At 48.3% G+C, this 72,089-nt stretch overlaps 1 protein-coding gene across 1 annotated transcript; it reads right to left on the reverse strand.

The window, feature by feature from the left end:
• Positions 1-1,425: 1,425 nt before the first annotated feature.
• Positions 1,426-28,591, reverse strand: LOC144720538 (uncharacterized). The gene is made up of 4 exons (XM_078597322.1): positions 28,103-28,591; positions 16,232-16,432; positions 11,719-11,865; positions 1,426-5,642 (listed from the first exon to the last, which is right to left on the reverse strand). Exons 2-4 carry the CDS (start codon positions 16,386-16,388, stop codon positions 5,530-5,532), a joined length of 417 nt encoding a protein of 138 aa, XP_078453448.1. The 5' UTR covers positions 16,389-16,432; positions 28,103-28,591; the 3' UTR covers positions 1,426-5,529.
• Between the last annotated feature and the right edge of the window lie 43,498 nt (positions 28,592-72,089).

A 72,089-nucleotide genomic window follows, 5' to 3' on the forward strand; every position in this document is an offset into this window, starting at 1 on the left:
TAACTTTATAGAAAGAACCAAAGAATATGAAACCATTCGACTGTAGAGAAATTGTGACATCACGCTTTAAACGCACATCATTGTCCACTTGTCATATCGGGGTGACCCGCGTACTGAGTGCGAATTGATAGCGCCCTCTCCTGGCCGCAGTATAGACGGACATCTGCCACTTCAGCATTCTCTTGAACTATTTTATTTTACCAGGTATGGCCCCACAGAACGACGTAGAAGCGACCTGGCCACACATATTCGCTCAACGAAGTGGCCGCGTCTCACCATCTGCTGTTGCCGATGCTATCATATTTATGTGCAGACACGAATATGGGAATGAGTCATTATTTATTATTACAATCACCAACAACGACGCTTAATGATTGTGTTATAGATGAAGTTGATTTAAAATTCTGAAACGTGTATGGGAACACAGCACACTGATTGATTTGTTCACTGGGCAGACGACTTATAATTGATACCCTTTCTTCTGTATTGTAAGACTCACCACCAAACCTTACTTTAAATGACATCGGGAAAAATTGCGTCTTTAAAGCCGGAGTTTACGATACAGTAATATATATTTGAAATTGTGTAATTCATGTATCTGTCAATAGGTGGCTCTAGTAACCTATCACAACCAGTAACTCCGTTTTAAAAAAGACAGTCGCCTTTTTAAAAAGCGGACTTTTTTGTTGTTACACATCTTTCGTGAATTGCTCATTCTTCTACTTTTGGTTCTCAATTTGAAAGCGGAATAAAATTGTATCTTACCATCAAGTCACGCGTTTGTATGGGGTGCAGTGGCGGTGGTGGTGCACGCGCACTGCACCATGGGACCCATCGAGCGACCGGCGTTTTATTCCAGGCCATGGCTCAATATTCGTGCCAATCGATATCTGGTTCGGTCCTTTACCAACAACCCATGCTGACGAACGTGACTGCCACAATGGGAGGGCCTTCATCCATTATATTTTTTAAAGACGACTGTATTTATTTTTACTGACTAGAGGTTCAAGGGGATACTGATAATAAAATTAAATGTCAAGTGTTTTTACCAACTGGTATTTTCTGGCAATATTACAATTCACAGTCAATTCTCTCCCATCCAAATTTCTTCCCATAAACATTCTCAAAGCTCTTAGCACATTTCTTGAAATGAGAAAGGCCGTAAGTCCTATTACAACTCTGACAGTGCTGTGTGTTGCCAACTGCTTGACATGTTGGGGCTTTGGGCCTCCTGTGTTTAAGAAAAAGTATAGGAAGTTGGGTGGTAGTTGGTGTCAAGATGGACTCAGAAGGGTACAATGAATCATCAGCGTGAGGATTTTTCTCTTGCAAGCTATGGGACATGTACGTGCTCCAAATGAGCAAGTATTCCCATTGGGATATGATGTTCTTTGAGGGGCATTGAGAGACAGAAAATGGAGTACATTTATTAACGGTTACATACAATTTTAATGGTTAAGAAAAGCACGTGAGTTTGGGCAGGTCACATCGCTAGGAGGGAGCAATTGCAGGGGTGTGCACCTTAACCTCATTTAGCATAAAACGCGTCTTATAATGGCAACAGTTAATTTATTGAAAAAAGCCTCCCAGTTCCAAAGGTGAGACAGCACATGACATTGAATGGAACCCGTGATGCGGGAAGACATACAAAGGCGGACATCAAACACCTATCAATTTCAAACCGTCTATTATATAAAAGTGAGATTTATGTAGTCGAGAATTGTCCACTAGTGAACGCACACGCTGAGAAACTAGTATTGCATGTTTTTAAAAGTACCTTACGGACCTGGCATATCAGTATTTAACAATATATTTATGCTACAATATTTACTTACATCATCATTACAGCCTAAAGCACAATAATGGAACAGGAGAAACCCCATTACAATTTCCAAAGTGGAAGGTCTTTTCAGTTATTTGACAACATAAAAAAGATGCCCATGTTAACCTCAAATTATCAGGACAAGTGCTGTTCTCAATTATTGAGGCTAGCGTGGCACAAGATTGAGTGGTGGTAGTGGCAGTGACACACCTGGCCACCTTTGTCTCTCCGGTGCAGTTAAGCCTCAAAACTGCAGGATATGCACATTTTTGGCTGGCTCAGCCTACCGAAGGGATCTGCGAAGTTGAAAATGTCTTTTGGCAAATCATGTCGTGCATCATGACAAGGCTCAAACCCAGGTTAACTGGGACGGTGGTCGAAGCGTGCAAGCTTCTGCACTCTCCCCGCTTGCATTCACTGTAATGCCCACGTGCGCAAAGCAGTTTGCGTTTCTAAATTATTGTCGTCAAAGTTAGGCCACACTTGTCGACGTTAATGGGTTTCCTCCCCTCTCAAAAGAATAGCAGCATACGTCACATACATTTTGCTAGATACACTATACTATAAAGCTAGATTAATCATCTTTCCATCGACCTCGTTAACAGCACACTAAACAGGATGCACTTATGCCTAACGATAATTATATCAACAGCAATTAAATACAACATAAGGGCGTCCTCTATAGAAATCGGCACAACTCCGTCACGTCACATTTCATCCAACCGTCCGTCCGTCCACCCAACCAACCAACCCATTGACAGCCAAAAAAAATTAGATTTGGTTCATGAATAATACCAGCAAGCTGAGAAGTTAGGTTTTAGTTTGTTAATGTCTGTACATAGATACATACATATGCAGTCTTCGTAAATGTTAAGAGAAATTGCACCTGTTAAGAGAATTATTTTTAAAATTAATATCAGCTGGCAAATATTAATTTGTATCAAAAAAAGTTTAATGCAATGTTAAAAATAATTAATTAGTGCTTGGAGTCACCAAGTATCAGGCTACATATGTGGTGTACATGCACAGTTACATGCATTTCCTTCAATTGAGGTTGCCAAATAAAATGTAATATTCTGCAAAGAAACAAAAGACATGTTTCATGCTATCTGCTTTTTGTTAAGCTCTGGTGGTTTAGTTAACAGCCACTCGAAACCACAGTAACCACGATTGTGTGCGTGTGCTTAAACTAATTTTATCTTAAGCGCTTGACCTACCAACCATATGTATGTTACGCGTGCCATGTCTATGTCTGCAAGCATTGCAGCTATTGAATAATTTTAGCATTTATTTCAGCGTCTGAACACACGACGCCAAAAATATCCACGCGATAACATCAACGTTAGTGCGCACGAGGTGGATTTTTCTACAGCTGCTCAAAAGGCATTTCGTCCCTGAATGACTGACTGCATAATTTGAAATTGCTGGAAACCTATGCACATTATTTTTTTCTTAATTGAATTGTGACAGTGGGAAGTTGCTGCGCTTTCTGATTAGGGTGGCCGGATGCTCGAGCTGATAGTCTCGGAGGGGGGGGGGGGGACACTGGTTGGAAGGCAGAGGACGACTTTTGCCATTCGCGGGTTTGTGGTGGAGATGGATGATAACGACCAAGTCAGTAAAACCAAGTCAGATTACACGTTGGGATATAAACGAAGGGGTTAGTTGGTTGTCCATTATTAAGTCCTAAATCAGTGCTCGCACAAATACGTAGTTGCTGGCATTTGCACACGCAAGCCTTTAATAGACAGTTGAGGCCAGTGCTGTCAGCAACAACATATGAAGGCCAGAACGGCATACGAGAGGATGGTGTGGCCAGCACCACGCTCGGGGCCGCCTTTGCCTCCCCAGTGGCGATGTTTTTACATGTCACACCAGGTACTCATTTGAGACTGAGTCTACCAAGGGGAGGCCCAGGATCGGTTCAGATATTCGCTGTCACTATTGGTCACGAGCTGGAATCGAACTCGGGTCGCGTGGTTCGTAGTGCACTGCGCCACCGTTCCCTACACGCACGCACACACACACACACACGTCCTGAAATGAACTGGATCGTCCCACTATCCCAGTCACCAACTTCTCCAAAGGCTGCGGTTTATCAACACCACCATCCGCGTCGGACGCTTGTGACACATCCTCTCAAATGGGGCTTACAGGTCATTGTGGGGTGATGGGGCCGCTAAGTACAACAATTATCTAGGAGGCATCACCGCCGGAGCTGGTGGATGAGATCAACTTTAGCAAGAGCGATTGCTACCGAGTGCTCAACGTCGACTATTCCTCACTTGCCCTGCCAGTTGCAGTATAAATACATTTCTAGGTTCCTTTACAACCCAACGACCTTTAGCTGCTGTTGCATCGCGACTTGTGAAACGCGGGCTGTTTAACCGCACCAGCACCCCGTACGCACTGTACGCTCCGTACACAGCGAGGATTGCTCTTTAGCTCCCACTCAAGGGACTCGGGGTTGCAGGCCAGTGGCTATGATGTAGGGATGGTCGGAACTGCAATTCTTAACGGTGTCAAATAGTCAAGACAAATTTCCAATCGTGTTTATTTCAAAATGCAATGATTTTCTTCACAACGCCTTATAATCTGCCTACCTCCACAGCAGGAAAAAATAAACCGCATCGTGTTTTAACCGTAAGGATCGGCACCTAACCGCAACTGAAGAAATCAGAAGCCAAAAAAAGAGTGCACCAATCGCAATTCTCCATAGCAACGTGGTCGCCATCGCTGACGTTCTACAAAAACGAGGCACTAGGGGGGTAAAGGGCGACGTGAGCAGATCGCCCGAGTGAGCGCCAATTGCCGGAGATAAAAATACCTGCCGCCCCTCTCTGTTGTCGCTCGATCGCCTCACCTAAGCATGGGATGCTGCAGTGGGCGGGGGGCGGTGGTGTAGCGGCGAGAGTGGAGAACGGTGGGGGGGGGGGGGAGTCGAGTTGGCAGGTGGCGAGAGTGAAACTCAAGCCCGAGGTGGCAGGTGCATGCCGTGGGCAGAACCTCGCTCAGGAGTACACGACGGGAGGAGGGAGGGGGGGGGCCTTGTGCCGGGTATTTATGGACGCTAGGAAGGGCCGGGTGCGTGCGTATGTCTAAGTGTGCGCATTCATGCGTGCGCTTTGACGCTCACGACCGCAAACGCCTACGTGCGCCCCACCCCCCGCCAGCTTGTGTTACGGTGTCGCTCTCCGATGTTGTTCCGATGTGGTTCCGGGTTGTACCGCGTGCTGTCCGTTAACTGTGTCACGACGTTTCGCTCCACATGCTGGGGAGCTTCAGCTCCAGGACGTCGCGCCGAACGTCACGCGGCACGACACGCGGCACACACGTCGGAGAGCCCTCCCCCCCCCCCCCCCCCCCCAACGTGAACGACGGCCGCCGATTTTGTCGACGTGGCACCTGCCCGTGCGTACGCGAAAGGACGGTGCTTTTTTACCGCACTGTGATTTTCGGCACACACACACACACACAAGGACTTTGGGTGCAATGTTGGCAACACACACCCATAACGTCTGTCTGGGCAGCATGCGTCTGTATGCGTGTACGTGTGCACTTAGCCTGGCACAAGCGCCGTGGTGACGTCACCGCCACTTAGTGGCGAAGGTCGTGTATTGTTGTTGTGTGCGTGTGTGCGCGTGTGTTGTTGTTGTGCGTGCGCGTGTCGGTGTATATACAGGCGGCGCCAGCAGCAGTGGCGACACCTAGGTGAGCATGTCCCACACGCAGCAGCAGCACATGGCGGCCATGCAGGCCGTCAGGCACGTCTCGGTGGTGCTGCTGTTGTTGTTGCGTCTCTGCTCCTGCACCACGTACACTGAGGGCGACACGACATCCAACAGCAGCAACAACGGCAAGCGCGCACGTGTTAGACGAGTTGACAACTTTGGAACCGAACTTCGGCACGGCCTTCGACGAACTCAACCGTCAGATCTCGCCCCCGATCGTCCGATCTCGAAAGCTAAGTGGGGTGGGGCTTGGCAGGGGGTTGGATGGGCGACCACCATGGAACAACAAGTTGTGCGACATGGGGTTGCTGCTTGGCTGCGTGGTGGGAACCAGACAGCAGTGGAGCGAAATCGATTGTTGTACTGTACATTTATGCTCCCGCGTCAACGCTCCCCACCATTATCAACCCACGTGGCATTGGGGAGGCTCCTATCCAGCAGTGGATTGACAAAGTGTTCATCAAACTTATACTATAGACCTTCTCAAGAGAAGAACGTTAGACACATTCACAACAAATTTAAAGTGTTGTTGTTTTTTGGGAACAGTTATTGATCATTAACTCGCTCCACTCGAAAATCGGGTTTTAATCATGCACGGTTGAATCGTGGACTTGAACCCTGGGCCCTCAATGTTGCTGGAAAAGCGGAGCCACCCGGCCACATCCCTGCAACCCCGTTTGAAGAAATAATAAAAGGGAGGTCTACCTGTTAATTATTCATCACACACACAACAGGAGAACGTTCCATAATTTATGTATTCGCAGGTGACCTTTATAATAAATAACTGGCAGTAGACTTTGCCCACATTATTATATCATCATCATCACACTCAATGGAAGGCAAATTACCGGGTTCACCGATGACGAGGATCATTTGTTTGCAAGTACTAGCGTGAAATTTGAGACATTAGAGATTGAGGCCAATGCTACCCTATGCGTAAAACCAATGAAACTCCCGGCCATAATTTTCAATGGCCCACAATTGGAAAACGTTGGTATTTGCGTAATAGCTTAACATAGATCCGACTATATTTGCACTAAATATCAGCATGCGATTAAAATTTACATCGGTCACTCAGGTTGCGATAGGTTAAACAACATTAGATGTGCCATTTCACAAACGCACGCCCTCAACGCACGATGACCTCCAAGCCGTGCAAGCTAAAACGTCCCATACATCTGTGGGGGATAGGGACTGTGGTGTCCATGGGGCTAGAGAAGTTGGGGCAGTTCCACGAACAGGGCAAGCTTGCAATTCCTAACGCCATCGTGCAGCCGTGCGTCAATGCACACTGCAGGATGAGGGCCCTTCTCACCACGTGTGCATCGTCGGGGGTGACTAGCTTCTACTGGTTCAGTGCGCTGGGCAGTGTGCCTTGGAGCATAGATATGGGAGCAGAGTACAATACAACTGTCCTCCGATTCTGACCAGGTAGCCCCCACGCCTATGATAAACTGTCATACATGGTGATCACCCATACAAGCATTACCCCCGTGCTCAGTCTTGCTTAGCTTCTGAGACCTCATATGATGGGTTGTGGTCAATTTCATTATCATTCTAATAAGAGACTACATATGGAGTGTTATTTTGAAGATAATTATAGTTTTAGAAAACATGGATTGTCATGGAATAAAACTAACGAATTGACACTTCGATGAAATTCAATGCACCATCACCATCCCAGGGTGGATGAAAAAGTCAGTTTGTCTGCCACGATATTAACAACATTCTCCCCAATTAATAAAAGTGGAGAAAAAAATGTCTATCTGAATGACAGTCCTTATTGGTTAACATGCTACGCCCAAATAAAGAGCCAACTCAAAATAAATAGCCACTTTGTGATCATTACCTGCTAATCGTTACCCACAGCCTAAAGGCGTCTGACATGTACATCCATAAACGTAGAACTGTCCAGGTGTAAAAGCATCGCATGCCTGCTAAAGCCGCGAATGAAGACGGCCGTTTAGTCGACTGTAAACAGGAAGTGCAGTCAGCAAGTGCCACACGCTTCAAGAACCAGTTGAGAGCAAAAGTCCACTCAAGGGAAACTTATCTCACACTGTGGTCCTCAATAAACATGTATTGATTCTCAGGAGGAAGGCTTCTTCAATTAAGTCTGAGGATCATATCCGGAAAATACAAATAGCAGGTGTTAAAATGAAGTGAATTTTAGCCAGATTGCACTTCAATCTTGGTTGCTACACTCGCGATACAGTCAGGTGACAATTTGTAAATTATGTCAAACGCAAATTACATGCAAATGTTGCAGTTGGGTTAAAGGAGTGGACAAAATTGTAGAGATGAAACAAAACGAGAGGAGTGATGCATCGCAAGATGGGGAAAAACATTTGAGAGAAAATAACTGAATCTAGTCATTCGCCTGGACAGTTCTAAATGTTCACAAAAAATATAGAAACCAGAGTGCTGGGAGGGGAGAAGGGGGGGGGGCGTAGGGAGAAAGTCGCTTCTCAAGTCCTGTGGCTCGTGGAAACGCACTCCAAAGTTGCTGATAACTGCTCCCCCAAGCGGACAACTGGGATGGCAACTTCAAATCAGAATCGCTGACGAAGTCACGTGGACTACCCGAGGTTGCAGTGTTTTGTAGTCCAGTCATTGTTGATCACTCACTTTTCAACAAACACTTGTTTTCACTGGCCAGACACAACTCCATCAATCAACGGTACTATTGCCATACACTGAATAATTAGGAATAACCCACAGTGCAACTGCAGTAACCAATCTAAAACTGTGGAGTACGTAGGAAGGCCACCATCCCCTTGATCATTCACGAGCAGAGTTTCAGATTTTTTCACCATGAGGCTACTCCAAAGCTGTCCACTGGCTCACCCACCAGACATGACCAGACAAACACTGCTGATCAACTCCCCACCGTGGGAAAGAAGATTAATCATGCAAAGTTGGCGTAGTTGCTCAACGTAAATGAGTTTCCGGCGATGATTAAAATCTGTAGTTGCAGTTCAAAAACAACCTTTGTCCAGGACTTTTGCAACACAGAATACGCAAAAGGAAATATTGAGGTCAGTTGTGCAAGTTTTACAAAGCGTCGCATTGGTAACGCACAAACCCCAGCGTGCGCTTCAGGGCTGTTGTGCCCGACGACACACCAGCGGCGAGATAGCGGTGCAAAGCAGAAATTGAGAAACGTGGAGAAAGGCTTTCGTCAGATATTTCTTCAGAACGTAAGGAGGCGTTTGCAGTCGCAGGCGTGCTTCCTTGTTGCGCAGTCGCGAAAGAAGAGTGGCGTGATGTAGAATCTTCCGAATGCGTAGGTTACCCATCCTCCTCTGCCGACCCCGTAGCCTTGAACTCCCTTCTCCCAGCCATCTGTGCTGTTGACTCCCTGCTGCTGTTCAAGTCCGAAGTTAAAGACCTTCCATCTACGCCTGACTGCCTCCACAAAATGCATATGCGCACTCATCCTGTACAACGTCTTGAGATCGCTGTATAAAACGAATTAACATTTTATTGTTTTAGAAATAAGAAAGGATTTTGGACGCAAACGCCAGGCAGCACCAACCCTGACGTTGGGGGTCCTAATTTCGGCGAGCAACTTCCAGCCAAATGCAACCACTGTACACCAGCAGCCTCTTAGGGGGGAATGGTGTCGCAGGCCCGACTCGCACACACACCAAATATAACCAGAGCCATGCCAACGGGCCTCCCACCCTGTATCGTATGCTAAACAAGGCACCAGTTCAGACACAACGCGTGCTCTGTTCCACTCACCGCCGGGTAAATCATGGGGCTCCGTGGAGGGAAGGAGAGAGAGAGAGAGGGGGCCTTCAGGGAAAAGTGCGTTAAGCATTTACATCATTAGACCTCCTTTGCCAGTACCAAAATATAATAGGGTTTTCCCCTTTTTTTTTCTGGCAACAAAACTGAAACCTTTTTACAAGGATTCATGTCTGAATTAACCGCAATACTTGCAGTCAAAATGCAAACAAAAAACATACTATGATAATATATGCATTGTCCTTGAAACTGAATGGTATTTTGATTGCAAGTATTGTGGTCAATGCAGACATGAATTCTTGTAAAAAGGTTTCAGTTTTGTTGCCAGAAAAAAGGGGAAAAACCCTATTATTATAAGTGCGTTAAGCTTGCAAAAACAATTATCGGTGGACAGTCGTGCCTGCTCTGGGTTTTCCAACCAAACTTTTAACAAGAAAAATCATGCATTACACATTGCTTTCCCAAGATAAGTTTGTCCATGGAAGTATTATAGTAATATAGTAATAGGTTTTTATCCTTTCAACTGGTACAAAAACTGACACCTTTATACAAGGCATCATGTTTGCAATAACCACAACAGAAGCAGTCAAAATGCAAACAAAAAGAAACAACTCTGATGATGATAATGATATGCACTGTCCTTGAAGTTGATTGGTCCACACCCGAGACAGCTTTTCTTAGAGCCTAGTCTCCATTAGTGTTGGACCAGATGACGCCAAAAGGCGTACAACTCAAAAACAGTGCACTATCAGAGTTTTGCCATTACGAGTAAGGTACATTTCATTAAAGCGTGTTTTTTTAAAGTATTTTAAAATATTATTTATTTTAAAGCTTGATCAATAACTACAACTCCCATGCCTCACTCGGCACCCCACATGTCCCTCACCCTTCCCCTAGCTGGGTGTAAATGTTAACTTAAATGCTTATCTGCAAACAGCATCTGCAATGTGCTGATCTTCGGGTCAGACTGCAAATGAAGCAGATTACAGAACTGTCTGCACCATTCTCCACTGCCCCACTGCCCCTCCCTTCAAATGGTGCTGTGCATACTTCACCCCATTGTGACGCTGGATAAACAGACCAATGACGACTACTATAACCACCACCGTTTTTATTTGACCTTTTCACTATGATCTCCTTAAGCATAATAATGTCCTTCACCCTATAAACGTGGGCAGAAGATGGTGGAACAGCAATGACTTATTGCATCTGTGTGGAGATTTAAAGGTTACCCCTCCTCCTCGTATTCCTTGGTTGTCTCCAGGTTCTCTAGTTCAACTTAACACGGAGGCTTCTCCAGTTGCGTCTCACATGCCAAACACAACACATTCGTAGAATTGGCCGTGCATCCCTGTGAAACAGTCCACCTCTCTTAAGATCCGGCAAAGGATTTCCCAGGATTAATTAAGTCCATTATTATGATTATTCTTATACAATCGCCATTTATTGTCAAAGCCTATCTGTTTCACACATTTGAATTTGTTTGCCATGTTTCTGCAGCTATTGAAAGCCAGGTTCTCCCTCTTGAAGAGTTTTTTTTATCTGGTCACAAGCAACGGCCATCGGTCTGAAATTCACCACATCGCTCTGTCACACGATAAAGCCCCCGCGAGGCTTTCTCGAGTGTACAGAATCAGAATACTTATTTATACGGGAGGAATCCGATGAGCTATAAAACTATTTTTCACAGATGTCCAGTAGAGGCGGGTCAGAACGTTACAACAACAAACAACACAAAAACACGATAGCACTGCAAAATAAACGCAATGAAAACTAAAACATCTCCCTCCTACCAGGCAAAGCCCACTGAGGTATTAACTTTTTCAAAAGCCACTCAACATGAAAGTTTTATTTATTTATTTTCCAAGTCAAGCCTCCCGGATTCTATTCAGTTGCCCGTTAAGCTGAAGCACTGCGTGTTTTGTTTAAAGACAATCCCTCTATATTTACTGGCCGCTCAGCGCTGGTGAAAAACGCATTTATATATATCGACAAAGTATAGAGGCATAGATGTAGAGCAGAAGAGGGAATCTTGAGCAACCAGTAAATATTAACAGGTTAGAATTACAGCAGTCGACTTAGGGTGTGATCCAAGGCAGCCGAAACTTCACTTATCGCTAAAGTGTACATGTCGAGTGGCCCCCTAGCATACAAGCGACGGTGTTATTCTTGTAACACACCGAGGTCCAACAGACTCGGCACCCACCGGCACTCGCTCCACAGGCCAAAATACTCCCCCCCCCCCCCACGTGCCCGTCGCCCCCCCCTGTCACCCGTATCTAAGCTACCGGTGTAGTGGGCGAGGTTGGCAGGCGAGTGGGTGGAGCCCATGAGCGGTGGCCGTGGCTGGAGACAGGATTGGGAACCAGGGCGCACCCTGGTTGAGCTCTCGCAGGAATCCGGTAGCCGTACCTGTATCGGGCTTGGGCTGCGCGCCATAGTGTCCCGGCGGCTGTGGCTGTGGAGCGTATCCCGGGTAGCCTGGCGCCCCGGGCTGCCAGTTGTACTGCGGCTGTCCCGGCGGCCCGTAGCCCGGCTGGGAACCAGGAGGGTAGGGCGCTGGGGAGAGACGGCGAGCGCGAGGTGAATGTGACGAAGGGATAAAGCGTGCCCAGCGGATACATTCACCTCCGTGTGTAAACTGCTACATTATTAAGCTAAACAATCTTCATTTTGAGCTATACAGCTCTTTTTACAGAGCCACAAATCGTAGTTCGACGACGTGGCTTATCGTCAAGTGGAAATTTATTGCAGCCGTGATACTCTAAACGCATGCTGATTCTAAACGTGGAGGGGAAATTTGAAGGACCTGAAGAAAAATCCACGCGACCACCGACAGAACACGCAAACTCCAAATATACAGGTGTCAGTCAGGATCAAACCCACAAGCTCCTGCATACCAGGCGAGGGAGTTAACATCTCACCACCGCAACATGCCCATCGACCCTCCAAGGTCGATACAATGAATGCCACTTGAAGCAGATCTGTTTCTCCGTGTGAACACGAAACATGCCCATCATCCCTGCACGGTTAATACAATGAGTACCACTTTCAGCAGATATTATAGTTATCAGCGTGAACACTAAGCATGCTGATTATTCTTTCATGATTAACAAAATTTGGTACTACTTTGTTAGATGTCCATAGTTGATTATTTGTATTGATTGACAACGCCTGCAAAAATAATGTTTAATTTACAACAATGTCTCAGTGTACTTATAGGAGATGGGTTTGGTACAATACAACGTGGATTAATATAGCATTTAAATAAGACTGCACCTCTAAACGCTTTACAAAAAGTGGGCATCCACATAACAAAACAAATCTATACCTCGTGATGGCTAAAATGACTTGACTTTTAAGGACATTACATTAGCCATAGGTTTCTGCACATGACGTCTGGTAATGGCATGCTATTCATGAATTTAAGTTAACAAAACCACAAACCAGATGGGATAAACTCAGAAAGAATACAAACGAGACAGTTAAACAGGACAATAATTAACTTGAATTTGATCACGAACCAAACTGTGACATAGGGAAGAATCGATGCACACGTCAATAAAATATAGCCCTCCATCAATCCACTGCTGGATGATGGCCTCCTGACATGACGTTGTTTGACCAATCTTCACCACGCTGGTCAGTGCAGGATGGAGTCATTGAAAGAATTCATATTCTTGGTTCTTTCGGTAAAGTCACGTAGAAGGTAAAGAACCAAGAATATGAATCCCTGCAGTCACGAAAGCTTTAAATTAAAAATTGAAAGAGTTGTCAGGGGCAGCCAGCAACGATTAAAATATCACTCGCCACTGATATTATAGCCATGGCCAGGAACCGAACGTAGGTTGTCTGGTCGCCACGCCAACCCCCCCTCCCCCCATTGCATACACGAGTAAAATATAATTTGCATTTATGGAGCCCTCTAAATGAAACATTTCAAGAGTATGTACAAAAGAGAGAGGGGTAAATACACTGTGCGCTCGTTATTGCGCACCCTTGCAATGCTGCGTACATGGCAGCAATGGAACACAAGCCTCTGATTGTATAGTGATACTCCAATGTGTCTGTTGTACAGATATTAATGAACTCCACTCTTCCCTTGGGAAGGCGGCACTAAGCACCGAGTCATACAACAAAAACCATCCACTGTAAAATGCACACGCCCCCGAGGATTAATTACATTCACTGTACTTAGATTTGTATTTATCATTCATTATTTGCCCAGGAAACCTGACTGAAGTTGATCGTGGAAATATATCAATTGATGATATTTATCCGACCAATTTGAACCCCGAATGAGATTTCAAGCTGCGATCTACCGACTTGTGAGCCGTGCGCTCCAAGCACTGCGCCACCCGGCTGAACATCACAAAGTACGATCCTCAGGAAAGTACCGAATCCACATTCAGACTACCTGGTTCGATGTTATTGTTTGTGGAGATTTTAGCGTACGCGCGCGCGCACACAGGCGCATACTCTCTACAAGTAGAAGAATGGATTAAGGTCACCTTGAACTGCAAGCCAAGCTCGAGCCGTGGACATTCTCCCATACCTTTGGCTTAGCTGACACCCAACCCCTTCTAACTGTTGTGCAGGGGCCCCCTGTAGGCATGGCACGACTCACCAACCGGCCAGTGGCTCAGTGGTAGAGAGCGAGCGAGCGGCTCGCAATGTTGCGAGTTTACAAGCTCGTTGGGCGGCCGACTCGGCTCATCAGCCCTCCACACTTTGGTTGGGAAACCAACGGTGGTGGTTGGTCCTGTGGAGAGACTCGTCCCAAATGATGGGGCCACTTTGTTGAGTGGCCATCATTTTGTGATAGTCAGGTCACTTCTGAAAAATTAATACCTCAGTGGGCTTCGCCTCGAAGGATGAGGATGGTTTAATTTTAATTGCATTTGTTTGAGTGATTTGTTTACCTTTATTGTACTTTGCACTGCTATCATGTTTTTGTATTGTTTGTTGTTGTAACGTTCTTAACCACCCCGACTGGGCATCTGAGAAGAATAGGTTTAGAGCTCATTGGATTCCTCCAGTATAAATAAAAATTCAGATTCTGATTAATTCCACCACTGGCTCAAAGGCATACAGATGAGATGAGAGCGCTGTCATAATACTCACTTGAGCAGTAAATAACGTAACTTTAATCTGGCGATTGATTACATTTCATTACGCAAGCATGTACCGTTCATATCGTTTAAATACCTCTGTGCAATTGCCTGTACATTTCGTTCCACACGTTCAATAAACAAATGATTGACATGAGAAAGAATGTGGATGTATTTCTTCATGACGCATCCACAGCACTGGGTAAAATACAGAGTCATTGTTTTGTTGCGCTCTAAAACAGCTCCGTGACACTGGGTAGCACAGTGCTCAAGTGGAGCGGCTGTGCACATGGGAGGGACGGAAGGGAAACGTAAAAAAACAGAAACATAACGTTGCCACACGGAGAACAAGTTGTAGTACATGTATGTAATAGGGGAAAAGACAAAGTTCATGAACACGCTTCCGGCACGTGGATCGAAACGTCAGACATCGTGTGTCGAACGAGGCAGAGCGCACACAACCCGATTACACTCGAGGGAGCTGCCCAGCACAGCCATGAAACCCGCGCACAAGTAGTCAACATGCTTCTTTTTTTCTAAGCCATACATTATTGTATGGGGGGGTCAGCGTTTTCTCCTTTGGGGGGTTTGACGCTGTAATTTACACACCTGCGCAGACACACGCGCGGAGCAAGGAGTCTGGAGAAAAAAACGTCCATTGTTAAAGTCGTGACATTTACCCCAGGCTGCTGTTACAAAGCGCATGACAAACAACAACAACAAAACGGACTTAGCGGCGGACTTAAGTGGACCGAAGAGCATTGTTTGCCCAGCAGTGACAGCACAAACAATGAGTGGTCCAGTTCAGCAAGGCAGTGTGGATGAGATTAATAGGAGCATGGCAAACTTTAAAATAATAACATATTTAATAATGTAAATGTACCATATGGGGGGTAGGGGGTTGTTGTATTGTGTTTTGTGCATGACACTAAAGAGGCCAAGTTGCGTTTTACTTATAACGAGTGTCACTATTCCAAGTATCCCCGTACACAGATAGAAAGTGTCACTGTGTCCCTGCTGGGCATTTTAGTCAGCATTTGATTGACAGACCATCCTCTGTTGGGGTCTTGGAACGATATTAGACTGACGCACCAATGTCTGATGGGGGGGGTCTTTGGACAATGTTACAATGACGCACCGATCCTTGATGGGATCCTGAGAGAATATTCGACAGATTGAGCGGTCTCTGATGGTGTTTTTAGACAACTGGCAGAATGGTATCAGAAAGGTCCTTCCTCCACAGGGCAATTTACATTACAATTTGGACATACATGGCATTCAATTGTGACCATATCTCAAGACACTGTAAAAACACAGTGGGGATATATATGTCATTGAGATGATGCAGAAGAAACACCACAAGGTCGAGAGACTTGAGACAATAATACACTGACAACCCGGTCTTAATATTAGTACAATAAGGTGGACCTGCCTTTAAATAAAAAAAACTCGGATGATTCGTTGATTAACCGATAAAAAATTGCAATCACCTACTTTTTTCTGGTTTATTTATTGTGCCCTTTAAAAATGGCAGCCCCTCCTCCCGACACACGCACCCTCCCGAAGGTGGGAAGTCCCTACAAGCCCCACCCCCCAGGTTGACAATGTCGACAAAACCACCATGCCCTGCCCATCACCTCCCACACCCAGCAAAACGTGGGAACGACCAACTATTTTGGTGCAATAAAATTAGCCAAACAATCAAACAGATAATCGGCAGACTAATTGATTACTTAAATAATCTCAGTTCTCAAAAAAATAATTATCGGACGAACGGGTGTTTCCTTCACCAGGTGAGAGTGCCGCGTGGTTACCTGGGTATGGGTTTTGGCCTCCGTAAGGTGGGGGCTGTCCTCCGGGACCTGGGTAGGGGCCTGCCGGCTGAGGGCACGGCTGCTGAGGGTACGGCTGCTGAGGGTACGGCGGGTAGGGTTCAGCACCCGGGTACGGAGGCGGTGCCGACGGATTCATTTATTTCGCACAAGAGGGTCAGCCGAGCTGCAGAAGAAGGATCCCTGTCAGGAAGAGAGGGGTGGGAAGAAAGGGACACGTTGACTACACAAGAAAATGATTTCTTCCCCACAATTCATGATCACGATCGCCGGCGCACGGCTCGAAACGTCAGACACCATGTCTAACGATACACAGTTTAGCCAAAAATACAACTGACAGATATGCAGCACAACCACAGATACCTTCCAAGTAGGATTCAATCTCTGTATTGCCATTGTGAATTCATAGTGCAAGCAAAACGTTCACACACGTGATAGGGTTTCCATGAACGAATACCATGAAATACGAAGTAGGAATTGGAAATAAAACATTTACATGTGCACCAAGCGACGCATGTGTCGTGAGCACAAAAACATGCTGTAAAATAGATTTTTTGAATTTTATTACAAAATGTGCTATCAACAGCATGTCAGCAGAGACTGTGTCCCTTCAGAACTCATGCACAGCAATGCAGCATTAAACATCAGATAATGGCCCATGATCGGATATCACTAAACTAATTGTGAGATGCCTTCACATGACCTCCAATCTACACCAGGGCAACTGTACCATGCGCTCCTTCTAAAAATACGTTCGTATGTTGAACTGCGCGTATGTTGAACTTCTTTCGCACCGTACGTAGCCACGATGCATGCAATTTTTAGTAAATGTATTTATTTACAGTGCTGTCATGTATGAACAGATTAATTGAAACCAAAATATCAGAACCATCCCGAGGGTACGACTGATCGGGGCGATCGCCCCAGGCCCTGCGCTTTGACGTCACAGTGTCAGGCGTAATATTCCCAGTTTAGGGGGCCGACACAGCGGGATTATCCCCAGATCCCCCTTATAGACTGCCCGACTAAATAAAATATATTTTTTTGTGCAGTCAGAGGGGTGACCAATGAGACCATCTGCACACGACACCTTAAGAAATCTGGTCTATTCCGAGTTGGGGTAGCCAAAACCCAGTTTTGGCCATGATGTCAGCAGTTGCACTTTCGAGCTCCCGTCTCTGAAGACACAAAGCAACTCACGTGAGATTAATCATCGCATGCCTACTGCCGGCGGCCGTGCCATCACGTGCACGCGCCGCAGAGGAGAGGAACATGCAGACCATGAGACTCGTTCGTGCTAATGGCTTGGGGCACACAGCCCAACCTGAAAAAACCTCACCAAGCTGCCCAAAACCGCCCGCATAACATTACAAGTTTTCAAGACGAGACTCCACACCCAATTGGTATGCGCTGGGTTTAACCAGTAAACACAATGCTACGCTCTGTTGACTGCATGAAGAACATCACCATCATCATTATCAGCCTCAATCTCTCCACTGCCAGATGAAGGCGTCACCAAGTCGTCACCGTCTATCGCAGTCTCACGATGCATTCGTCCATCTCACTCCTGCACAAGAGCCGATCTCGTCACTCCCTCTCCGCAGTGGACGTCCCTCCTTCTCGAGTTTTCCCTCCTTTGGCCGCCACTCTGCCTTTCGTCTCTACCACCGGCCATTGTTCTTTATAACCGACGTGTTCTGCTGACGTCTCCGAACTGGTGAACTTTTTTCTTCTAATTCGTACTTTTCTCCATCTGCCAACTTCATTCGCATGTGCAAGCACCACACATCTTTGCGCACTCATCAGACCTTCTTATACCATTACCATGATGAAGAAATGCTCACGCTACGTGCCACCAATTCCACAGCGATTCGATTTAGAATGAACGACGTAAAAGTGATCGTCGGTACGACTGCGGGACGGCGTGTCTCCTCGTCCGACTCCCCCCTTGGTGTGTGCTTTAGCTACCTTCTTCATGCGGTCTCAGCACAGCTCTTGTCCTCACCACCACCCGCACGCCCACGTCAGGTGGAGAGGCCTTTAGCCAGCAGTTGATTAACAAAAAATCAATGATACCATAACTCAAGAACCGACCCATTATAAATATAAAATGCACAAAACGCTAGCTCAGATTGGTGCACGCATGATGTCAATGTGGATAATGATTAACAATCCAGCGGTTTTTCCCATTATAATAATTCAATACATTTTTGTTTGTCCAATCTTGTTCACCGAGTTGTGCTCTTTGTAACGTGCATATTTTTAGCATAACTCGTAAGTATCATGAGTATACAAACATATGTTTTATAACGGAATCACAGCCTTGCTACTTTTTAAAAAATGTAAATACAGCCCTTGGTCGAACCACTGAGTGAAGGTGTGCGCCCCGCCTTGTCAGTAATGGGAGTTATTTGACCATACTTCACCACGCTTGTGAGTGCAGGCTGCTGAAGGACAAGGTAGCATCAACAAAGCTCTAACGAACACACCATGTGTCACGTACAGCCAAAGCTTGCCGTTTGTACCGCGACCGATGTGACCATAATTGTAACTCGGACCTGTCCTGTACAATACTATATAGCAAATCAGCTTATTGGGCCCTTCCTGCTGAAATAAATTAAATCTATCTTACTAATCGTTGCATCAGTAACAATTTATAGACAGACGGCTTCGACGGTGCAGGTTCAATACGACTGGTACATGTGTAAATTGTGAAATCCATGTCTCTACGTGTTCTGTTTAGGTGTTCTCTTTGACATCCTACACTCGGGGTGTGCACGACGACGTGGGCGTGCGGGCCTTTAAGTTTCTAATTCCAGCCTCTAGGCCCCCTCTTGCCTCATCGCTCTGGCAACCGGCCTACACCCACCACACTTGCTCTGCAGCCTGCACTCACAGGCACAGAGAGAGGCTGGGTTTGGGCCAAATCAGACAGCCACTCTCTCTCTCTCTCTGTAGCTTCAAGCAGTTTGTTTTTAAAGAGCCGTCACCCTATGCTTCACTCTTTCTTTTTAAGGGTCTTTCATATATTATCTGAACATTTCACCATGATGGCGAGATGTTATCTCCCACATCTGGAAGAGGTCGTTTGTTTGTTCCCGACCCTGTCGATGCCTGTATATTTGGAATTCGCATGTTCTCTCCCCGTGGAAGTCACGTGGAATTTTTTCCAGGTCCTCCGGGTTTTCCCTCCACATTTCAAAACGTGCATTTAGATCATTTGGCCGTCACGATACATTCCCACGTGTGATGATTATGAAAACCACGTCTTGTGTGGCCAGGTCACCTTTGAAAAAGAGCTATTAGCTCTGTGGGCTTTACCCCGTAAATAATAATAAAATGTTTAAAGAATTTAGAGTTTTGTGTTGTGCTTTTCCCCTTAGGTTAGTGCAACTGCAAACCATATTACATACGTTCTCACTGTACACGTACACAAAACACACACACGTGTACAGAACACTTTTTCATGATGCTGCAATTATACATTTACAGTCCTTTGACAATCCACTGCTGGATGACGACCTTCCCACAAGCCGTGGCAAGTCATGGGGTTTTTAAATGAGCATACTTCTCCACGCTGGTCACAGCGATTTGGTTGAAAGGAAGAAGAGGCCCATGGCTGGTTCGGGTGTCATTTGACACCAACATCAGTCACGACTGGGAATCAAACGTAGGTGGCTAGGTTCTCCGCACCTCTGATGAGCACGGTTGGCTACGTACGATGGAAAATAAGTTCAGCACACATCCATACAGGCTCACAGTGCCATGTGCGACCCACTGCGCCACCACTCCCCTCCCAAGTATGAATTACTGTACTGTAATTTCGGTGCTTCAGTAATTGCAAGTAATGTATTTTTATCAGTGTCAATCACTTATGATGTAATTTACATGTATATCGTATACATATATTTTCTTCACACCTGTCCACGTGCTATCTGTCTGACCATGCAATTTGCCACGTTCGAGTAATTCAACCTGCAAATGGCTGTTCAGGTCAGATAACATCTGTGAAATATTTAAGTACTTCTGTGCCATGAATAACATTACCGCCATCACATCTGGCCTGATGGCCTTGTGGGGATAATGATGGAGTGACTCACAATCAGAAAGCTCCGTGCGCATTCGAGTTGACATTTCGGTCAATGATTAGTCGATTCAGCCCATCATCCCTCCGGGGTCAATGAGTAAATTTAGGGTCGATAAGTATAAAAGTTACGGTGAGTCACCAATGATCACCTCATAGATATACTGGCCCCTGTCGTGATAACGTGGAATTTCCACCACTATGTGAAGGCTGCAGATGGAGATAGACGCAGTGCTATTGGTTGCTTTAGCGGGGAGACACCTTGTCACTTAAGTACAATTTGTTTAATTAGCAAAGCCTCACTGAGTTGCAATACTCGTTTTCGGGAGTGTTATTTTTTGGGCCAGTTCCTTTGTAAGGGAGCATTTTTTTGCAATTGAGAGAAAGGAAACTGCAGTACCCATTATGGCTAAAGCTCTGTCACCTGTGGTTGTGCCAACAAGTAATATATTTGGTCTGGGCTCATGGCACTCTTGGCCATGGTTTAGCTGTACCTGCGCAAGAGTGCACCTCACAATGATCAATGCCAGGTGCCATGACTACCTGTGCACCATTTTCCGAGCGGTGAGAATGGGCGTGGCTGCTAACGTCCAGAATGGCCGACAGCATGCAAGTTTTTTTTCTGTTGTTTTTTCCCTGTCCCCAATTGACTTGTCAGTTGTGTTGTCGTAAGATTAAATTCCCAATTTTGAACTCTCACAACTGTTAGTGCACTATCACGGCTCTGAAAGAGGGCCTCATTAAACCGAAGATGACAACGACACAAAGGGGAATGTGTGCTGCCAATTGTAGGGTGGATGTTGATCCAGTAAACATCATGCATTGTCTCCATTTGTAAGAGTATGTAATTACAGTTATATAGGTATCGGTGTAATGTTCAACAGCCACTGTGGAAAACACTTGCAAGAAAAATAATAATCAGTCCCGTCAATATATTAACATTACACATGTCCCTTTTGCCAAACAACTATAAATGACCATGACATCTCATCTAGTTAAAGGGAAATTACCCATGTTTAACCAGGTGCCGAGATGTCTTCTCTCCCCGTGAAGGTCGCGTGGATATTTCTCTGGTTCCTCTGGTTTTGCCCTGCACATTTAGCAGCATACCTTTAGATTATTTGGCCGTCACTATAAATTCCCACACGCAATCGTAGAAACCACTTCCATGAGCTATCATCATGTGTGGCCAAAATGAAACTTCTGAAAAAATAGCTAACAGCTGAGTGTGCTTTACCTGGTAAATAAAAGTTTAGTTCAGGCATCATGTGGTGAGAACATTGGTACAACCCTACTCACTGATGTCACCACGATATTTAAGTATCTGCAAGTTGGCTGGAAAGGTTTCACATGCACACTACCTATAAATAGGAACATTTAGGGATGGAGTGGAGTGGATTCGCATTCGTTCACGCACTGTGCCATGAATCCACCGATTTTGATTCCTGGCCAAGGCTAACATCAGTCGTGAGTTATATCTGTACTGCTACCGAGTTCCTCCTTCGAAACTAAAGTAGAAATGTTTATCATAGTTTTAAAAACAAATAGATTTTGGATGCAAAAAAACATCTTAATTTACGATAAGATTCCCGCACTGGCAGTTAAGGCCAAGAACTGAATCATCACACATCGCCAGTAATAGCTTCAAAGAGAAACCATTCCATATTAGAGAATGGTACAAGTTAACATACATTTTATAACCTTATTGTTTTCTCCTGCTTCTCGTTGGAAACCCAGCAAAAAATTGTTTAAATCCCTTGTGTATTTATATCCCAAAAGAGCGATCAATCTCGTTTTTCTAAATGCTTCACTTTCAACGCCGGATTTTGCGCTGCAGAATTTCCCCACATTCAGAAACTAAACCGAGGCAGGTATCACGATAGCGGAACTCCCCTGGTAGGTGTGGTGGGGGACAGGATGTGGAGTATTTTTTTTGTTGATGTACGATTTTGGTGGCTGTATTTAAGAGAAATGAAGTGACCCAACACAGCTATGTGTGGTTTATCTTCAACAGAAACGGTTTACCAGTTTTGGGAAGTGGGCTGCGATGATGATTTGAAAAAGAGGCACCACAGAAAATGAAACCAAAGTCACCTATTGCAAGCATCCTCGAGCCATTACTGAATGTCCCAGATCGGTGGGTTGTCACCCCCACCATGCCTCAGGTGTCTCTGTGTGGTTATACCGCTTCAGGTCAGGGAAAACAGCAGTGGTCAGTGACATTTTTTTCTGGCCTTCCCCTAGGTTGACTCGGCCATAAACGGCTTATGCGGTGTGTAAACCTGATGCCAAGGGGAGACAAGGGCTGCCAGATGCCGTGCTGGCCACGCTAGTGCCACGGAGAATCTGACTTATGGCTGCTCAGTAACAGCATTTGCACAAAGAGTCTATAAGGCTAAAATGGGTGTTATTTTATTGCAAAGGTACAAACGTGAATGTAACAACCTATTTGGTGACGCTGTGTTTGGCAGTGGTGCAAAAATCACAAATGGCACAAAAAACCCAACACGTTCGTCAACAACACCGCTGCCTTGAAAGCAGAATAGGTGACGTTTCGGGCAATGACCCCTTCTCCGCAGCACATTCTAAATATGTTCGCGTGCGAAAACTGTTCGTCAGGAAACATGTACGTGCAATTCTTATCAGGCATCTTGGTGTAAAGCCCAGTCTTCAACTCTTGTTCACTCTCTGGCATCTATTTACATACTGCAAAGAAGGGCTATTGCCTGAAACATCGCCGGCTATGCGTTCCCCCCCCCGCCCCCTATGAATGTTGGGTGATTTCTCTCCAATTGTTGTGGTCATATACCATTGGGTGTCCCCGAATGTGGAATTTTCCAGACCTCCCAACTTAAGAGCCTCCTAAAAAAGAAGTGCATTGGATCTTAAAAAGGCTTTCATTCCAATTCTGCATTTGTAAGTGATAACACACACACATACACGGTTTCGAATAAGCCGAGTATTTCCGCTGCTTATTGTAAACGAGATAACAAATTGTCTAAATCACAGGTGTAATCTACAAAAGTCATCAAATCTCGTTTCAACATTTTTTTGGGTAGAATTTTCCCCCGTTTGGGAAATCAAGCAGAAGTAGGTTTCGCCACGATATAGGGCAGCAGTTCTGAAAGAGATTGTTTTTGGTTTGTTTCGATAATAAAAGTGTGACGTTGGCAGTGTTAGCAAAAGTAGGTGACCCAACACAGAGCTGCGTGGTTTTATTTAAGAACGTAAAAATTTTTACCGTTCGGGAAGTGGTGGTGAGGCTTTGAAGAATACAGGTACAGCGATATAAAATGAAACCAGTTACTTCTGCAAACATCCCAGAACCATCGCGTAACGTTCCACATGGGTGGGTGTTCCCCCTGCATCCTTCCAAGTGACATCTGCCTCTTTCCTGGGCCACCCCCACAAGTAGATATACACTTTTTCTTTCACTAGGTAAGGCCCATTGAGTTATATAATTATTTTTCAGAAGCGACCTGGTCACAAATGATAGCTCAACTAAATGGCTTATCGTGTGGAAATTTATAGCGGCCAAATACTCTAAACGCATGATTCCAAATGTGGAGGGAAAACTGAAGGACCCAGATAAAAATGCACGCGACCACAGGGAGAGAAAGACACGCAAACTCCTAATATACAGCAGCAGGCGTCAGGGTTGGGATTGAATCCACGACCTCCTGTACACCAGGCGAGGTAGTTAACATCTCCTAGCCACCGTGATAGGTCCTTATACCAACAACATTTGCCAAAGTGCTCCAATGGCTGTTGGGCCATTGGTCTACAACCGCTGTAAAGGTCGCATACCATGGTGGCTTTTCCAATCGTGAAATTGCCAAACTTCCCAATTGAAGATGCTTCTGAAAAAGTGTCATGGACGCACCATGACTCTCATCAATAACGGCCATTCATAGTGTAACAATCCACAGCGCGATAAAGGCCTTCCGTTGTTGTAGCTGCCGCGGGAGTTGTTCGACCATACTTCACCATGCAGGTCAGTGCAGGTGGGTTGGTGAAGGCGGACGAGCATAGAAGCGCAGTCCAACAACGGATTCGTTTTGCTGACCTGCCAGCTGTTCCCCACCACGTAACCTCGCAGCAGCCGACAGCAACCTGTTGTGCATGATTGTTGTAAACTCATCTCAAGCACGAACCAGGCTGAAAAGCTGCTCAGCTTTCAAGATCTGACCAAATCCAGCTCGTTCCAAACGAGGGTATTTATTTTCGTTATGCGAGTTTACTCGGGAAATCATCACAGGTATCGTCACTAAATTTCTAACTACTGACATGCGATCCGAAAAGGCATTTGCCGATTTATGTTTTAAAATCGCCAAAAGAGATTTGCAGCAGCGTTTGGTCAAATGGGTTCTGACCTGGTCATGAAGTCATAACAGTCCGTAATCACGCTGTGTACGTACATACCTGTCAACCCATACGGTTTACCCGTATGCTTGTACAGGGAAATTGAATTTTCAGGTCAATACAGTGCACATCCGTTTCAATACGAGCAAAAATAATGTCTATTTGTTTGTCCATAATAGAGGTTGTTTGGGGTTAGAGCGCGTGGTTATTTCACATTTATCCAATCTATTTATGCGATCTAACCCAAAAAAACATCTTATGGATGATATTGGTCGCGAAAGCCGACGTGCTGAGCTGTTTGTGTTTCTCCCTTGTGATGGGACTATGTAGGATTAACGTTGAGATTTATAAGGGCACGGGGTGACCAATGAGGTCTGAATTGATCTGTAATAAGGTAGGGCAGTGATGATCAGAGGTTGGTAGGTATGTAATTTACTATAAACGTTGAACTTCTTTCGCACTGTACACAGCCATCCGTGCTAATCCTGGGCATTTTAATGACGCGTTCGAGCGTGCAAATGCAGTCGTGGTTATCTCACATTTATCCAATCTCGTGTCAACATTGCGTCCTAATTACACGCAATACGAGTAACGGCTGTACGTTGGGGGTGTTTATTGTTTGCAGTACCCACAGACGGACAATAAAACACATGATTGCATTCCTGTGTACAAGGCAATGCTTGCTACGTAAATACATTACGGAGATTAACCTGCGTGGGCTTAGTCGATGCACGGATTAATAATGCTGAGTTTTTTTTTGTCCAGCAGTGGACAAGACCATGGTAAATGCTGTTGTGAAGCTCACGCAATCTGGAACATGATGGTAGAGCTACATCCAGAAGTTAACCAATGGCTGTTGATGATGAAGCATTAATTCAGCAGTGGTTACGCAATAGCTGCTGACGATGGGATGATTTCAATGCATCAGCGGAGTGACCATGGCTGATGGTGATTAAGTAATTTACTATGATAGTGGTCTTCATCCAGCGGTGGATAGTCCATGGAGAATGATAGCAGGTCGCCCATCCAGCAGTGGATGGATCGATGCTTGGTGACAACAATAACTGGAGAAGTTCATACGACAACACGTGAATATCATCCGTATCGAGACACCACGCTCGCCAGCTCAGCTGAGAGTTGGCTGCTGCTGCAGCTGCTAATGATGACATACATCTATCCAGCAGTGGATAGACCACGGCAGATGACCGATAGATTCCACAACATAAACATTCCGTGGGAGGAGATCACTTTGCGAGAAGAAGTGAGAAGAAGCACCATCGCGAACTGGCTCTGACCGACCGGACGGAGTGGGGCAGAGCAGGTCTTGGCCTGTTTCTGCGGGTGAGGATGATGTGCAAGGGTGGTCAAGATGTATTGTGACCCCATCACCCCCCCCCCCCCCAATAAATTAACCCCTAACATTTTCTTATTTCGCACATTCATTTCTGTTTTAAATAAACCTTACTTTTTAAAATACGTATTAAGTCTAGATTTGAAGCTTTCGTGACTGCAAGGATTCATATTCTTAGGTTTTTTCAGTAAAGTCACGTTGGTAATTTTTTTATTAATACAAGTAATATAAAAAATAAAATAAAAATCACGACGTTTCGGAGGCAACACAAGCTTCCGTCTTCATGTGGAACCGTCACAGCACGATACTTGATACAGCTATCGTGCTGTGACGGTCCCACCTGAAGACGGAAGCTTGTGTTGCCTCCGAAACGTCGTGATTTTTATTTTATTTTTATTAATTAACATTTTTTTTACCGACGTGACTTTACCGAAAAACCTAAAAATACGTATTAAGTGTTTCAGAATTGAATGGGAGGGGGTGGGATCACAAGACATCTAGCCCACCCCTGTATCGGTACTGTATTAACCAACACCCATCCGCTCTGTATAATGGCGCACAGAGAGAGAACCCACAGGATATGTTGCTCGTCTGTCCTTCTACACCAAGATCACAACAACACCACAACCACCATCATCATCATCACCTCGCCCATTCTCAAGCTCATCAGATATTCGCCCGCGTGTGGCGCTCCATCTCCCATCTCAGCTAAGGTCCTCACCGCCACCACCGCCACCACCATATCAAGCAGAACACCACCATCAATCGCCCCCCCCCCCCATGGGTCACACGAAATAACAAAAAACACCCAGCGTAGGGAGAGAGGAAGGCGTCGTTCACGTTGCATGCCATCCCCCCATCCTCACGGTTAACGACGCTGCGTGCGTTTCAAAGAGACGGGAGAAACGCGTCTCACGCGATCGCCGTGGAGATGGTGGGAGCGGTGAGATGGGAGCGGTGAGATGGGACGATGTTGACTGCGCGTACGGGGGTCGAGAGGAACGAGAGAGGCGCACAAAGACACGGGGTGGGTGCCGTGGTGGGGGGTGGGTGGTGTGGCCCGCCACCGTGGGGAGACGGAGCGGCGAGATCAGTTTGCGCAGCAGCAGCACCACCATCATCATCACTATCATCACCACTACCACCACCATCATCACCACCACCACTACCATCACCACCCACCATCACCACTACCATCGCCACCACTACCACCATCATCACCACTACACCACCATCATCACCACGACCACCACCATAATCACCACTACCACCATCATCACTACCACCATCATCACCACTACCACCATCATCACCACAACTACCACCATCATCACCACTCCACCACCATCATCACCACGACCACCACCATCATCACCACGACCACCACCATCATCACCACTACCACCATCATCACCACGACCACCATCATCACCATCATCACTACCACCACCATCATCACCACCACTACCACCATCATCACCACCATTACCACCATCATCACCACTACCACCATCATCACCACCACGACCACCACCATCATCACTACCACCATCATCACCACGACCACCATCATCACCATCATCACTACCACCACTACCACCATCATCACCACTACCACCATCATCATCATCACCACTACCAACATCATCACCACTACCAACATCACCACCACCACCACCACCATCATCACTACCATCACCACCACTACCACCACAATCACCAAGCACATTGGGACCCGTGGCGAGGGAGTGAGAGGGAGGGATGGCGGCAGCGTGGCGTTCATCCAGCAGTGGATCGACAATCGCCATCACCGACGCTAAACGTGTCGCCGTTTCAGCGGATACACCCGTGTCAGCGTCGCAACAACAGACGGAACGGACCAGAAACGTGTGGGCACGTGTGCGTGTTTGTCACACGTACACAACACACACACACACGTGTAAAACACACACACACACGCGTGTGTAAAACACACACACACACGCGTGTGTAAAACACACACACGACTGTTGCTTGTCTGCGTGTAGTTTTGCTTCCCTGCACACACGCTCCTCACCTCGCAATATCCGCCGTGAGACGACGAGGACGATGAGGACGAGGATGAGGGCGGGTAGCGCCTCTCCGTACTTCACAAAACAACCCACGCGTCACGCCGACGAGGTCTGATGATGGCGGGAGACGATTGTGATGACGACGACGACGACGGCGATGATGATGGCGATGTGCGCGTGACGCGACTTTGCGAGGGGTCTCGCAAGGAGCCGGCGGAACCCTGTGGGGTGGAGGAGGGGGAGGCGGCGGGAGGGTTCTTCTTGTCCGGATGTTTTCTGTGGGCGAGCGACGCCGCGTGACCCGTGGTGGTGGGGTGGTGTCTGTGTGTGCGTGTCACTCTGTGTGTCTGTGGTTGTGTGTGCGCGTCACTCTGTGTGTGTATGCGTGTCACTCTGTGTGTCTGTGTGTGCGTCACTGTGCGTGTCTGTGTGTGTGTACGTGTCACTCTGTGTCTGTCTGTGTGTGCGTGTCACTCTGTGTGTGTATGCGTGTCACTGTGTGTCTGTAGTTGTGTGTGCGCGTCACACACAGTGGTTGTGTGTGCGCGTCACTCTGTGTGTGTATGCGTGTCACTCTGTGTGTCTGTGTGTGCGTCACTGTGCGTGTCTGTGTGTGTGTACGTGTCCGGCAAAACAACCTCCTACCTCCTCGCGGTGCCGGACGGGCAACATTGTCGTGGGCAGTCCTGTGGGGGGAGGGCCAATGCCCATTGGCCTCTCCCCTCATGGCGTCTGTGACCACCACAGTGGCTAAACGGGGGCTCTGGACGGGTGCGAGGGGCTGGTAACCCCTCCACCTTCAATTAACCACCACTAAACTACGAAGTAAACATAAACCTGTAATTAATAAGCTTGTGCCGGAGGCCCCGGGGGGTCAGGCTTTTATGACGTCTCCTGGCCAAACCCCATTTGGCGGAGCCAGGAGATTGAATTTTAACCCTCGGGGCTCCTCCAGAAACAACGAAAAACCATTGCGGATGGCCACGTGGAATGTTCGAACGCTCACTGCGGAGGAGAGGCTGCCACTCCTCTGTCGGGAGCTGGACCGGTACCGCCTGGATCTCTGTGGCATTCAGGAGGTCCGGTGGACCGGTTCTGGCTCCTGCCACCATGAGGGGTGGACAGTCCTCTACTCGGGGCAGGAGACTGCCAAACAACAGGGTGTGGCTCTTCTTCTGAACAAAAGAATGAAGGGGGCGTGGGAGCGTGGCGGTGAGGTGTGGGAAGCTGTAAGCCCCAGGCTACTTTGGGCTCGCCTTCCCATCAACCAGAGGCGAGGAGTGGTGGTCGTGGTTACTTATGCCCCCACCGAAGACGAACATCTGTGGAGGGATGCAGGCAAAGCCGATGAGTCGGACGCTTTCTATGACCTCCTGTCACAGGTGCTGGCTAAAGTGGCCACTCGGGACAGAGTCATCTTGTTGGGTGACTTCAATGCCCGAGTTGGTCATGATACTGGCACCTGGTCTGGAGTGATTGGAAGGCATGGGCCAGATCAGCTCAATAATAACGGTAGGAGGCTGCTAGATTTTTGTGCAGCCCATGGGCTTGTAATTACCAACACGCTCTTCCGGCATCGGCGCATCCACACAACATCATGGATACATGCCGGGTCCAAGCAAGAACATCTGCTGGACTACGTAGTGACGGACCAGCGGATGCGAGCCCATGTCCTTGACACCAGGACCTACCGTGGAGCTGATCTGCCCTCTGACCATCGACTAGTCATCTGTAAGATGCGCCTGCCATTCTTCCACTCCGGTGGTGGGTGTACACCCAGGATCCCATTCCAACCAAAAGTGGCCTGGTCTAAGTTAGCTGATGAAAGTTGCAAGCGAGAATTTCATCATCGCTTGCAGCTGGGGTTGGCATCGTCCCCCACTCCACCTGATGTCGAGGGTAAATGGGCGAGGTTTAAGACTGTGACTCATGCAGCTGCAATGGCTGCTTTGGGTACGCGGTCCAGACCTCCCCGGGAACCCTGGCTGACGGAGGAGGTGTTCAGGTTAATTGAGAAAAAGCGACAGGCCCACTCTCATCGCCTACAGCATCCCACGTCAGAGAATGAGGAGGTTTACCGCAGTCTTCGCTCGGAGGTTCGGAGAGCCGTGAGGCGCTGTAAGGATGGGTGGTGGTCGCGGGTTGCTGAGGAGATGGAGTCTGCCTCAGTGGCCCGCGATCACAAATCACTATTTAACTCCATCAAAAAAGTAACCTGCAGCGCCACACCTATTACCATCATTAGAGGAAAAAACGGTGATCCAATCTCCGACCCCCAGGAAAAGGTTTGCAGATTTGCTGAGCATTTCTGTGAGGTCCTGGGGGAGGGAAAATCTCTCAGCCAGGAAAACATCATGGCACAAAGTGGGGATAACCCTGCTGAGGCTGCGGTGCCTCAAATATTGGAAGAGGTCACCCCCTGTGAGTGGCTGGCTGAGGTACCGGCTGTTGAGGAAGTACTGAGGGCGATCCGGAGTCTGAGACCAGGGAAGGCACCGGGCAGAGATGATCTCCCAGGCGAAATGCTGAGGGAGGGTGGCGTTTGTGCACAGACTGCCCTATATGACATCATAACAACAGTCTGGACCACTGGACGGGTTCCGCAGGACTGGAAGGATGCCCTGGTGGTCCCCCTCTTTAAGAAGGGGGACCGTACCGACTGTAACAACTACAGGGGCATCTCACTCCTCAGTGTGCCGGGTAAGGTCCTGGCAAGGATTATTCAACATCGCCTTGCTAGGCATGCTGAGGAGAGGCTTGCGGAGCCCCAATGTGGTTTCAGGAAAGGGCGGTCCTGCACAGATGCCATATTTTCTGTCCGTCTGCTACAGCAGAGGTGTAGGGAATTCCAAAAAGACCTACATCTCTGCTTTATTGACCTGGTCAAGGCCTATGATACCATCAGTAGGACTGGGCTCTGGGTTGTTCTTCGTGCTTTCGGAGTCCCTGACCCTCTGCTCACGATCATTAAGGACCTTCATGATGGTGAGCGGGCCCGGGTAAAACTACGTGGCCGGGAGTCGGAGCCTTTCCCTGTACACCTTGGGGTGCGACAGGGATGTCCTCTGGCTCCCACATTATTTAACATCTATTTCGACTGCGTAGTTCGTGAAGCCTTCAATAGCTGTACCGGGGGAATTACCATTTGGTACAGATACAATGGGAGGCTGATCGACGCCCGGGTGCGATCAAGGGATGGCTCCCTATTGGTCAACCACGTTATGTATGCCGATGATTTGGTAATAGCTGCTCATTCAGAAGAGGAGTTGGAGACGCTGCTGCTGAGACTGGAGCGTGCCACTAAGAGGTGGGGCCTTACCATCAGCCCCACCAAAACTAAGCACCTGCCTGGGTATTTTGTACCATCGGGCACTCCGCCCCCACAACTCCCAATCGGTGATGGGGCAGTTGTGGAGAGAGTAGAGAGTTTCCCATACCTGGGCAGTGTGCTCATGACCGGCTCCAGTTTATCAGCAGAGGTCTCACTCCGAATCAGTCGAGCGGCAATATCTTTTCATCGGTTGCGTAACGCTGTGTGGAAGCTACCTGGTCTGTCGCTCCGCACGAAGCTTCAGGTCTTCTCGGCCACGGTCATTCCCTCCCTTCTCTATGCTTGCGAAACGTGGACCCCCCTAGTGGAGCATCTTCGCCGGTTGGAAACATTTAGGCTGGCCTGCCTACGATCCATCCTGGGTTTAACCAGGCTGGATTGTGTGAGGAGCTCACAAGTCCTTGAAAGATCTGGGCAAAGTCCCATCAGTGAGCTCCTCCGGCAGGCAAGGCTGCGTTGGCTGGGTCATGTAGCCCGCATGCCCAGCCACCGCATGCCTAAACAGCTTTTGTTCGGCCGGATCGAGGGGGCTAAACGGGCGCGGCACGGGCTAGAGAAGAGATGGAGTGATGTGGTACAGGAGGACGTGGAGCTGAGTGGACTTGCCGATGACTGGTACCAGCGGTGTCAAGATCGGCCTCAGTGGAGGAGGCTCGTGAAGGACGCTACTGGGCAGTTGGAGGCAGTCGCCCTCCAACAACAACGGAGGGCGGAGGAGCGACGCTCACAACAACGAGCGGAGCGCTGGGTGGCTAAAGCACAGCAAGTTGGCACAGTAGGGGGCACAGGTGGTGCATCAGCCAGTCATCTCGGTCATCTCGGTCAGTCGACCCGTGGCACCTGGGTCTGCCCCGTGACCTCCTGCCAGCGGGCGTTCGACACTTCACGTGGCCTCAAGGTGCACATGGCCTGGCACAAGCGTCGTGGTGACGTCACCGCCACTTAGTGGCGAATGGCGGTTGTTGTTGTTGTTGTACGTGTCACTCTGTGTCTGTCTGTGTGTGCGTGCCACTCTGTGTGTGTGTGCGTGTCTGTGTGTATGTGGGTGTGTGTGCGCGTCACTCTGTGTGTGTCTGGGTGTGTGCGTGTCTGTGGGTGTGTGTGTGTCTGTGTGCGCGTGTCTGTGTGTGCGTGTGTGTGTCACTGTGTGTGTGCGTCACTCTGTGTGTGTGCGTCACTCTGTGTGTGTGTGCGTGCCTGTGTGTACGTGGTGGTGGTCGTGGGGGGCGGTGGTGTAGTGGTTAGCGCGCTGCGCTACGAACCTGGCTGACCAGGGTTCGATTCCCGCTCACGGCCAACACCGGTGACGATTATCTGAACCGGTCGCTGGGCCTCCCCTAGGTCGACTCAGCCTAAAATGACTACCTGGTGCGGTGTATAAGCATCGCCACTAGGGAGACAAAGGCGGCCGGGCGTGTGTTGGCCACCCACCCCCTCGTGTGCCGTTCCGGCCTTCATAGGTGCTGCTCGCTAACAGCACTTGCCCCTACAGTCTGTTACAGTCTGTTCCAGGCTACACGGGAGATATCGTTTTTGTATTGTTGGTGGTGGTTGGGACTTCCAGCCGACTATCGGCAATGGCTGAGATCAGCAGGGTTGTTGGGCGGCAGGGCTTTAGGGAGCGAAGCGAACAGAAAGTGTGTGTTGGAGTGGTGGTGGGTGGTGGTGGTCTGTCCGTGTTGCCACATCTAACAGGTAAAAACCACCAGATTCCAGCTAAAATTGCCACGGATGCCGCAGATTTGTATCTATACGAGAACTCTCGAGATCAGGGGTTTCGGCCCTTGCGGGCTCCCGTTAAAAAAAAATCTGAAATCTTCAACATAATTTAACGTAAAATGTAATTGTTTAAATGTGGCAGGGAATGGGTCACTACGGAATGTCTTGGTGACGACATAACGTACCGTCAAACAGTACTTTTTAAAGAATAACGAAGGGGTGGGGGGAATAAATATACGGAGTTTATTCCATCACCTATTTTGTTTAAGCTCGAATGTGTCATCTGCCTGCTGGTGTTAGTGTACAATCAGCTCTGCGCGTGATTGCGACTCTCGCAACGATTTTGGTCAAAAAAAAAAAACCCACAATGGCTCTCGATAATTCCAGAAATGTCAGTTCTGTGCAGATGTACCGCCCACGTGTCCAAGTGCATCATGCCCCCCGCCCCCCCCCCGGGGTCGATAAAAAATAATAACCGTATACATTTTGTAGGAAAAGTCTACGATGGTTCTATGACTCGATTAATCGATTCACACCCCCCCCCTCCCCCTTTGGAATGTAACATTTCCACAACCCCGGCTGAGGGTTGTAAACAGGAGATCAGCATTTCCTCAATGCCATTTGTATTGTCCTTGTGTAGCCCCGGGAAATATTCCATCAGATTTGGTGGGGCGTGGAGCGGTTGTGGCTTTTCGAGTGGCAGCACTGTTCGATAACGGTGAACAATTGCATGACAATCTTAGTAATTTAGAAAGATCAGATACATAGATCACCCTCTTTTTTGTATGGCATGTAAATAAATAAATTCCACGCAAAAAATGTCCCACTTTACGTGATACGCACACCGGCCTTGGCCTGTTAGATACACGTTTATATCCTAAAAAAATAAACTTTAGTTTTTTATGGAAAATATCCGTCTCTCGAACAAAATAGAAAAAAAATATTTCTAGAGGCAAAATCTCTGATGTGGCAAGAGCAGTTGGTGACTGAATTCATGACGTCATAGTGATTCATGCACGGCTCGCCGGCTGTAAATGATCGCAGTTTAGTGCCCTTTCCACACCACGCACGTGACGAGGGTGGTTCATTTAGCCCGCAAGGTTAAAACCTTCAACTGGTGGGTCTTGGGCAAGTTTTCATTTAGTCATACACATTTTTGTTGTAGAGTTAAGAGTCTCAGTGAAGTCGATGACAACCTGTGGAATTTTAGGAGGGTCTGGGTGTGGATTCCAATTGTGTAATTCTCTGAGTCTGGTCGACCAAAAATGTTCAAATTTAGTTCACTCCGAGTCGTGAAATATATTGCTTGGAGATGCTGCTTTTGCGGTGGCGCACAATAAACAAAATAACTCAATAACACATTCCTCACGTGCTATGAAGAAGGGTCATTGCCCGAAACGTCGTCTGCTCTATATTATACTCGGCGGGGTAATTACACTCAAAACAAATGCAAATTAAAGACATTTGGACTGAGAAGTAAATACAGTAACTGTAAGTGGGCTGGGAAATGGTCAATGGACTGGTGAGAGAATGACAGCTGAAAATAACACAAAGATCCCCCGTATAGCCTTAACAGACTGTTGGGGCAAGTGCTGTTAGCGAGCACCTGTGAAAGCCGGCATGGCACACGAAGGGGTGGGTGGCCAGCACCACGCCCGGCCGCCTTTGTCTCTCTACTGGCGATGTTTGCACACCGCAACAATATTTGAGGCTGCGTCGACCTAGGGTAGGTCCAGGACCGGTTCAGATAATCGTCACTGGTGTTGGCCGTGAGCGGCAATCGAACTCGGGTGGCCGGGTTCGTAGCGCGATGCGCTAGTTGGTGCATGCCCTCAAGGACGCCCACGGTGGAGATGGAGCGTGGCACCGCAAGACCATTTGGGAGGGTTGGGGAGGCCCTCACCCAGCAGTAGCTAGGTCATGGCTGGCTGTGATGCGACGAGATGTCACGTTTAGGATAAATATGCGAAACGCAGACGTGAATAATCCATAATGTATGTGCTGTGATGAAGGGTAATTTCCCAACACGGTGACTATTATATATTTATTTTATGTCAAGGCGGCAGTGTTATTGACAAGTACAGACCTGTTGGTGAGTATTATTCCAGGTATTATCAGGTCATCCAATCGGTAAATTCCCAATCTACATCTACTGTGTAGCCGATTTCCACGACTGCTTTTCTCCAGTACACTGCAGTTTCTAATAACCTTGCTAAATCATCATTACAGTATTATTGTGTTACGCGTAGAGCAAACCCAAAGCAGAACATGGGGAGATCATATAAACTGCATATTTATTGTTGTTATTGATATGTAAATAAGCGACACGCGTGTTGAATTTCCTTTCTCATGCAACTGCAGTATTATGCAACTGGGGATTATATTGCTCTAGAGGCATGTATTATTATAAAAGCAGGTGCTGCTGATTTCTTAATGTCTCTCGCACATGCAACGAGTATGATGTGTGTTAACATTTAACTCTACCGACATCAAATGTCTACGTCTCATCTCTCCACGACTCTGGATTTCCCACTCAGTGTGTCCATGTGCGTGTCTATGTGGGTAGTAGTGGCGCAGTGGTTAGCATACTGCGCTACGAGCCCAGCGACCCGAGTTCGATTCCCGCTCACGACCAATAAGGGTGGGGAATACCTGCACTTGTCCTGGGCAACCCCTAGATCGACTCTGCCTCAAATGGTTTCCTGGTGCAGTGGGGAAACATCGCCACTGGAGAGACAAAGGCGGCCGGGTGTGGTGCTGGCCACCCACCCCGTCATGTACTGTGCCGGCCTTCATAGGTGCTCCTCGCCAACAGCACTTTCCCCAAAAATCTGTTCAGGATAAACGGGGGGTCTTTGTCTTTGTGTGTATCTGTGTACGTGTGTGTGTGTCTGAGTGTGAACCTGTTTTTCGTCTCCATGCATTCACACGGCTCTGACTATGCGCGTGTGTATATCTGTCTTAGTGGAGTGTTGTGGTTAACCCACTGCGCTCTGTGACATATCACCAGAGTTCGATTCCTAGCCATGGCTAACATCACCGGTGACGGTCAAGAATCGTCAAACATCCCCCATGATGAACGTGGAGAGGTCTCCGTGCAGCAGTACATTTGCAATGGGCTGAAAATTATTCGTTTCCATTGAGACGCGGAGTCTCCATTCCATAACGTCCAGCCACACGGACATTTCCCGCGTGTATTTTCCATTCCCTTACTTCCATCCCACGGCGTGACTATTGAATGTGCAGGTGATGCAACTGCACCGGTGCCCATAGGCCGGAGAGGAATAAGGGGATAAAAAGGGGATGAAATCACTCCTTGCATCAGGGCCTATGAAGTCAACCATGGGGCCCATACGCCCAAACAAATCAATAGGGACTCTACGTCATTGTGGTAAATCTAATGACTTCATCCCAATATGCTTCGGACCCATTTTTTTATTTTACAGAAATGGTTTTTGCCTATGAACAGCTGACCAGCATTGGTTCAAGCAAGACTCGCTTTGTTGATGGGACACTTTCAGTTTAATTGCACCAATCCTGATGATAAGATACACCACCCCCAGAAAGCCGTGGAGCCCATGCGTTGTGTAATACGAGATACGAATGTGGGACGAGGCGTTATTTATTTTGATAGTCAAAAAATCTGCAGAAAATACGCTTCCTTCCCATATCCGTCTCCCCATATATATGCAGTATTATTTTACACATCTCATCAGCCACATCACTCTCTGAGAGTGCAGGATTTCAACAGCATTGCAGGGACAGATACGTGGCGGGGAATTATCTGCGTATATATTTTTGTTGATATATATTCTCCACATCCACGGTGATAATTATTATAAAATGTTTTTTTTTTACATAATATGTAGTGTGATGTATGTATTCCTTCGTACACAGTGCCGGATGAAGCTAGTGCAGGACCTGTAGCATATGTTATAAAGGGGCCCTAAATAAATAAAAAACATTAAAACACGATTTTTTTACTTGCATAGTAAAGTAATTGTATTTTGCATTTGCTATACAGCCAGATAATAGGACAAACCGCTAACCTTAAACACCCGGTCGTTGGTAGAAGTTGAAGGCGGTATAGCACTATGGTAATAGAGCAAGTGCAGAATCACTGAACCAGAATTGATAGCTTGAAAGCATTTATCGCGGGGCCCTTGAAAGTGCGGGGCCCGTAGCATTCGTAGCTACTTTTGCTGTTAGGGTAATCCGGCACTGTTCGTACACAATTACAATGACGTAAACATACGTGGTTGAATAAAACAATTGAATGTATACATTTGGCCGACGGCTTACATTTCAAACATCCTCGTGTGACTCAGACGGTATTGCCCATTAACAAAGGGACTTCTTTCAGAATGCGGGGTTTCGGCAGAAGAGTCACCAACGGTCAACTGGAAAGACCATCGGGAGAGGCGATGATGGCTGGAGGGGTTCTGGAGGTGATTGACAAAGGTTGCCGGTTGACTCAGAGACCCGAGCGCGGTGTGACTGACTATTCCGAATGTGAATATATGCAAATTAATACGTCCAGAGCTGAAGATTCCCAGATAACGTAATCTGCACACCGACAAGGCATGACAATCAACATCATGTACACTACAAGTACTTTTTTTCTAGATGCAAATAAGTTGAGAATTACACACACTTCACCTGTAAGGTCATAAAATAGAACTAGATAACGGGTTAACACATACAAGGGGGGAGGGGTGGCTGATTGACTCAGGGTACTGATAGTGATATTGAGCAATGAGATGGCGACACTGAGAGCCTGGGTTCGAATCTGGGTTTGAGTCACCAAGTTTTCAATTGCAATGGCGTTATGGTTAAATCTTGATTGAAAGCTTTCGTGACTGCAGGAATTCATATTCTTTAGGTCTTTCGGTAAAGTCACGTAGATAGATTAAAATAAAATAACAAAAGATTACGACGTTTTGATCGAAACGTCGCTTGTGTTGCGATCAAAAGTTTTTTGTTATTTTCTTTGAACCTATCTACGTGACTTTACCGAAACACCCGAAGAATATGGCGTTATGGTTTTCAATACGGGCACCAATAACTGCGAAAATCCTTGATTTCACATCATTTGTCTTATTCCAGCACACATAATTATTTTAACGTGTAATGGATGTGTGATGCATAGTCCTTCCAGGGCTTACACATTACGTACACCTGGTCTGCAGCTTTGGCTTATGGACTAGAAACTCGGGCAATGGGATAAAAACTGAAAAGTGCACAAATAATCGTGGGGAGCTGCATCAATTAATTGATTAAAATCGATTCTTAAGCTCACGATACAGCAAATACAATAATATAGCGTCACCCGTACCGTGTTCACTTGCCCTATCCAGCCACTAGAGGCCGCTACTGGTTACAAATATTTTAAAAATATATAATCGCGCAGATGGTTAATTGTATATACAACTAGTAAAGAACCCGTTCTTGCTCCGCAATGGCATATAAGAGACAGCTATTATTGTCATGTTCTTACCAGATTCGTAATCTGCTTTTTATGGAATAAAAATGGAAGGATGTTTAGTGCGTGGTATTTTTTTACTCTATACGATTTAAAGAATATTGTGGCAAAATAATTACATTATCGGGAGCACAAATTTAAAAGTTAGAGCAATTTTAAATGAGCCGAGGTCAGTCTTATCTACTCGTTGCTCACAACCTGAACTTTTTGCGCCGTTTAAATGCAATTCCATGTTTTACTTGTTGCATGAAAAGTCCCGCGTAGACATTTACGCAGCTAGTTTCGGTGGCAATGGACTGCAGATATTGTTCGGGCAGAGAGGAGCCTCGACAGCAGCCAGCCGGGAAACTCGAGGCATAGTATGATATACAAATAGCACATGCTATATGAAAAAGGGCCATTGCCTGAAACGTCGCATGCATCAAGGATCATTGCCCAAAACGTCGGCTGTCATATTATTTAATTTCCTCATTGTGTTACTTGTGTAATGCGGGCGTAAGCGACCTTCCGGATGTGACGTCACGGGGGGTGGAGTCATGTGACGTGGGTGGAAGGTTCGGGTCCTTAAGCGGGTAAACCGGAAGGGGAAGGCAGTCGGGGTGTGAGCGGAAAAGAGTGAGGCCACGCGGGCGAGTGAGAAGAGGGGGGGGGCGCCGACGGCCATCGGGAGCCAACCCCGAAGAGAGGAGGAAGCTGCGGAGTGGTGTGGAGCTGCAGAGGAGACAGCCAGAAGGGCTGCGTGTTAGAGGCAGCGGTGTGGCTGCCAGGAGGAGCTGCGGAGAGAGAGAGGAGTTGCAGCGAGTACAGCCAAGGGGGGCTGTGTGAGAGGAACAGCAGCGGGGCTGCTGTTGTGGATCAGGCCGACATTGGAGTCAGCACCGTGGAGAGGCTACAGAGTAAAGACAGCCGTGTGGGTGTACAGCACGAACCGAATAAAGGACACTGAGCCAGACATCGTGGTCCAGTCGTTTATTACACTGGTGTCGGAAGTGCAACGGCATGTCGAAACAAGTGAGGAAGAAAGTTAATCCGGCGCCTGCATCGGCTTCTTCGTCCGACGACGACGAACTCCCTCCAACCACGGATCCTGTTGGGGTGGTGGAGGAGAGCCCGGCTGAGGCGACCACGGGAACGGGAGTGGAGGATGTTGGCGCGGTGGCGGGTCCGTCGACATCATCAGACGCGGATCAACGATGGCAAGCGATGGCGGTACAACTGGAGGCACTTAAGGACGTCCTGGCGCATCTATGCCATCTCGTCGCGCCAGGGACGATGGATGCTGCAATTGGTGCTCCGCGGGCCGCCACGTTGCCTGTCCTGCCGCCGCCATTGCCCACGCGGCAAGAGGCCGCCATTTTGCGCGCTCCGTGGCGCCAAACCGCCATCTTGGCCACGCCGCGGGCCGACGCCATTTTGAATTTGCCATCACAACCACCACCATTGGAAGACGGCGGGAAGAGGAGTCGGAGTCGCCACCTTACAACGGTTAAAGAATTTTCCGTCGGTGGGGACTGGAGCGCGTTCGCCTGCCGCTTCTTGGCGGCGGTACGCACAGCAAGATGGACCGATGCGGAGGCTTTGGAGGTGTTGCCGACTCTCCTGGACGACGAATCTGTCCGATTCTTCCGTTCCATAACGACCGATAAGAAGGCAACTTTATGTGGTGTTTTTCAAGAAATGGCCGATGCTTATGAGCCACCAGATGATGCGCATCGGCGATTCGCTCAACGACAACGAGCACCAGAGGAGTCGCCCGTGGCGTTCAGGGGTGCGGTGCTGGAGCTGGCCATGGCAGCTTATCCTGAGACGCCACAGGACCTGCTCGAGCCTCTCATATTAGGGAAAATGTTGGAGCTGTCTCGGGATCTAGGGATCCCCATGCCTGTGTGTGGGCATGAGAAGCTAACTTCCCGGACGGCTGCTAAGTGTCTCGATGCGCAATTCAACCTCCGTCGCTGGAAACAAGTGACGGCGTGGACGGGGGGGCCCGTCAAAGAAGGGGATGCGCTGGGGTGGAACCCTGCGCAGGCTGTCTATGTTCCGGATGACCGGGGCCCTCAACAACTGACGGCCGCCTCCGCTCCATGGACGGGACGCGGCGGGCCGAGACCGCGCGCGGCGCTACCAGAACGGGGCCGTCAGGAGGCGAGGCCTGCGCTTCGGCGCAACGAGGCCGAATGTTTCCGCTGCGGGCGTAGGGGCCACTACGCCAGAGACTGCTGGGCCCGCTTCCCGGCTCCGCCGCAGCAGGAGGCCTCGGCACCGGTCAAGTCGGCTAAAGATCCTCCGAAACAGGCATGTCGGCACGCACCAGACACTCGGCAAGGCTTTACACCTCACCCATCACCGTCGTTGCACCATCCTAACGTTGTGGTTAAAGCATGCCCTTCGACGGGGCCTTGTCGCTCGGTCACGCAGTGGCGCAAGTTGGCACGGAGAGTCGTCGCGGCCGCTACGGGCTCGTCCACTGTACCGGGGTCTATACAAGGGGTGGACGTACGCATTTTGGTCGACTCCGGCGCGTCTGCGACTATTATTTCGGATGTCATTTTCCATCTGTTGGGCATCCCGCCGGGGGCTGTGCGTCCGGTTTATGGGTCGTGCGTCGCTGCGAACGGGGGTAGCATGGGTATCGTGGGTCAGGTGGATGCTAAGATATCTATTGGGGATGTGTCGGCCTCGGGTGTTGTGTTGATATCGAGATCTTTGGCGGTTCCTTGTTTGTTGGGAACCGATTTTTTGGCTAAGATGCCCATTTTGATCAAAATCAATGAGAATTGTATTGAACTGCCGGGGGGCCGTCAAATCTCGTTTCTGCCGTCGCCCTGGGGGCGACCTGCTTCGGCCGTACAAGTGCAGGCGCTGTCCGTCGCATCTGTGGACATCCCACCTGGTACACAGATGCTTATACCCTTGCGGTATCGGAAGCCCCTGCCTGATCGGCTAGGAGCAGTAGGGGTCTTGTTGTCACCGTCCGCCACGATAACAACCGGGTTGGCGTTAGTGGGGGCACAGACCATCGTCCGGCCGGATCAATTACCGTTTTTACAGGTGCTTAATGCGGGGGGAGAAAACGTCCGTGTCCCGGCCGGTACGGTTGTGGCACATGCCACTACGGCGTTTGCGACCCATGATTGTCCACATAGCCGGGGAATTGTTGCTGGGGTTTCCGAGCCAAGGAGTTCGGATGATCGTTGGGTTGCTCATTTATGTGACGAAAATTCTTCCCTGTCCATGGAGCAACGTGGTGCGCTGCGTAAATTGTTGTTGACATATTCCGATGTGTTCAGCTCCGATGATTTGGATTTGGGCCGCACTGCGTTGCTTTACCATCACATTGAGACGGGCGATGCTGCCCCTATTCGATTAAATTCGCATCGGATGAGTCCTGCGGAGCGAGAACACGTACGGGGGGCAGTGGAAGACATGTTGGCTGCGGACATTATATCGCCATCTAACAGCCCATGGGGCGCTCCTGTGGTCTTGGTTAAGAAAAAGGATGGCAACTTGAGATTTTGTGTCGATTTCCGGAAATTGAATAAGATATCGGTGGCAGATGCGTACCCCCTGCCGCGTATGGACGACTCCCTTGACGCATTGTCGGGGGCTAAGTTCTTTTCCACACTGGACCTCTCTTCGGGATTTTGGCAGCTTCCCCTTGACGAGTCCTCACGGGAGAAAACCGCATTCCGTACGCCGCAGGGGTTATTTCAATTCAACTGCCTCCCGATGGGATTGAATGCGGCCCCTGCTACGTTTCAAAGATTGATGGAGCTCGTTTTGACGGGGTTGCAGTGGGAGACGTGTCTTATATATTTGGACGATATTATTGTGTTCAGCCGCACATTTGAGGAACATTTAACGCGGCTGGAGACAGTGTTCACGAGGATGCGCTCTGCCAATTTGAAATTCAAACCAAAGAAATGCCACCTACTGCAACGGTCCGTCCGTTATTTGGGGCACATTGTGAGTGCCGAGGGGGTGTCCACGGATCCGGAAAAGACGGCGTGTGTCCGGGATTGGCCGACTCCGGCCTCTGTGGGGGATGTTCGACGGTTTTTGGGATTTGCCTCGTATTACCGAAGATTTGTGCCGGGGTTTGCGACGATTGCGAGGCCCTTGCATCTCCTTACGGGTAAAGGACGGAAATTTGTTTGGGGAGAGCCGGAAGAGGCGGCCTTTCGGAGTCTGCGCGATCTATTGGCCACGGCCCCAACATTGGATTATCCCGATTTCGATCACCCATTCATTCTTGATACGGACGCGAGTGACACAGGTATTGGGGCGGTGTTATCACAGTCTAAAGGGGGTGTAGAGCGTGTCGTGGCGTATGGTAGCCGAGTCTTGTCTCCTGCGGAAACCCGCTACTGTGTCACTCGCAGAGAACTATTGGCGGTTGTTTTTTTCCTACGGCAATTTCGACCATACCTCTACGGTCGTTCTTTTATTGTGCGTACGGATCATGCGGCCTTGCAATATGCCCTTAAAATTGACCAGCCATCCGGACAGTTGGCACGTTGGTTGGACACGCTACAGGAATTTTCCTTCCAAATTCAACATCGGAAGGGAGTGCGCCATGCGAACGCTGACGCACTTTCCAGATTACCGCGGCGCGCCCCTTGTAAATGTGAGTCGGGGACGCATAGGTGTTCGCCGATTCCAAATCCCCCTCAGCCGCTTACGTTGGCCGTCGAGAAGTCGGACACTCCGATGGAACCGGGACCGGCTGACGGGGTTTTGAATCTGCCGCGGTCTGTCTGGATCCGGGAACAGATGATGGATGAGTCATTGGTGTCCTTGCGGAAGCGGTCTGCTAGGGACAATGGGAGTCCGAGTACGGCTATGGGGCCGCAAACCGCTCTCCGAGATGGTCTGCTTATGTGGCGGGAGGGGTTCCAGGAACGTTGGCGCCTGGTGGTACCAACGTCCTTGCGATTCGAGTTGATTAGAACCCTCCATTGTGACACTCTCTTACATTTAGGGGTGCAGAAGACCTTGTTGACGTTGCAACGTCATTATTTTTGGCACGGCATGGCGACAGATGTCGTAGGGCACGTGCGCGCGTGCCCTGCGTGTGCACGACGTAAGCCGCCGAAACATCCTTACGTGCCGCCTCTCCAGTCGATTCAGGTGTCTCGAGTCAATGAATTGGTGGCACTGGACATATTGGGACCTTTTCCACCATCGGCGAGGGGTAATAAATATTTGCTGGTAGGGGTTGAGTACCTCTCCCGTTGGCCGATGGCCTGGCCGTTGCCCGATCAGTCGGCCGCGGCCATTACCGACGCCTTTTTGTTTGGGTATATTATGGATAAGGGGGCGCCTGAGAGACTCCTCACGGACCAGGGCAGGAATTTCTCTTCTAAATTATTGGCGGAAGTGTGCGCGGGCCTTGGGACTAAGAAAGTACGGACATCCCCATACCATCCGCAGACGGATGGTATGGTTGAACGGCTGAACAGGACATTGTCTGCCATGCTTTGCCATACCGTGAGTGAACAACAATCAGATTGGGATCTGCACATCCCCGGGGTGCTTTCGGCGTACAGGATGACGCCTCATGCGGCTACAGGATATTCGCCGTTTTACCTTATGTATGGTCGGGAAAACGTGCCGCCGGTGGATGTGCAATTGGGAACTGGGGTGAAGGGACCTCGTAAACCACTTCCTGAATACATTCAGGACACGGTTCGCCGAGTCACGGAGGCGCGGGAGAATGCCCGCGTGGCTACGGCCAAAGCCCAGGCCCGGAACGAGCGATATGCGCGACGGTCTGAGGGGGAGTGCCCTTGGAAGGTTGGGGACCTAGCCTGGCTTCATTGTCCACAGGTACGTCCGGGGACCTCGCCGAAATTGCACAAACCCTGGCATGGTCCCGTACGCCTCATCGCGGTTCCCAACCCACAGTCAGCACGCGTCCAGATTGGGTCTCGTCGCTGGGTTGTGCATACGTCGCGCTTGAAACCATATGTTGCTCCCTTACATGATGCGTCATCCCCCAATGTTGCCTTGCCGGGGTCTGTTGCTGCTGACTCTCCCCTGCCTGCGTCCATTGATCTTGCTAGAGCGCCTGTCGTACCTGTTCCAGACAGGCCGGCCGTGACATTGCGGGGGACGAGGGGCCCTGCTCGGAGGACGCCTGCCAGGTCTGCGGGACCTTCGAGCCCTGCAGCCCTTCCGACCCAGCTGCGGGCACGGTCACAGGACAAGCCCAAGACTAACTCTTTAGGGACACGGGACGTCGGTGGACTTCCAGCTGCGACAGGGGGATTACCCCCTGTCATTCCTCGACTTTCATCGCGTTCCCGTTCTGCGAGTGGGCCGCCGACCGTCCGGGACGGGCCGGCGACCCGCACACGTTCCAAATCGCTTACGTTTCGTTGATTGTTGCTGTCTTGTTATTTTTTTTCTTACAGTTGTATTTATTGCATGCTTTTTGTACGTTCGTTGATGTTAATTGCGTTGTTGTTGTTGTTCTTGCTGTTACATTGTATGCTTAGTGTCCTTTAGGGGGGGAAGCTTGGTTCGCCGCATTACGATTTGCTATTGGTCAGCCGAGGTCGGCTGGGATTTTTCTACGGGGGAGGGTGGTGTAATGCGGGCGTAAGCGACCTTCCGGATGTGACGTCACGGGGGGTGGAGTCATGTGACGTGGGTGGAAGGTTCGGGTCCTTAAGCGGGTAAACCGGAAGGGGAAGGCAGTCGGGGTGTGAGCGGAAAAGAGTGAGGCCACGCGGGCGAGTGAGAAGAGGGGGGGGGCGCCGACGGCCATCGGGAGCCAACCCCGAAGAGAGGAGGAAGCTGCGGAGTGGTGTGGAGCTGCAGAGGAGACAGCCAGAAGGGCTGCGTGTTAGAGGCAGCGGTGTGGCTGCCAGGAGGAGCTGCGGAGAGAGAGAGGAGTTGCAGCGAGTACAGCCAAGGAAGGGCTGCGTGTTAGAGGCAGCGGTGTGGCTGCCAGGAGGAGCTGCGGAGAGAGAGAGGAGTTGCAGCGAGTACAGCCAAGGGGGGCTGTGTGAGAGGAACAGCAGCGGGGCTGCTGTTGTGGATCGGGCCGACATTGGAGTCAGCACCGTGGAGAGGCTACAGAGTAAAGACAGCCGTGTGGGTGTACAGCACGAACCGAATAAAGGACACTGAGCCAGACATCGTGGTCCAGTCGTTTATTACACTTGCATTCTTCACAACTGCGCCTACGATTAGTTTGTGTCGTCAATAGATACCCCGCGTCTACGGGAACCGCGCACGCGTCCATCTGTAGGCGGGTGTCGTCCTGCCAGGTTCACCACCTCGCGGTCAATTTGCGTGCATCGCCTTCACACTTCTTACCCACCCACGTGACCCTGCTCGTGTGTGCACGTGCTGGGCCGGTTACTGCATCGCAGGACCGAGAAGAGGGCTTCGGAAGGAACTACTCGTAGGGGCATTCATACAGCAGCGGATTCTTCATCAGAGCTACCGATGGATGACGATGGTGATAATGATGCTATCCGCGTGTCGAGGTGGAGTGGTAGGCGCATCGATTTCGCCGAGCACTGCGCTATGAGCCCCACGGGCACCGTTTGATTCCTGGCCACGTATTGTAATGTAACTCAGTGGCGAGTTACATTACAATCGGTCCTGCAGCACCCCCCGTGGTGCATGTGTATGTATATACACACGTTTACATGTATAAAGATAAAGGTCCCCACAATAGCTCCCTATATATCTCTATAGACCAAGGTGGTGGCGTGGTCAGCACCGTGCACGCCGACTTTTGACTCCCTAATGTTGATGATTACACCGCACCCGGTACTCATTTGAGGCTGAGTCGACCAAGAGGAGGCCCAGGACCGGTTCAGATATTCGTCACCGTTGTTGGTTCTGAGCGGGATTCTAGATCGCGCAGTGTGCCAACTATTGTGCCACTGCACCCAACTCACACACACACATACAAAGATCCCGCGTATCGCCTTTAACTGATACTTGGGGCAAGTGCTGCTAGCGAGCACCTATATGAAGGCTGACACGGCACAAGATAGTGGGTAGCCAGCACCACGCTCGGCCGCCTTTGTCTTCTCAGTTCTGATGTTGACACGCTGCTATGTCAAACTAGGGAGAGGAGCAGGACCGGCTAAGATATTTGCCACTGATGTTGGCCGTGAGCGGTAAATAAACTCAGCTGTGCGCTAGCCACTGAACTCACTGCCTGTCTGTAGGTTTACCTACATTTAGACGCACACACTCACACACGACATCAACATAACTGGTCTGTAAAAAACCCAATATCAAAACAAGACTACATGCAGGGCAATGAAACTCCCAATTCGTGACACTAACATTGCGAAATACAGGTTATTCGGCCGGCGAGTTGTTGACAAGAGTGATCTTCAATAACTCCCAGACGTGTCTCGCTGAGTCTCAAGCTTGTTTTCATTGCGAGGCTTCCTCCATTCGGAAGTTTGACGACTTCTACTGGTGCTGGAATGCGTGGCATATGGGAGGAAACCAGATCGGATGGGGAAATCCCACGCAGACAATAAGGGGTATAGGTCACTCTACAAGAAAGAAAACTTTGCACAGATGCAGTCAATAGCCTCGTGTTCTATTGCCATCTCCTGGCTGCGCCACCGCCCAACCCGACAATCGATTGGTGTTCACTATTTTGACGAGATCAAGCGCCTTCATTGTGATTTGATCGCAAGCACATCAGCAGTATTCACAAATAGTCATACCTCCGTGACCAATTTGAATTCTACATTTGTTGAGACATCTGTTAGCGAGTGTTTATTAAGGCCAATACTGCACACGAGTCGGTGATGTGGCCAGCACCACACACGGCAAGTGGCCTTCACCTCTCCCCAGTTTTCTGTTGATGCATACACTGCCCTACGCACTCATTTCAGGCCGAGTTAACCTAGAGGATGATAAGGGCACGTTCCCACTGGTGTGATTACGTATACACTGACTAGGGGATTAACTTTGGTGCCAATAATATTACGTGCCGAGGACGTTTCTTGCCCTGCTAATGTACACCTACGATCCAATATATATTGGAGGCAGGGGATGGTGGATCACAAAGAGATCCGCAGAACTCTCAAACCCACTGGGCTGCGAGGTGGACAGGAGACGGCAGTACAGCAAGTGGGTTCGTGAATCAGTCTGTGTGGAACTTTGGATTGTTATCAGGGTGCTCCGGATTCATCCCACATGTCAAATAACAACTTACAAAAAATATTTCAAAAAGTGTTTTTATCACAAGGTAAGGCCAACTGAGCTGTATAGCTCTTGTTCAGAAGCGACCTGGCCACATATGATAGTTCTACAAAGTGGCTTATCATGTGGAAATTTATAGCAGACACACATTCTAAACGCATGTTGATTCTAAATGTGGAGGAAAAAACCGGAAAACTCGGATAAAAATCCACGCGACCATGGGGAGAATATGCAAACTCCAAATGTACAGGCATCAGGGCCGGGATGGAACCCGTAACCTTCTGTCTACCAGGCGAGGTAGTTCACATCTCGCCATCGCAATGCAATGTCAGCGTTTCATTTAAAGCCAGAACAGTCCAGAACGCTGTTCCAGAATGTTTGGCCCACCACACCCGTCTCTCCTGAGTGTGTCCCCATGACACCGGACCTATTTTTTCTTAAAAACCTGTTCATAGAATTATAGGAACATAGGATACAATAATATATGAATATCGTGGATAGACAGGCGTTTCCTCCTACTCTAGTTAGTAGTGCCTTATGCAAAAAAATCCCTACTCCAAGCCAGCTTAGCGTGCAGGGTTTCAGAAAATTCCGAGCGGGATATTCGGCCCTGCGCAAGACCCTCCAATGGAGAGGCTTGGGAATACTTCCTGGTTCGATACTGGGCATTCCAATGTTTGTATTAGTAATGTAGCCCTATCATCTCACCCAGCTGTCCCGCCGTTGCACCGCGGGGATGAATCGATAAGATTTGCCTGCGCGTAGTTTCTGGGTAGAATGTTGCACGGCAGGGCCGTGGGAAATGGCGACGGCTCTGGGGTGCCTCCAGTCCAGCGGTGGAGCGATCACGGCTGATGGCAAAATAAACTCAACAGTTTTAGTCATTAAAACTGACTTCGAAGGAAAAATATATACAATACATAATGGGCGGCGTTTCGGATCATTGGCCCTTCGTCGTAGCACGTGACTGATTATGGGTGGATGATGGTAACTTGCAGCCATAATTGACGCTTTAATGAAAAATAGCATGAAGATAAATAAATGTATTCTCTTCCCAACAAACGCTTAGCCTGAATACTCAGTGACAAAACTCAGCACGGCCACAGTTACTCGCATACATAGAGACAAATATCCCCCGTATAGCCTTCACAGACTGTTGAGGCAAGTGCTGTTATCGAGCACCTATGACGGCTGGAACGGCACGCGAGGGGATGGGTGGCCAGCACCAGGCCCGGCCGCCTTTGTCTCCCCATTGACGACGTTTACACACCGCACTAGGTACTCATTTGAGGCTGAATCGACCTAGGGTAGGCTCAGGACCAGTTCAGATAAACGTCACTGGATACATAGAGACGCACATACACAGAGACACGCATACACAGAGACACACGTACACAGAGACACGCATACACAGAGACGCATATACACACAGACACACGTGTAGACACAACACACGCACACACCAGTGCCATTTTATATATATTTACAGACCCTATCACAAGTCACCGATTAGATGAAGGTCTTGCCCTGTCATGTCGGTTGTGGGGCTTGTTCGACCATACTTCACCATGCGGGTCACTGCGGTGGTGGAGAGGACTAGTTAATACATCACCCACCCCCACTCTACCGACATTCAACACAGTATTCGCGTAATGTAACGTGCATCTTTCATTTTTTTTAAAATCCCTCCTGTTTTTACGTGCTTATTTAAAAACAAAAATCTACCACGAGGTTCAATGTTCACTTCTGACATCATATGCAGCTTCTCTCCGTCCTGCCGGAGTTGCGCGAAATAACGCGCTCACTGCCGGGAGGCAGAACGCAAGAGTCAAATCAAGTTCGAACGCAAGACTCGTTTGCATAAAGGGTGGGGGGTAGGGGTGGGACAGGGAGTAGGGGAGGGCGGGCGGGGGAGGAGGGGGTCGGTGGGGAAGGGGGGCAGTAGGGGAAGAGGGGGATTGGGGGAGGGGGGATTGGGGGAGGGGGGATTGGGGGAGGGGGGATTGGGGGAGGGGAGCTCACTTTTCCTGTTGCGGCTACGTTCGTCAGAAGTCTTCGGGCAGAATGGAGGAAACAAGATGTATACAGGGGTGGTCCAGATGTCTCGTGACCGGCATTTCATTCTCTAAAACTTAATATATAAGTTTTATAAAGTAAGCTTTATTTCAAATTGAAATAAATATGCAAAGAGAGAAAAAATGTTAGGGGTCAATTAATTTGGGATCAAACTTGATTTGAAGCTTTCGTGACTGCAGGAATTACTCTTTGGTCCTTTCGGTAAAGTCGCGTAGAAAGAAAATAAATTAAATAATAGAATACGACGTTTCGATTGCAACACAAGCAACCGTCATCAGGTAGAACTAAACTTAAGAGAGAGACAACACACAGACACGGAGACACACAGACAGACACACGAGCAGAGAGAGACAACACAAAGACACACATAGAGAGACACACAACATAGACACACAGAGACCCAATGCTTCTGTGTCGAGGCCTTAAATAGAGAGAGAGGGGGGGACAGAGAGAGAGGTGGCTTTGCTGGGGCAGCTGCTGGAGCAGAGAAATTATCGTGTCAATGAAAGACCCAACAAGACTGGTACATTTTAGAGAGAGTTGTGTGGAAATCCACCCCGAAGCGACCGAGGGAGAGAAAGAACGAATGGACCTATGAGAGCCTGATACATTTTAGAGAGAGAAATAGGCCGTTTGGGAAAACAAACTTAGCTATTTTTTTGGAAATGTAATGCAATGCAACCAGGCTATGCGTTAACTGTGTGTTAGCCGACTCTCTGTGTTGGCTCTCTCTCTGCTCGTGTGTCTGTCTGTGTGTCTCCGTGTCTGTGTTTTGTCTCTCTCTCAAATGTAGTTCTACCTGATGACGGTTGCTTGTGTTGCAATCGAAACGTCGTATTCTATTATTTAATTTATTTTCTTTCTACGTAGTTGTGGATCACAAGACAGATCTGGAGCACCCTGTGTCACGCTCCCCGCCTTCCTGCACATCCGTCAAATTCACCTGAACGGGTTTTCGTTAACTTCGTGTTTACCCAGGCGAGATAACTCAAGAGACCGGGACACGGCTCATTTGGAAGAGTGAAGTGCGGCGATAGGCTGTCAGTAGGGGGCATTGATCGCCGCCGTGCATCGTCCCAACTGAGCAATTAACTACGAATTGCTTCAGTAAGCGCACTTTTATATCGCTCCTAAACCGACCTCTCCCGTCCTATGTCACTCTACTCCCCTCCACGCACTCCCCTATCTCTCCCCTCTCACCTCACTCTACTCCCCTCCACGCACTCCCCTACCTCTCCCCTCTCATCTCACTCTACTGCCCTCCACGCACTCTCCTACCTCTCCCCTCTCATCTCACTCTACCCCCCTCCACGCACTCTCCTACCTCTCCCCTCTCATCTCACTCTACTGCCCTCCACGCACTCCCCTATCTCTCCCCTCTCACCTCACTCTACTCCCCTCCACGCACTCCCCTACCTCTCCCCTCTCATCTCACTCTACTCTCCTCCACGCACTCCCCTACCTCTCCCCTCTCATCTCACTCTACTCTCCTCCACGCACTCCCCTACCTCTCCCCTCTCATCTCACTCTACTCTCCTCCACGCACTCCCCTGCCTCTCCCCTCTCATCTCACTCTACTCCCCTCCATGCACTCTCCTACCTCTAATCTCACTCTACTCCCCTCCACGCACTCCCCTATCTCTCCCCTCTCATCTCACTCTACTCCCCTCCACGCACTCCCCTACCTCTCCCCTCTCATCTCACTCTACTCCCCTCCACGCACTCTCTGCTCCAGCATATTAGGCTTCCTGTCGAGCTCACAGGTAAACCTTCGAGTCAGTGAGAGGTCGCTCATGCTCCTCTGGTGCCCCCAATGTCTAGAACTCCCCCCTGCTCCAGTTCAAGTCTCGGCTCAAGGAGCTTCCGCTTTTCTCTCTGCCGATGAATGACCACTCCTTTCTACGTATTATAAACATAGCGAATATTCCTGTGCAGCATCTTAATATGTGATCACAATTACACACATTGAAAGAAGTCTATTGATTTGTATTAATATGACGGCACAATTCTTCATTAAGTCCATCGTGTATTCTAATTGCTTGGCAGCATACAATGAATCATCCCAATACAGAAGACAGAAAGAGGAAGACCCAGGACACTATGAATATACAAAGTAGACAAACGCTTGGCACAATGGGATGTAACAAAAACAACAGCGGATACTATGTGGGACCAGATGGGAAAGCCCTGGGACCAGATGGGAAGCGATACGAGGTCACCAAGCGTGCTCGAGTGGCCGTCAAGGCGAGAACGTAACATGATAGCCATGCCTGAGTAGACTTAACCCAATAAAGGGGACCACTTTGTTTTCTGTAGCAACTACACGCCTGGCGCCACTGGGTGATACACCCATGTTTTATATGAACTCTGTACTTTCCCATATTCAGCTTGAGAGAGACACGTAAAGAAAGCACAGATTGTCTAAATGGGTGTTTACCTGTACACCGGTGTCATTCACCCACAATCATGCAAATTGGTTCACACTTCAGTGTTAATGCTCTGCCTTTGTTTAATGTTCAACGTTTGTTTGTTTGTTTTACTTAATAAAATAACTACTTAAATGTATGGCCATTTGCAATGTGTACATAGTTACACGAACCGAACGTGTTGTGTCGACTCATGACGTGCTTATGTAACCGCCCAGGCGAGTGACTCAGTGGTAGCTACCCAATAAATGTCTAACGTTGAGCCAACGTCGGTCGAACGTTGAACCAACGTTGGGCGAACGTTGAACCAACGTCGGTCGAACGTTGAACCAACGTCGGGCGAACGTTGAACCAACGTCGGTCGAACGTTGAACCAACGTCGGTCGAACGTTGAACCAACGTTGGGCGAATGTTGGGAGAATGTTGGGCCAACGTTTGCTCAACGGTTCCAACCACATGCCAATAAACGTTGGCATGTTTAGTGGCAGAGTGGCGAGCAATGAGACGATTGTGAGTTCCAATTTCGGTTGTTGGGGATTGACTCAGCCCATCATCTCTCTAGGTTACATAAAATAGGTACCACCTTGAGGGGAAGTCAATAGTGGTTGTCCTGTGAATGAACCCCCACCATAACAATGTGGAATTCCCACCACTGGCTCAGGGCTGTAAGCAGGAGATGAGCACACACACTTTGGCTGTTGATTTATGCCTAGAGATTGATATATCGGTGCGTGTGTACACGTGGCGCAGACAGCGTGAATTGCCCCGCGCGTCACGTGGGACATATTTAACATGCATCGAGCACGTGCAGCGTGGACCTCCTTAATTTGCATTTCAATGGGGAGGAGTAAATTGGTCAACGCGGAAATACGTAGCGCGGTGGAGGGGACTGTGCGAAATGTGTATTTTTTTACTTCTTAAAATCTAAGTTGGAGTTCCCTCCATCCCCCTTCCCCCAATTCATTCCACGTGTACTCATTTCGGGAATCGACTCGCGCCTTCCTGCCTCTTCCCGGTGCTTATCGGATGCCTCTTCCATCGTTGAAATCTTCGGCTCCAGCGCTGACCGCAAAAAAAACAACCTCATGTTTAGTTTAGTTTTTGTTCTACGCAGTCAAATTTCATTCTCCATTTTTTACGGAGCCCCAATTAAATTTGAATGTCTCGCCTAAGGCGTCTGAAAGGTAGCTTCCTCATCGCCCCCCTCTTGAAAAATTTACCCATGCTCTAGCAATCATCTCATACCTGTCTATCTATGCACGTGCACTGACAGACGAAGACATTCACCGCATGTCCCGCTCTACAGGAAATATTAAGTGAGAGGGAATCATCGTTGGCGCTTTTCGCTCCACCGGCTCTTTGCAGGAAGTTAACTGAAGTGGATCATTCGCACCCTATTTGTCTTTCTGTTATCTGTACATGACATGCATTCCTACAGAAGGATGGGAGCGGTGGGCACAGTGGCTACCACAATGCACTGTGTGGATGGACGTGGTCGCGAACTGAGTTGATTACCCGGGCACGGCTAACAACAGCAACAAGTGACATGTAATGTGGTCTCACAGTGCTGCCCCTATAGTACTGCCCCTATGGTCCTATAGTAATGCCCCCCCCCACCAACACACACACACACATCCATCAACCCACAAACTGACCAGCGTGATGAAGTATGGTCAAACAACTCCCATGACCCACAGCGTGCGGGCATTGTGACGTTGTGTTTATGTATCACGAAGTGGGGATTTCTTTACGCTGAGTTTGTGCGTACAAAATAGATGCTGTTGATTTTTTGCGAACGTTTTTTTCAAATCACAGTGACGAGAGACTTTACAATGTCGACATTTTAGCGTCTGCACGTGAGACACATCTCATTCCCCCATCCAGCAATGGATTCGCCAAAACATTAAAACGAGTGTTGGGGCAAGTGTTATTTGCGAGTACCTATGAAGGCCGGCACGGCACGCCACACGAGGGCGCTGGGCGGCCAGCACCACGCTCGGCCGCCTTTGTCTCCCCAGTGGCGATGTTCACACATCGCACGAGGTACTCATTTTGAGGCTGAGTCGACCTAGGGGAGGCCCAAGACCGGTTCAGATAATCGTCACTGATGTTGGCCGTGAGCGGGAATCGAACCCGCGTCGCCAGGTTCGTAGCGCAGCGCGCTAACCGCTACACTACCGCTCCCCACTACATACATTCACACACATACAGACCCTGCTTCTATTAACTTTATTTCTAACGAGCTGAGTCAATTTCAACAACAAATGTTTGCAAGGTGTCGTTGCTAAACCGGGGTTTCCAAAAACCGCATTCCTCGCGACGCTCCACCACGCTCCGTCTTCCACGTTTACCAATTTACTCCTCACCATTCAAATGCAAATTAAGGGTTTCCACGCTGCACGTGCCCGATGCTTGTTAAACAGTTCCCACGTGACGCGCTATAACAATTAACGCTGTGTGCGTTCAAAGAGTCGAATTAAAAATGAAGATTGTGAGGTCGGTGTGCGTGTGTGCACGTGGCGCAGACTGCGTTAAATGCTCAGCGCGTCACTTGGGACCTGTTAAACAATAATGGGGGACGTGAAGCGTGGAACGCGTCACTTTGTACTTGATTTGGGAGGAGTAAATTGGCAAACGCGGAAAGCCGTCGCGTGGTGGCAGGGTCGCGAGGATTTCGGTTTGTAAAACCTGCGCGAAATATGTATTTTTTTTATTTCCTAAAAAGTTAGTTGGAGTTCCCTCCAGCCCCCTTCCCCCAATTAATTCCACGTGTACTCATTTCGGGAATCGATTGGCGCGTTCCTGCCTCTTCCCCGCGCTTATGAGACGTCTCTTCCACTGTTGAAATCTTCGGATCCAGCGCTGACCGCTAAAAAAATCCAAATCTCGTTTTCAGTTTTTTTGTTCTACGCAGTAAAATTTACTTCTCCATTTTACGGAGCACCCCCAATTAATGTTCATGTCTGAAAGGTAACTTCCTTATCTCTTGTCTCCATACAAATGACAGTACGTCGATACTCTTTGGTTCTTTCGGTAAATACTCTAAGGTGTTTTCGGTAAAGTCACGTAGGTAAAAAAATATAAAATAATAGAAATAATAATAGAAATAAAATAATAAATCACGACGTTTCGGAGGCAACACAAGTCTCCGTCATCAGGTGGGACCGTCACAGCTAGATTTACTGTCTCAAGTGAGCTATCATTTTATTTCTATTATTATTTATTATTATTATTATTATTATTTTTACCTACGTGACTTTACCGAAACAACCTAAGAGTATGAATCCTTGCAGTCACGAAAGCTTCAAATCTTTCGGTAAAGTCACGTATGTAGACTTTACCGAAAGAACCAAAGAGTATGGATTCCTGCAGTCACGAAAGCTTCAAATCAAGACAGCACGTCGATCAACATGTCTCGTGTCGTGGGGGTAAGGTGTGCATACAACCCACCTCTTCCACCGTGGAAGAGTAGACCAAATACCATGTGAGGGGGCGTTGCAGAGAGAGTGCAATTGAGTGGTCGAACGGAGACCGTCAACTATCCACAGCACGAGCACCCAGGTTGAACACGGGTGGCTAAAAAATACCAACCTGGTTTCTAAACCCAGGTTCTCAACATCGCTGGCTGAGCGTGTCGTTGTCATCTCGGCCACGGGGGGCTACACCTCACTCATCGCAGATAAACATTTCTACCTCGGTCGGCTTGACAACCCAAAAAAAGCACTCGACATAAAACTAACACGCGGCACTGTTCAAAAAGGCCCCGGCATGCAAATCTTGTCTTTACACTTAACTGTCAGGGTTGGGAGGGTCAGAGGTGACCCCCCCCCTCCACACACACGAGTGCTGGGCGGTGGAGCCGTGCTTGAATCGTCAAATGACCGTATCTTTAAAGACGGCGGGGTTAAGTGTGGGGTAGCAGGCGGCACGTTTTGAGATTTGTGGGGGAAGAACGATAGAAAGGGTGGGGGGGGGGGTCGCGGAATCCCCCACTCGGTGTCTTTGACGTTGTTCCAACCAAACAGGCGAGCCCAGGCGCGGCACTTCTGTAAAATGAAACCATGCGCGCACCAAGAAAACCAAATACAATTTGCATTCATGCAGGCACGTGCAGGGGGAACCATGCCGGGCAGGGAGGGAGCTCAGCCCCTGGATTTTGTACAGTAATTGAAGGTGGACAAATCTGGGTAAAGTCGCAGCCCTGCAATTTCCTGCTCAAGCCGCTGTTGATAGAAAGGCCCTATGCGAACAGCGGGACTCTACGGAGTCCCTCTAAGTGGGTGATTTAGGTCTACTCTTCCACGCTGGCAGAGACAACTTGGAATAAAGAGGTGGAATTACCCACACTCCATCCCACCACACGTGGCCCGCCGCTTGACTAATTGCGGTGTACCGATTTAAACTGCCGGGTAGATAGCGGAGGTGAAGTGGGTGGAACGATTAAAAATACTTGTAAAATAAATCTTGCCTCGTTGCTTCAACTGCAGCGACCTCCGCATTGTAAGTCACTTGGTGACGCGAGCACGTGACAGATTAATTAATGAACTACTCTTTGGTTCTTTCTAATCACGTAGAAATTTTTTTTAAAATAATAGAGTACGACGTTCCGATTGCAACACAAGCAACCGTCATCAAGTAGAACTAAATTTGAGAGAGAGACAAAACACAGACACAGAGACACACAGACAGACACACAAGCAGAGAGAGACAACACAGAGACACACAGAGAGAGAGATACACAACATAGACACACAGAGACCCAATGCCTCTGTGTCGAGGCCTTACATAGAGAGAGGTGGGTCTGCTGGAGTAGCTGCTGGAGCAGAGAAATTATCATGTCAATGAAAGACCCAACAAGACTGGTACATTTTAGAGAGAGTTGTGTGGAAATCCACCCCGAAGCGATCGAGGGAGAGAAGATCGAATGACCTTATGAGAACCTGGTAAATTTTAGAGAGAGAAATAGTTTGAGAAAACAAAATTTAGCAAATCTTTTGGAAATGTAATGTAATGCAACACAGAGAGTCGTCTAACACACAGTTAACGCATAGCCTAGTTGATTACGATCTCCAAAGATTGCTAAAATTAGAAGTTAAGTGTGAAATTGGACAGACAGAGACAACACCTTACATTCTCCCCGTAGAAATGGTTCAAACTTGATTTGAAGTTTTCGTGACTGCAGGAATTACTCTTTGGTTCTTTCGGTAAAGTCACGTAAGGCATTGGGTCTCTGTGTGTCTAAGCTGTGTCTCTCTCGGTGTGTCTCTGTGTTCTCTCTCTCTCTCTGCTTGTGTGTCTGTCTGTGTGTCTATGTTGTGTGTCTCTCTCTGTGTGTCTCTGTGTGTGTCTCTCTGTGTGTCTGTGTTGTGTGTCTCTCTCTGTGCGTCTCTGTGTTGTCTCTCTGCTTGTGTGTCTGTCTGTGTGTCTCCGTGTTTGTGCTTTGTCTCTCTCTCTCTCAAATGTAGTTCTACCTGATGACGGTTGCTTGTGTTGCAATCGAAACGTCGTACTCTATGATTTAATTTATTTTCTTTCTACGTGACTTTACCGAAAGAACCAAAGAGTAATTCCTGCAGTCACGAAAGCTTCAAATCAGCTTTTAATTAATTAACTATTAAACAATGATAAAGTGAGAAGGAATGCGCCAACGTGCTTGGCGTCTGTTCTCTTGAGCTTCTGCGTAGATTTACTAAACTATGTTTTGTTTTATTTTGGCAGGTAAGGCCCACTGAGCTATATATCTCTTTTCCAGAAGCGACCCGGCCACAAATGATAGCTCAACGAAGTGGCTTATCGCGTGGAATTTATAGCAGCCAAATACTCTAAACGTGTGATGTTGATTCTAAATGCGGAGGGAAAAAAACAGAGGACGCGGAGGATAAAAATCCACGCGAACACGCGGAGAGGGACACGCGGGGAACATTCAAACTCCAAATATACAGCAGCTGGCGTCAGGGACGGGATCGATCCCACGAGCTGCTGTATGCCAGGCGAGGGAGTTAACATCTCCTGGCCACCGTGGCGCCCTCTAGGCCGACTCCATGAGTTTGAGTCTGGCTTTGAGCCGCCTGTAATTAAACCGAACATTATATGGCGATGGTGCTGCGTTGACTGTGACAAACACTACATGTAACAGGCGACGTTTTGGGCAATGACCCTTCTTAAAAGCACACCTTTCTGGCCTCTCGGTGTGCTTGAAGCAGGGCCATTTCCCGAAACGTCACATATTATAGAGTTTTGTTCGAAGGCCACAGTGTTATTGACGAATGTGTTGAGTATTTACTTTGATTATTATTCATTATTTGTGCTTATTGCACCACTTCCAACGCAGCAGCAGCGCCACATTTTTTTAAATGAACGATGAGTTCTCGAGTGAAGCGAGTTGGTTGATCTCAGCCCTGGAACGGCGACGTTCGGGAAACTTAAGGAATTCCCCCCCGTCCCACAGTTTCTCTATGATTCAAAGCAAAAGCCCAGCCCTGCGGCACTTCTGCAAAATAAAGGTGCACACTGTGAGCAAAGTCACATGTTATTCATCCAGGAACGCGCCGTGCCCCCAGTCCAGCCAGCGCCTCAAGCAGGAAGGGAGTTCCACCTTGAGTTTTGTCATCGCAGGTGACGTAAGGAGGTGAATGATTAATACATTAATTAATTAATTAGAGAACAATGGGAACAGTGGAAGAGATGTGTAATGCACCGATGTGCGTACAGGATGCATTGACATCCTGGGTTTGAGTCTATGAGTTTCAGCCACTGCCTGCGATTAAACTGGGTGCCTAAGTGCAGCTTGGTGGTGTTCATTCAGACGCTGTCTTTCCGACAGACCTGTTATTCACCTGAGGACGGCTGCTTGCGTTGTGGCCGAAACGTCGTGAGAATTGTATTTTATAATGTTGTATTTTTTATTATTTTATTATTTCCCTTCTACGTGACTTTACCGAAAGAACCAAGAAGATAAGTGCAGACAGTTTATAGAATCGGCCATCATTGACTGGGCAAAAAAATCCCCCCATCACTAGTTAATCGTGTGGTTATTTTTCCTCGCGTGCCCCGGATACTTCCAGCTCTGAGAGTATTTTTTGTTTCATTCACATGCGGCGAACACAATAGTCATGCCATAGAACATATATCCCGCGAGTCTGTGAGTCAATGCATACGACTGTGTATATATGACGTATTTCACCACTCTGGTCCGGTAGGTGAAGGCGGGGAGTGCATACATGTCGGGGGCATATAGAGGTACAGTACAACAAGAGATGTTTCTGCACAGCCCCTTGCTGTCCCCCAACGCAGTCCGGTAGCGTGATCACAATGTTTGTGAGAGGTCAGGAGGATAATTGTGAACTTGCAAACGTCGGTCGATATCGGAGTAGGCAAGATAGGAGCAGAGCGTGGCTCAAATCGAGAGTCAGTGGGGGCCACGCCGTTTTGAAGAGAATGCTCTTAACGCATACTCTTAGGTTTTTTCGGTAAAGTCACGTAGGTAAAAATAAAAATAATAAAAATAATATAAAAATAATATTATTACATTATTATTATAAATAAATAAATATTTCTCTTATTTGTATTACTTATTTCTATGTGACTTTACCGAAAAAACCTAAGAGTATGAATCCTTGCAGTCACGAAAGCTTCAAATCTAGAATGCTCTTAACGGCCATGTCATGTAACAAACACTCCGACTCGGCGCCTGTAAGATTAATTCCGGAGTTTAAATAAAGACAGCCGGCTATCATGTTCGAGATGAAACCGGTGATCAGATGGGCAATATAATCTGCTCCGACGTATGGACCAGAAACACGCTGTGTATGCACCGCTGCGGAGGATGGAACACTCGCTCGGCTCGAACACGTGGAGAAATTGACGTTCGTACAACTACCACAGGGGTACGAGTAGACGTCTGTGTCGTGCCGCGCGGATTGCTGCATTACAAAGTACAGCTTGAGGAGACCCTTGCTCAGCTTGCAATAATAATACTAATCATAGATTTGAAGCTTATAATAATAATGATATTGATTAAGCGTTTTTCATCAATGATCTCAAAGCCTTGTGCAAAACAGCAATGGACATTTCGACATGAAATAACTCACGGGGGGAAAACAACCTAAGAAACTGTATTATAATAACGATAATAAAAATGAATTTTAAAATTAGTTTACTGATTGTTATAAAAAGTTGAACATACGCAAGTGTGAGATTAACATTTCAGGCAGGAGCGATACAAATGCCCAGAGACTTGGAGATGCTGGCTTCTCGTAGGGGAGCGGATAGAGTTTCAGAGTGTGCATGGGGGTCACACGCGGACAAACCTCGCTCGCCCATCCACCACAGCCTCCCTGAGCCGGGCACGCAAGACAATATCTGCATCCCCAGACCCTTGGAGGCCTTGAGGGTTCCTTCTCATGCACACGGTGGTTCCACGTGTCTTGTGACCCACAATTAATTGACCCCTAACATTGTTTTAAACTTTGCCTATTCATTTATGTTTTAATTAAACCTTTAAAAATATATATTTTAGAGAATTAAGTTGTGGGGGGTGGGGTCACAAAGCATCTGGACCACCAATGTGACTGGGCCAAGGGCGGCTTTGCGCTCCGCTTTCTATCAGCTTCAGCGTCACACTCTTTACACAAACAACCGCTAAAACTGACTCGTCAAAAACTATCGACTGTAAAATTTGGACGAACTATCGACTGTAAAATTTGGACGAACTACCCGTCACAAAAAGACTTTCGAAGGTTGAGTTTTAGTTGCAATACTTAACGTGATAGTGACACAATGGAGGGGTGGGAGGAGGGGGGCAAGTGAAACATCCTTGTCTGGGGGTTTTTTTCATGACAAACGTAATATTTCGAGACCGTTTCCAGAACATCATCTGAATCCGCATTAATTCCTCACTGACTCACTCGCTTGCTCATGGCCGTCTGTATATGTTAGATGATGATAGGATGCATTGTTACAAAAATTACGACTATCCAACCGTTTCCAAAATGTGTTTATATCTCGCATGACTCAGTCGGCATAGTTAGCATAAACAGATCATTCCAAACGTACAGCCCTTTGTCAATCAAATACAGGATGAACGCCTCCTCCCCCACACGCTGTGTCAATCGTAGGGGGGGGGATTTAAGCCATACTTCACCACGCTGGTCAACGCAGCTTGATGCTAGACATGGGTGGGAATCGAACTCTGGTCACCGGGTCAATGTGCGCAGCGCGCTAAGCCTCCGTCAGAGGTCGCAACCGGGTACCCGATACCCGTACCCTACCCGATACCCGGCTACCCGTACCCGGCCGGGTACGGGTACGGGTAGCCGTTTGCGACCCTGGTGCGGCCGGGTACGGGTAAGGAATCAAAACCCGTTTGCGACCTCTGCTCCCCGTGCCCCACCACCGCGTGATCCCTCAACTTCCGCGACCTCTCCCTGCCATGGCACGACGCGAGTCGTTCGCCGCGGGTTTGCCCACCTTCCAACACTCATCGCGAGCGAATGTACTTCTCGTAAATGTGATGTCACAATTTTATTCAGCACTTTCCAAAAATTGGGAGAACTTTTGTATATATATAAAAAAAATTGTTTAACAATCTTCTTCTCCCCACCACACATTTTTAGGAGGCTCAATATTTAATTTCCTGTTTTTTTTTGTTATTGATAGGGATAGACTCAGTGCCGGATGCAGGGCCTGTAGCATGTTATAAATATTAGAACACATACATGTTTTACTTGCATAGTTAAAGTAATTGCATTTTTTCCAATTTTCTATACAGCCAGATAATACGATAAAATCGCTAACCTAAATAATCAGTCGTTCATAAAAGTTGAAGGCAGTATCGTACTATAGTAACAGACCAAGTGCAGAATCACTGAACCGGAATTTATAGCTTGAAAGTATTTAGCGCGGGGCACTTGAAAGCGCGGGGCCCGTAGCATGTGTTGCTACTTTTGCTACTGGGATAATGCGGCACTAGGTGGACTTGCCTATCGACATTTGTGCCATATTTTAGACATCTAGCCAGCCACTCTGAGAAGAACAACATCTTTGCACGAGCTAAAATTACTCACTCGCCCGTGTGAGCAATTCACTCACAAGCCACTCACTCACTCGTGCTGCTTGGTCAGCCTTCATCCAGCAGTGGATTGACCATGGCAGATGATGCTGACGCTGACTCACTCTGTCAGTGACTCACTCACTCTGGACCATATCGAGATGCTAGATATTAAATGGCGTTTCGTCATACAGGAATTCTAAATATTTAATCTCTGATAAATAAAAAAATTATGATGTCACTTTTGGAATAATATATATAAAAAATAACAGCTTATTTTTTATTATTTTAAAACATTTCTATCTACGTGACTTTACCAAAAGACCCAAAGAGTATGAATTCTTGCAGTCACGAAAGCTTTTAGTCAAGATTTAGCTTTGTTTAACACGTAGGCTACAGGCTTAGTGCGGCCTGGAAGCGTATTATTAAATAAGACATATTACAATTCCTTATAGGGGAAACACAAACTAATTAACTGATTACTAACGTAGTATATAATTACAATACCCCTCCCTCCGCCACCTCTGATTTCTACACCTGATTGGGTATGGTGATTGGGTTCAGTTATTAAATAATACACATTACAACTGATTACTAATCTACAACTAATCATAACAATTAACTGATTACTAATCTATTATATAATTACAATACCCCCCCTCCGCCTCTGATCTCTGCACCTGATTGGGTTAAATGATGACGTCACCCTGCTGCTGCTCTATTTAAGACCGGGAGCAGGTGGAGGGCTTCACTATTCTGGAAAACTGCCTGATGATGCTGGTTGATGTAATTACCAGCGAAACGTCGTACTACTCAAAAAAACACACTGGTGGGCTAAAGTAGTGAACTATTTGTCTTTTATTAACGTGACACATTTTTTACTGATTGGCCGTGTCGGGTGGTTGAGGGTTGCGACACATTTATAAATAACGCGATCTCACCCAAAAACTATCATTATGAAGCTTTATTTTTTTATTAAATTGCAGGATTAAGCACATCCCACTCCATGTTGGTCGTAGCGACGTTTGACCATACGTCGCCGTGCTGGGCAGTGCACGTTGGTGAGAGGGGTGGCGGTCTTTGTCATTGCAACTGGGCGCCTGTGAAATAGAGCTTCATAGCTCATCGGATTCCTCCAGTATGAATACATATTTTGATTGTGGATGGGGAGAGGCCCAGAAGCTGCTCATGTGTCACTCGCCATTGACGTTAGCTACGGACGGGAATTGAACTCAGGTCAGTTTGGATATGCACTCCAAAAAAAATGTCTAGGCTAATGTGGGACAACTGAAAAAATGTAAGCAGATGCGTTTAGGTTCCAGGCAGTCTAAATCTTTACTGCCCCAAATGTTCACGCAGTCAAAATGGAATGTCGCAATGGATGTTTCAGGCAGTGCATGTACAGCGTTGCGTTGTCTCCAAACAACTTCAAAGCATATCGGATGCTTTAGAGCGCACTGATGGAAACGTTCTTATTCAGGCACAATGGTTTGTGGCTTTTCATTATCAAATTACATCTTCCAGAAGCACTCCCTTTCATTTCATTTTTTCTTTTTAAATCCTAGCCTGCCTTTGAAAAATGGCCCTCTATAAATATTCTTCCGTGTTTTGCCAGTTGTGTGTTCAAAAATAGTTACATTTTGCCGAGCTCTCTCGCATAAGGACCACAGAGACATGCAGTCCTTGGGCAATGACAACATACACGAACGGTGAAAAGTGCGCAAGGCGTGGAGAGATACAAGCGCGGAAACGCAACGAGAGACGGGAAGAGCAACGCAGGGAACTGGGAATAAATACAAATTAGACAAATCTCATTGACTGTATGTACTGTTTGTTGAACTTCTTTCGCACCGTACGTGGCTAACCGTGTTGCCTGTTAAAGAAAGGCACGCCGGGTTTGGGTAGGACGAGGCTGGTTGCGGAATGGCAGCCCAAAGGAGAGAGGCTGCATCCGAGACAAATGACCAACGCAGAGATTGAGTGCTGAGATCAAATCCCGTGCAGGAGTGATATGGGTCGTGGAAATGCAGCACGGCCAAGGATGGAGACGACACGGTGGTGAGGGGGGGGGGGTGGCCTTCATACAGCAGTAGAGAGACCATGGTTGATGATGATAATTCAATTATTATAATAACGCACTATCTTTTGTCAATCCACTGCTGTGGAAGAAGGCTTCATGAAAGTCTGTTGACCATGCTTCACCATTCTGGTCAGTGCGGATTAGTGAAAGGGGAGGCTTGCAGGATCGGCTCAAATCAGAGTGTCACTGCTGATGTTAGCTGTGGCTGGGAATCGAACTTAGACCGTCGGCTTCTTATCTCAGCGTCCCTACTGCAGCGCCACAACTTCCCCCCCCCCACCACCACCGATGATGACAATAATGATGAAATAATGGTGATTCGGATTTTTCTGTGCTCTCACAACAGAAGTGGCTATCACAATTGTTGCTCAATGGCAGTATCTTGGCACTTGCCCAACATCGTGTCCGGGCACAAAAAAATCCGTGAGTCATGGCCTTTACGCGGCTTTGTCCCAGCTCGACACCAACGTGACGACAACCCTGTCTGTGGCAATCATCACCGTCGCGCCGAATGACCCTCAGCATTATCACTGGGCACAATTAGACTGCGCTGCGCATTCGGAGGGGGTCAACTCATAGGCAAATCAGAGGCCAAGGTAGAGGGGCAGGCCTGCAATTGCTTGGCTCACGCGGCTGCTGGCAGAAGAGTCTCCACTGAAGAGAGCACTGGAGCGACCGTCAATCGGGGTTAATTGGCCTACTCTTTCCACGCTGGTTCAGACGTACTGTAAGGGGTGGGTGTAACCCACATTTTACCCCACCGCCAGCGAACCTGCCCATCGACTAACTGCGGTTGTACCCACGTATACGGCCGAAGTGGACAGATGCGGAGGTGGGGGGTGGGTGGAAGGATGAGGTTGGGGAGGGGGGGTAACGTGCCCAATATTGAAATTGCCTTGCCGGGAGATCGAATAGAAAGGGCGACCTATGGTTTGAAATATAATCATTAGCACGGTTGTCGAGAAGACAATTAACAAAATAAACACGTTGACAATAAGCCCCCTCTCCTAAATGTGCCTCTGAAGAAAAAACAAACATATCAACGTTTCCACGTCCCGTGGGCCGTCTTAAGAGTTAATTTGTTTCAGCGGCATTGGCTGAATACCAGGCAGGCCGGTTTCGACATTGGGTGTCTCATCAGCAGAGGCAGTCATTGCTGAAAGCGACTGTGGATTATTCACCCCTGCATAGGGGAACATCGCTACCCAAATGCATCGCAAGCGACTAATTTGAATACAAAGCACCGCACGTCGCAACAACGGGGAGTCGGTGGGGAGCGGTGGCGCAGCGGTTAGCATTCGTTACTCCTAACCCGGCGACCCGAGTTCGATTTTTTCGATGGTTGACTCAGCCTCAAATGAATACAGTAGCTGGTGCCATGTGTAAGCATCGCCACGAGGGAGACAAAGGCGGCCGGGCGTTCGTGCTGGCCACCCACCCCTTTTAGAGGTGCTTGCTGACAGCACTTGCCCCAACACGTTTTTTTAGGCTATACGGGAGTCTTTGTCTGCTGCTCTAGCTGTGCGAAAGTTGAGTTATTTACGGGGGCAGCTGTTTTGAATATTTTAAGCTCGCCTGCTCTGCTGTAGATCAGGTTATTTCTTCTTTTCAAAAATGCTGTCCTCTCGAACCCAACCACAGTTGGACTTCCTCCACGTTCCGTGCGGAATTCAAATTACGGCTTTGCACGCTGCGCGCGCCTGATAATTGGAAGTTACCTTGCAAGATCTCATTCGAATTGAGATATAGACGCTATCGATTTTGTTTGTGTATGTGAATGTCAGGACCCCCACGCTTTAGCCTACACAGACTGTTGGAGAGAGCGCATTGTTAGCGAGCACCTATTACAGTGACAGGTGCAGCACACGGCGGGGTGGTGTGGCCAGGACCACGTCAGACCGCCTTTGTCTCCCCGATGCTTTTGTTTAAGCAACGCGCCAGTTACTGTAGACTGAGTCGACCTCGGGGAAGCCCATGACCGGTTCTGACATCACGCACCGTTGAAGACGCACGTCCAGAATTGCTTTGTTTAGTTTGCTGTCCTTCGACCGCACCTCCGTTAGCAGTTATTTTCACCCACGTGACTTTACCGAAAGAACCAAAGAGTATGGATCCTTGCAGTCACGAAAACTTCAAATCTAGAACAAAATCTTTGTAATTCCGACAACTCTCAGTAGGTGTCTCTTTGGAGCAAGCACAGTCAGCGATGCGTGGCATTCCCGCGAGACGCTGTCGGGCCCATGGGTGGGTGACCACCGTGCCATCGGGACAGGCGCTCTCTGTAGGGGGCATTGCTGTCCCTCGCTCCCTCCAACGCACCCTCAGAAAGTTGATCGATAAGCTGGCCGTGCGAAATTCGCCAGAATAATTCGTTGTTTTTTTTCAATTAATAATATTTGATTCGTGATTCTTGAGGTTATTAAAAAAATAACTAAAGGGGAACGTGCAAGGGTTGGTGGGTCAGTACAGCAGCAACACCTGACGTTGTACTGCACTCCTGTGGTCGCGCCCGTCTAATATGCTCCGAGTTGCTGTGTGATTACCTTCATTAGGTGCTCGCTAACAGCACTTTCCCCGACAGACTGTTCATGCTATAAGGGCAGTGGGGGCGGGGTGGGGGGCTATTTGTATGATGACCACATCTCACAAAAAGCCACTGTGTGCCACTGTGAGCGTGGGAACAAACCGGCAGGACCTGCAGTGGTTCCCGGCATCATCATCGCTGCGTCCGTGCGGAGTAGCACGGAGCGGGGCTACGTCACCGCCCTGGGATTCCCCCCCCACACCCCCTGTGATGTCACCCAGTGACGAGACTCTCTCCCATATTTGGACATAACAACTTCAGGGTCCCCCACTCCTCCAGCACCACCACCTCCCTGCGAATTTGAAGCGATGTTATAAACAATCGGTCGGATGAATCGATTATTTACGCACCTGCGACGCGTGCGTTTGCCATCGTCATCATCATCAGCAGCAATGGTCTTATCCACTGCTGGATGAAGGCATGCCCTCGCCAAATCCCTTCACGGTTTCGCGATGCAACGCCAATGATCCAACATCACTGGCTCCTGCAGGCACACGAGCTGAATCCACTGCTCCATCTCCGGAGGGGTGGACGTTCTCCGGCGTCTTCCGTGCCGCGAGATCTCAGGCTATTATCTTACAGAGTCTTTGCAGAGCAGCAATGTTTGTGTGACGCCACGATACGGTACTTTAACCCCCCGGCTCTTGAACAACAACCACAACAAAAAACAGACTCCAGCTCCCAAAGCAAACACATCTATGTGTGTGTTGAACTTCTTTCGCACCGCACGTAGCCAAGCGTGCTATAATCGGAGGTGCGAGTGGGGGGCATGACAACAAAATAAACACAAACAGCAATTCTAAAGGCGCGAGTTCTCAATATAGGTGATTTTAAAGTGCATAGCTCCCAGTGGCTTCCGAGTATCGGAAGGAAGAGCATTCCAGACGGCCGCAGAGGAAGCGCATCTGAAAGAGCACGATGTAGTGACCGCCTTTGTTCAATGGCGTAGTAACTACATCATCAGTGGCGTAGTAACTACATTATTAGTGGTGTAGTAACTACATTATTAGTGGCGTAGTGACTACATTACCAGTGGTGTAGTGACTATATTATCAGTGGTGTTGTAACTACATTATCAGTGGTGTAGTAACTACATTATCAGTGGTGTAGTAACTACATTATCAGTAGTGTAGTAACTACATCATCAGTGATGTAGTAACTACATTATCAGTGGTGTAGTAACTACATTATCAGTGGTGTAGTAACTACATTATCAGTGGTGTAGTAACTACATTATCAGTGGCGTAGTAACTACATTACCACGTGTTTTCTGAGAATGTTAATGGGGAGTCGCGAGACATCTGCACCACCCCGAGCATTAGAATTATTAACATTTCTCTCCATCCCTCACCCCACTCCCACATCCGCCCAAGGGCCTGGCTTGGAGTTGGACCACAGCTCCGTACGAGACGAGCTTCAAACGCTCCGAGGAATTTAGGGAGGGGGGTGTCTGCAGCGTCTGCTGTGGTTTTTTTTTACATTTCAACTCTCTTGGCATCCACCTTACGGGAAAGTGGAGCGGGAATTCCCGACAGACTTTGCGAAAAGTACATGTAATAATACACCTACGGGGATTATTACCTCTAAAAAAAAAAGTAAGCCACTTGATTATTTACAATTGCAATGGCACGATACTCATTTAATTTGCGGTGACGCAGAGGTTTGAATCGAGTGAGCCGAGTTGGATTTCCCGACCACAGCTAACAGCAGTGGAAAGTGGTGACCGGAACGGTCCCGGGGTTACTCCCTTCATCGTCTCGCGCTCACCGCAGGGTGCTGATGCACGGTGGAGCGAACACAAAACGCCTTCACCAAGCAGTGGAGTGACAATGGGATATAAATTGCGATTGTTAACAACAATCATAATCAGTGCCGGATTATCCTAGTAGCAAAAGTAGCTACATATGCCTCGGGCCCCGCACTTTCAAGGGCCCTGCCCTAAATGCTTTCAAGTTTTCAATTCGGGTTCAGTGATTCTGCACTTGCTCTATTACTATAGTACTATACTGCCTTCAACTTTCATGAACGACTGGGTGTTTAAGGTTAGCGATTTGTCGTATTATCTGGCTCTGCTTAGCCTTTTGGAGATCTGACAAGATTGGCTCATTTTGGATAATGAACGAGCCAATCTCGTACATCGCCAAGCGTAATAATCCGAGATGCGGGGTGAAGGAGATCAAACTAAACACAAAAATATATTTTTGATAGACGATGTCACCCCGTGATTACACGAAAAGACAAACACGTGCCTTTGAACAATGTAATTACGCTAAGTGGCTTTGAAATCCAACGACATATTCTCGAGACACGGGAGCAATAACATAATGTCAGAATTAAAGTTGCCATGAAGAACGAGTGAATGCAACAGACTGTGAAGGTACCTGCAATTGAGGCCACACACAGGACGCATTGATTATTGATCGATAATCAGAGTTCTTCATAAATATGGTAAGAACATCAATAACCTGGGTAATATCATTATATCATCAAGCTTATTGATCATAAAACTTCGTTTTTGTGCGTAGTTCCTTATCCTTCCCCCGCACCTCCGATTAGCACGGTCGGCTACGTATGGCGCGGAAGAAGTTCAACACGCACGTACACGCACGCACGTACACGCACGTACACGCACGTACACGCACGTACACGCACGTACACGCACGTACACGCACGCACAAAGATCCCCCATATAGCCTTAGCAGACTGTAGGGGCAAGTGCTGTTAGCGAGCACCTATGAAGGCCGCAACGGTACACGAGGGGGTGGGTGGCCAGCACCACGCCCGACCGCCTTTGTCTCCCCAGTGGCGATGTTTACACACTGCACCAGTTACTCATTTGAGGCTGAGTCGACCTAGAGGAGGCCCAGGACCGGTTCAGAAAATCGTCACTGGTGTTGGCCGTGAGCGGGAATCGAACCCGTGTCGCCGGGTTCATAGCGCAGAGAGCTAACCGCTACACTACCGCTTCCCCACACGTGCACACGCTCGTACACACACGCGACTAATCATCGGCTGTGATGCATCCACTGCTGGGCGAAGGTCTCCCGAAGCTGTTCGCCATCCCCGCACTCGAGACAGCTGGTTTTGGTGCGAGTTGCGTTGACGGTCGGTCCTCGCCGAACGCGGCGTGTGCACACGCTGCGTTGATTTCCACCGTGCCGGGATCGCCACCCCCCACGCCCGCGCCGTCAGCCGGTTTACCCGTCCAAATACGACGCCAGGCGCAGGGCCATGCGACGCTGGTCCGTTGGCACAAATGTAGGGGGCGTAGACGTGGAAGCATAGAAGTACAGGACAACAATGGGTTTGTGCTGCGCTGCCTTCTGCTGCCAACCACGTAACCCCACATGAGCTATGACAACCTGATGTGCATTTTGGTTTCCCATCCGAGCCCTATCCAGGCTTAAGCCTTCTTAGCTTGCTATAACCCATAAGATCGAGCACATTGTGAGTGACATAGTCAAAGCCACGCCTTGGCGCGTAGAACACGTAAAAGTTATTTCCCAATCAGTAATTAGGAAGTGCGTCTCTCCTGGCGTAATGCAAGCTGGCTATCGCTGATTCATAATGCACAATTGTAACTTTTAGTTCCAATTAGCAAATGCAAAACTTTCCAATATGAATTCGACCAGCACTGAGCACACGTGGTTGCCTTTGCCTCCCAGCGTTGATGTTTATCTACCGCACCACGTAACCCATCGACGAATGAGTTGATCTAGGGGCGATGCCAAGCAGGTTCAGATTCAGTGTGCCACTGATGTTATCCGGGGCCGGGAATCGAACTCGGATCGTCGAGTTCAAAGCGTTGTGCACGAACCACTGTGACACGAGCCCCAACAACGACTACAGCTGCCGTTTGCCACTAATTGCTTGTGATGTCACCACAGCTTCTTGTGCCAGGCGAGGTGCACCTTGAGGCTATATGAGGTGTGCAAGGCTCGCTGGCAGTAGGTCACAGGGCAGAGCCAGGTGTTACGGGTTAACTGACTGAGATGGCTAACAAATGCACCTGCTCACACACGATGCATTCTGATGAGACTCAAGGACTGATCATAGGCAGGCGAGCCTGAATGCTTCAAGCCGGCTCAGGTTTCCCTACATATGGATCAATATTTTGCAAGCATAGAAAAGAGAAGGCATGCATGTGGTCCAGAAAACTCGGAGCTTCGTGCAGAGCACCTCCGATGAGCACGGTGGGTTACGTAGGGTGCGAACATACAAATACAAAGATCCCCCTATAGCCTTAACAGACTGTAGGGGCAAGTGCTGTTAGCGAACATACACACACACATACGGAATCCAGGTTGTTTACATCCGGTGTTACTCAGCTCATGAGAAGATGACGCCTCTCGACTGATTCCCGCTGGGACCAAACTGCAGCTGGCCATGAGCCAACTAACCCAGTATGTCACACCGACGCCGTCTGCACAAGCACTCCATTACTCATGAAGGTTTGAATGAGTGTGCGGAGTGTTTTATAACACGACGTATCCAGGCAGGAGTTTTGTATTTCGTGGTGTTGAAAGGAAGGTCCCACCCCTCTTTGTGACATACTCCACGTGTAGCAGCGGAGTTGCTGACGCCTCTCAGAGTGAGCTACAATTGTATTGCAATGGCTGACCACTCAGAAGCATTGATGAGTCTCACATTTGAACTGAACCAGATGCAAATTAGATTGGTACAGGCGTGGAAGACTTTTTTTTATAAAGATGTTAAAATAGGGAAGGAGCAGGAATACAGCCCGGTGGCACCCCAAGATGAACAGAGAATGCTTCTACCTGCTAGCCACACGAACTTCCTTCGCACCGTACATAACCAACCGTGCTAACCGGAGGTGTGGAAAGGCCATTAACGGTCGTGAACAGGTTCAGGGATCACGAAAGAACGAAGAACAATCCAAACATCTGGCTTCTTGATGACATTGGAGGCTTTAATCGGGTAAACAAAGCGGAATTGCAGGTCATAATCACATCTGACGAACGGCTGCTGTAGCAGACACACCGAGAACGGCATGGCGTCTGTGCAGGGCCACTCCTGGCCTTAAACCACACCGA

Source organism: Lampetra planeri, chromosome 9, assembly GCF_965212315.1.
Source record: "Lampetra planeri chromosome 9, kcLamPlan1.2.h2, whole genome shotgun sequence".
Taxonomy (NCBI): domain Eukaryota; kingdom Metazoa; phylum Chordata; class Hyperoartia; order Petromyzontiformes; family Petromyzontidae; genus Lampetra; species Lampetra planeri.

Coding starts and splice junctions, on each gene's coding strand:
- LOC144720538 (XM_078597322.1), bottom strand. CDS start 16,388: ATGAATCCGTCGGCACCGCCTCCGTACCCGGGTGCTGAACCCTACCCG. Junction 11,866..16,231: donor AGGCCAAAACCCATACCCAG/GTAACCACGCGG, acceptor GTCTCTCCCCAG/CGCCCTACCCTCCTGGTTCC. Junction 5,643..11,718: donor GCAGCCCAAGCCCGATACAG/GTACGGCTACCG, acceptor TGTCGCCCTCAG/TGTACGTGGTGCAGGAGCAG.